Here is a 72,089-nt window from a genome sequence, read left to right as displayed (position 1 = left end):
AGGACACACATGTGGAATCTTTATTAGACCAAGCCTTCTTACTACCTCCTTTGACAATACATTATCAATAGAACCTGATTTTATGATCACTTTCCATACTTTCCCTAATATCTTCCATGTAGTTTTGAAAAGTTCTCTTCTCTGCTTGGGTTCCTCCTTCACTGGCTCGTCAACCAAGACTCTCCTCAACATGAGGTTCTCACCCTTCTCTGTGTCAAGGTCCACTTCCTATATTTTCTAACTATCTTCCTCTTGGACATAAGTTATTTTCTTCTATCTATAAGATGTTGATGCCTTCTCTAGACATCTATAGCTAGGATGTCCCAACTTACCATAGTGATAGTATTTCATGTTACTAAAGTGTGAAACTCAACTACTATTCCCATATCTACCTCTACAACCATTATTGGATCCTCTACCTCTACTATAGTCTGCCCTTTGAGTGGTCTCATTAGCTTGCTCATTCCATTTGGAATCTCCATAGATCCTTTATTCATTGGCCCTTCCACTAGAACCACTTCTTGAGCCACCTCTAAAATACTTACCTCTACCTCTACCTTTGGAACTTGAATCACCTTTTTTCCTCAATTTGTCTTCCACATTCCTAGCCATCTAAAAACAACTTTGTAATGTGGTGAGACTAAATAAGCTCAATTCATCCTAAATAGACCACTTAAGGCCATTTAAGTACCTTGCCTATATGTCATAGTCCTCTGGCCAATAAGTCTCTTTTATCTTTTCTAACATAGCCTTCCAATTGGCTATTGGCTCCTTTACTTTAGTTTCTCTTTCCTCTTACACAATCTTCCACCAAGTCAGTGCCTATCCTATCACTCTTGACTTTACAAATCTCACTTTTTGAGCCTCTATTGTCCCTTCACATTCAAAGTAATTCTCAATAATTTCAATCCATTATAGGACCACCTCTGCATCCATCTTACCTTGGAATAGTGAAACACTCTCAAGATTCTTTCCTCTAAATGTCTTGAGGGCTTTGAGGAATGGTTCTTGTTCACCAAGTGGAGGATCATGTTCAGGTATTTCATCTTCCAAGTCCACCTTCTATTTTCCTTTATTGGTGTCTTCATCTTCCCTTGCTAGGTGTGCATCTTCCATTTATTTCGACTTGTCTTTCATCTCTTCTATGGCCTCATCAAGTAACCTAGTTTTCTCCTCCATCAGCTTCTTCTACTCATCCACCTCCTTAGCCAATTGTGAATTAGTTACCATCTTTGAAGATCCACATGATTTAGTATAATACAATACACCACCATAAGCTACAATCGTATGGCTTTGATACCACTTTAATGGGGAGCTTCTTCACTTAGAGCTTGTCTTTCTCTATCAAGGTTGCTTCTTAGCCTACTTAGGGTCACCTCTCTAACCCCAACCTAGAGGACTCTTTCCTAGTCCCCTTTCTCCAAGAAACTCACCAATCAACTCAATTTCTACTCCTAACTCCAAAACCCAATTTGTGCATTGTTTGGGTTACTAGGCTAAAACTCCACCAAATGCCACTAGAGGGTCAAAACCAAGTTTACACTTTCCTTTTAAGGTTCTCAATACATTCCATTCCTTTTTTCATTTACCTAATAGATCTAACTAACCCACAACTCCTAAATGCTTTATTTGTCCTTGTAGCCCTAAGAGCCCCAATTAGCCCTCCTAAAAATAAGGAGCTTGCAATAAATTCCAAAATTCCTTAAAAAATCCTATTTATGTTTACTAGAAATTGTTCCACATTAACTAGGGCTTGAATATTTTCTTGGTTTCAAACATCTATGGTGTCTGTATAGTACAATTCTAGAAAACCCTTATTTTGAGGGTTTCAAGGGTAGTGACAGCAAAAGACTTGCCAAATGCTCTAGACTCAGTATCAAACCTCCTGCTCTAGTTTTTGAACACATTAAAACTTCACCATTTCCCCTTCAAGGTTGTTATGTGCCAATCCTATGATCATTCTAAAATTCAACAACAAGCCTCATTGTGCCTTACCAAGCCTTCATTTGCTCCCCTAGGGCTCACTTGTAAAAATGGTTATATGACTCCCACATACACCAAAATTGACATTTAAGATATTTATAGAGGATATTACATGATTCCCTAGGGCCATAGTGTTTTGACCATGTAAAATCAAGCTATAGCCATTTTGTTGTGGGTTGCACAAAATTGGACAAAAGGTAAGCAAAAACTAACTAATTTTGAAAAACTAATAAAATGACTACTCTTGATAAAAACATGGGAAAAATTCAAAGCATGGACACAAGAAACTATTCCATCAAGAACAAAAAGCAAACCAATTCAATTATTCAATCAATTCTTCCAAAAGTTTTTTTTTTGTCAACAATCCTTCTAATTATTTGATCTGTATGTACAAGTGATTCAAGCAACCCTTAGAAATGAGTTGGAGGGTCTTTAAATAGGTTCTCCTATCCATCTTGGTTTTTGGTTCAAGCCATAACTACCTATTCTTCCCTTCCCTCAAAATGTGCAAAAATTGTTCTTACAATTTTGCAAAGTTTTGCAAAAATTGCAAAGTTGTCAATGAGCAATTTTGACAACATTTGCAATTTTGCAATCTAGGAAACTTGTCTAGTTTGGTTTTAAATCTCATAAAATGAGCCTAAAACACCTAAGGACCTTCCTTTTACACTTTTTTCCCTATTTGAGACATTTTACCATATTTTATCCTCTAGAGCAATTTTGAGCAATATAATGCTTAATAGGACCGAATTGGCAAAAACTTGAATTACACTTAATACTTACCTAACCACACCTCCTAAACCTATCTTGGGACTTTACATTTATTCCTTAGTCACATAATGGTTGGTTAGACTATTTACAAACCAAAATTTGAGTTAGGGTTTAACCTTACCCCTAGGTGCTCTTACACCAATATGTCCCTAGGGAAACCCCTAAGAACATAGATCATCATATAGTTTATTAAATCAAGTTTATAATATATATATATATATATATATATATATATATATATATATATATATATATATATATATATATATATATATATATATATATATATATATATATATATATATATATATATATATATATATATATATATATATATATATATATATAACAATAATATATATGATATATATTTAAAATAAAATATAAAATAAGTACTAACTATATATAAAATAATTATATAATAAATTATTATTATTATTTAATACTATATAATAAATTTTAGTAAGCATATATAATAATCCCCCCCCCCACACACACACACCCCGCCCCCTCCAAAAAATAATAATCTATAACTATATTATACTAGGACTTGTTATAACATAAAAATTGATCCCCCCTTTGAGTTTGGTAAATAAAAATCAATATTTATCTTAAAAATTGGTCCCCACTCTCTTTACATTTGATTTTGGCACCATGATTTGGGCCCATAGATTGGGTACCCATTATGAAATCAGATACCCATTTTCAAATTGGATACCCACTCTCAAATTAGATACTCATTCTCAAATTGGGTACTTGATAAGGGAAGGTATCCCATTTCTAGTTTGGTATCAAGATGGGTGTGAAAAAAGTCAAAGTAGATTTTAAAATGCTTTTAGATGTTTGAAAACTACATATTTTTCACATCACCACTTTTTGGCACACCATGATCCTACACATACTCGGCCACTACCTTGAATCCAAAAATGACCCTACTATTGTAAAGGGCATCAATTGTTATTTTTCTATTGGATGACTTATTCTAGCCCTAATTTTGTAAGTGACAAAAGCTTGTAGAAAATGGCTTATGGTTAGGGATTTCATAATGTATGTTGATACTGTAGCTTCTTGCAACGGTATTGAGCTATAAGCGATTGTAGATTATAATCACTAGATAATGATAATATTGGACTTTCTATTGGTGGACATAGCCTAGGGATTGGGTGAACCACATTAATTCTTTGTGTCTTATGTTCTCTTCTTTGTGATCTATATTATTTTTTGATATTGGTTATATTTTCGTGTAACTTTTATTTCTACCCGTGGTTAATCCTTACAATAGGGATGTTTGATAAATGAAAAGGAGGATACTAGAGGATCTTTCTTCTAATGCTAAGATATCTTGAGGACCTAAAGGATTGGTGATGGTAATGTCAAATTAAAAGAGACATTTTCCTATGTGTAAGCTCAAGATATGATGGTATTGTCAACTCTAGGATAGACTTATGACCCTTTGAAAGATAAGTGATGATCAAATGTCTAGCCCAACCTTTATCTCAAGGTGATGAGGGAAAAAAGTGACAAAGATAGACCACCCTAGAAAATTCTTAGTCAAAGTGATAATTGTGATAGTATGATGGATGTAGGATGTAGGATAGACAACTCTAACAAAGTGACACCAAATGCTTAAGGATGATAACCATGATGGATGATTTTGATCTATGATGTGAGTTTGATGGGGATGGGTTCCTAAAGCATGATCTAAGGATGATGGGTCTAAAATGCCTAAAGTGGATGATAACCTATATGATAAAACTAAGGGAAAAATCTATGATGTGATAAGTGTAAAGTGTGTGTAGAAGAAGAGGGACCTAATCAAAGTGGTTGTAACTAGTGTATTTGATGAGGCTTGGGTTGACTTTGCATCTCAAGGTCATGTTTTAGAATCTTTTATCACACTCAATTTGTAGGAAAACCTCAATACCTTCTTTCTCAATTTGATCTAGTTTTCCATGTCTTGGATTGGGTGTGTGTTTCTTTCTTCTAGCTTTGATTTCTCTATAGACTATTGGTTGCTTAAGTTTGACCTTTTTAAACTTGGGTTTTGATTCGGCTAGCATGATGTTTCCACTAATTGGCCCTAGGTTTATCTCAAATTTAGTTCAAGGAAGTGACTACACTAAGTATGCCTTTTACTTAGGTTGGAAAACATGAATCTTTTGAAAAAAAAAAATTCTATCAATGGATAATACAAGATATAAAGTGGAGAAAACTAGAGTTTGGGTTGTTGTGAATGAACTTACTAATAACCATTTTGGAACAATAAGGATAAGACTCTTTTGATAATGGATATGGTGTATTGTGAGAAAAATATCTCTCAAAGGACAAGGCAACTTTGAGAGAGACAAAGAAGTGATCTCTTTAGCAAAAGGGTTTGATGGTGACTAATGTGTATATTTTATATATAAAAAAAACATGAGGTCATTTCAAAAATAAGACAATCTAAGCACACTTTATCCCTATGGTCAATTTGGTTTCAATGTGTTTCTCCTTAGGCCTACTAGGAGGAGCCCATATTGATGTTTTTTGGATCTAGTGTGATATTTCACTCTAATTAAAGAGGTGAGTCGATACAAGAGTTGATCAAAAAACTTACATGCCAATGATCCTTCAAGGTATGACAAATAGAAATCCTCCTTCTATAGGGACATTGACTCTTGGGGATAAAGTCCAAGTATCCTTATGCCTCTACTAGGGTAAACACATACGTCATGTAGCTTTAGAGAAGCCTTATATTCTCTTCCACCATGACTAACACACTAAGGATAAAGGGTAGCTACTAAATTGGTTTGTAGTAAGATCCATGGAGTCATGTCAAAAAATTGTTATGCATGTGATTTTATTAAGAATCTATTATGACCATGCTAAAATCATGGGAAAGTTTTTCTACCTCAAACTACCATCAGAAATGCATTTCTAAAACTTGTCCTAGATTAAGAAAAAAGTTTACCTTTCTTCTCATTTATATACTAGCCAGAGGGGTTTACCAGTTGGAGCTTCTATCCAAAGGGGATGTGCTTTCTAGAGGATGATGAACTCACTAGAAGCACTCCTAAGATGTTGTGAATGATCTTGCCAAAAACTTTTGATGCATGCATTACATATTTAAAGGTTTCTACTTTGAAAAAAAGAAATCTATAACTCAAAGATGTGTTGAAAAACACATAAGACACATAGTTCATTCCTCTTTGTAATTTTTAGGTTTTCTAACAATGATTTGAAGACACTCATGATTAACATGTAAGGTTTATTCCAACTTTACAATGATGGTAAATAAAATAAATCAATTCAACAAAATAAATCATGCTTGAAAGCTTTGAAAAGGATGGCAATAAGAGTGTTTTACCTTTAAAGAATTCAAGATTTTCTGAGTTCTTTTTAAGCTCCAAATTGAAGTGTGGTATTTGCAATGCTCTTTGATCCTTAAGCATTCAAGAATGTGTGAAAGTATTTTATGCCCAAATTGAAGTGTGATGCATAGAAAATGGTTCTTTGGTCCTTAGCATTCAAGATTTTATTTTCTATCTAGTCAATAATTATATTGAAAATTGTGTTTGTTTGATTTTCTTTATAGCACTCAAGATTGAATTTGATAAAGTTTCATACCCAAATTGAAATGTGATAAAGTTTCATACCCAAATTGAAATGTGATAGTTTTAGACCATGGTTAAGCATACAAGTCAATTTTCTAAAGAAACTTAAAAAAATTCAATGAAAAACCTACAAGCACAATATTAGTGAAAATGCTCCCCAACCTACAAATGAGACAACACTTGGTTAGATGATGAAATAAATGCACCTATAGGCAGAATGAATGCACTAAAATGTAGGACAAATGTGTAGTAATACATAACATATGCACAAAAATACTGAATAAAAGCATCGAACTATTATGGAAACACTACACAAAAGTGCAACAATATTGCACAAAAGTGCATAAATACTACAGGGATGTGTGGAATTACTACATGGATGCACAAAAATATTTCACAAATGCATGGAATTAATGAAAAATTGTGTGGAATTAATGAATAGACGCACAAAATTAATGAACAAAATCATGGAATTAAGGAATGGGTGCACAAAAGTAAAGAACATATACACAAAATTAATGAATAGATGCATAGAAGTAAGGAATAGATGCATGAGAGTAATAAATGGATGTAAGGAATGAATGCATAAGAGTAAGGAATGGATGCATGACAGTAAGGAATGAATGTGCAATAAGGCAAAGAACGCAGATGGTCCAAGATAGATTGAAGAAAGGTGATAAAATATAGAAGAAAAGCATCGATGGAGTGAACAAATGTGTAGTAGTAAGTGGTTAAGGCAAAGAAAGATAGGGTGAAAGTGCCAAAATGGTCCAAAATGTGTTTTCCCAAGTGATTAGGAGGTTTTTGATGATGTTTTAATGTTTTAACTTGATATGTCTTCTTCCCAAATGATTCTCCTAACCTATAGAAATAACCAAATCACCTTGCAATTCATTCAAACAACAAAACACATTAGTTGGTTAGTAAGAAAGAAAAATAGATAGAAATGATGAGAGAATGACCCATTGTGGTCTCCCACTAATCATGCCAAAATGTAGAGCATAATAAGCTAACATGCAAAGAATATTAACAAATATTATGACATTCACAAAACCAAAACAAAGTTTACATATAGTTTAGACAAAGAAGGTGCGAAACCATGGCAAGAGAACTCAAAAAGCCTTTTTGATTGTGTAGATGTGTCCAACAATGGAGATGTTGTTAGCATGAATGCTAATGATACTATTGTTGGTGCTAAAAATTGCATTCCTATTTTGAGTGTCTTTTCAAAAATTTGAAGTTGTTTTGAGTCCTTATGAATGCCTTTCATGCATATGTATCTAGCTATTGTAATATGGCCTAGGTGGTGTTTTATGTTTCTAACACCTTGCATTTATCTTGTCCATTCTTTCTATAATAATAAACTAATATTCCAAACCATTCTATGAAGTTTCATTTTGAGTAGTCCTCAGTTATGCATTTCTTGCCTAAGTGTCAAACAATGACAGAGAACCTAGTTTTCCTTTGAATATCTTTCACCTGGTATGTTTCAAAACCTGCCACTTTGGGGATGTTTAGTATGCTATCAAAGAACCTATTTTGCAAGTTTCAAGTCATTTTGACATGTTTTGACTAGGTTTCGAACGTCTCAAAGTTGGTCAGTTGCATCTGTTATAAATCTTCATATTGTTCATATTTCTAGGTAGCCCTATTTGAAAAGTTTTAACTTTTGACTAATTGACACAAATAAGAAATTTCCTTTTGCATCATTTTCTAGGGTTCAAACACTTGCTACGCTCTAGATTTGAACTTATGATGAATCTATTTGATTAGTTTTCAAATGCAAATCTAGATGCAATTTATAATGTTTCACTAGTAATAAAAAATGCAGATTGATCAGGACCTCGATTTGGGATGTTATATCTTTAAATCTATATATTCTTGGATTGAATGGTTTGTTCCCTTGAATTTTACTCTAAAAATACTATAAGTGTGCCAACTTTTAAGACTTGACAAATCCATTTGCACACTTTCCCAGGGTCATTCCATTTGCAAAAAACATTTTTCTATTGATGTTTCAGTCATGCAAATCTAGGTAGCTAATTTTAGACCTTTTCCAAATGCGTCTTGTGATTCAACATGAGCTCAAAATTAAAGAATTACATTCTCTTCATGAAAAAATACTGACTCCCCAATTTCCAAGCCTTCAAACTCCTGTTTGCCCAATTTTCAAAGCTCAAACCAAATGCATTTTCCATCTTTCTGACATGTTTATCTATAGGCAATTTTGAGAAGACATGTTCGAAGGTCGATATCTTTTGACCCTGATGTTGTCATGTGATGAGATTTGGTAGGCATATGAAATGCGTTAGAGAGATAAGATTTTCAAAGTTTCAGAGCCTGGCTAGGTGTTTATGTCAATTTTTAAAGCTGGTTATCAGACCTTCCTATTAGTGAATCACAATTTAAAAGAATAGTGATAAAATGAGTTTTAAGTGATGATTTAGCACTCAAAGTGAATTCTAGTCAGTTTGAGGTGATGAATGGATCAATTTGTGAATCATTTGTTTGGAAATGAAATTTTTTTTAGCCAAAACCACTTTGGGGTCTGATTGATTCCATCAAACCAAGGAAAATATGTGCAAATTGAAACTTTAAAGGAGGCATGTTCCCTTTCAATGATGAAGATCTTTTTATGGAAGTCTTGTAGGTACTAAAACTATGAACATCCAACATAAAGATGAAAGTACTCAATATGGAATGGATGGTACAAACTATAGTTGTGGACCCATGCAACATTCTAGTAGTGATAGTAGTTGTGGTTCTATAGGTGGAATTATTACCGGACATACAATTGTAGCAAATGGCTATCATCATGCACATCAAGACTTCCAATATCACATGGATAGAGGATTTGATTTAGATTCATTGACCACTTTTTCTTATCTCTCATGACTGACATCATTAGAAAAGGAAGAATCATTAGAATCAACAATTAATTTTAAGGTCACAAGGATGGATTTAAATAGAAAGTCCACACCAAGAGGGAACAACTCTATACCAAGAGAAATCCCTCATGTTTGAAGATAGCATCCCATGTTTGGAGGAAATGCAAGGAAATATTGGAGAGGGGTATGCCATCTTTTCATAGGCAATCCACGTCCAAGGAATACAAGGGTTATCCTTTCTCAGGGGCATCCATGGCTCAAAAAGAAGATGATAGGGAACCTCATGCCAAATAAAGAGGGAACCTCACTTCACACATAAGCAATAAAAGTCCCACATTTTGAGAAGAGCAATATCCACCACAATAGAGGCAAATGAAAGGGGAGCCGAGCACCCACGTTGGCAAGGAAGTCACAACTTGTGAACATGCAAGGAGATCTTTATGACATCTACAAGGAAGGATTTTCTTTGTGTTTGTTGTATGCATTAAAAGAGGATCACGCCATAAAGGAAGACTAATCATGGTTTGCAAGAGGATCCATGTCCATAATGGTCCCACACCAAAATGAAAAGTGCAATATTCATTGAAGTTTAGTAGTAGGAGGAGGTTGGGCATTTTAAAATGTATGTCCCACATTTGTAAGGTGGGAAGGTTTTTGTTTTTTATAATAATGCCAACTCAATAGGTCAGTTGTCTTTGAGACAGCCGCTTGGAAACAAGCAAGGTCCACATGTGGGCTGTCCCATCTACCTAATTAAGGTTGACATGAGTCAATGAAGTTGTGTCCAACCCTCTCGTATGATTAGAGGAAAATTTTTGGAGAACTGTGATAATACAAAATTTCATAATAGTGAATGTCAAGGTTTCTCGATGCTATGATTTTGCATGAGATTGCAAGAGATAAGAATGTTGAGTGCTGATGTTATGATCAGTCATAGGATTAGGGAGGTCAATTTTTTATGTGGAGATATTATGACATTGCCATATCATTAGGAGGTCATTTTCAACATAATACGATGCTACAATGAGGATTAATTAAATATGTAATTAATTAAAATGCTTATCAATGTCTCATCATATGATTGAAAGTTCAAAGTATATGGGCTATGATGCTACAATTTCATCATACTATCGTAGACCCATATTATTCAAAGTTTCATATATTTTAGATGTGAGGATGAAGTCAGGTCAGCTCGAATGATGATTTTCAAATTAGAGATCAACACTTAGCACTATGGGATTTGAGGGAAAAGGGAAATAATTTAAATATAAAAATTCAAATGTTTGCAATGCTCAGAATTTAAATTTGAAAATTTTTAATGAGTTTTAAAGTTTTATATAGTTCAACTATATGACATTTTAAATTTTTCATTTTTAATGCTCTGATTTAGTTCGGGAGCCAAATTTTTAAATTGGTCTTAGGGGCACTATTTTTGTGTGAAATAGGTAGTGTAATATACTGACGAAACTAGAAAAGAGAAAATTTTCCATTTTTGCAATCAAATTTTGTGCAGGTATCAACTAGTAGTAGCTACAAGCAGATTTATGTTTCCAAGGGCTTCTCAGTGAAAATGTTGAATTTATGTTTTCAGATGAAGTTGAGATTAGATATAGCCTGTATTTAATCATATGTGACTTCATCAGAAACTTTAAGGATGAATTGAATTTTTTTGGGTGGTTAAAAGTAATTATGTTTTTGCCAGCAACACAAGTTGATTTCATGGCAACGGCATAAGTGACATGCCAAAATCAGATTTCAAGCCTCCATCTTAGATTTGATGTGTACCTACTATGTTCTCCATGATATATTTTTTTGATTTCTTTAGTGAGATATATTAGATATTTTTCTACACCATTGATGATTTTAATTGCAAGTAGATGAGGAAGTTCAGTTTCAACAATTGTAGATTGAAGATCATCTTTAGTGGGACAGTTGTCAGTTTCAAATGGCAATCCTAGAAATATCTTCTCTCCTATATATCTTCCTTTTCTGCTCTTTGTAAGGGTTCCAATTCTTTGGAGTTTATTGAGAATTGTGAGACCAGTCTAGTTCCAATTTCTTAAGATTTTTCTCATAGTTGTGATACCATTTTCTTAGTATTCTTCTGTTATGAACAACATATTGTATTTCTTTTGAAGCAGTTCATATTATACAGTAATTCATTTTGTATTTACTGAGTTTTCATATACAAATGATGTATTGATTCCAAGGAAATCAATGCAAAAGCTTCATTTCTTTTAGTTTCATTCTGATTCTTGTCTCCTTCTTCTATTATTTGCAATCTTTTGTGTTTGAGAATGAAGAGTTTGAACTCAATTGCAATCCCTTAAGGTTGTATTTTAGGATAAACATTTTGTTGGAACAAAGAAGCCAAGTAAATGCTTGTTTACATTGACAGGATTGTGGGTTACACCAAGGGGATATCACCATAAGTATGAGGGTTTTTATGAAGATTGATGTCTATTTTCAAGTCAAATAGATAGATCATATGTATGAGTATACTTTAGGTATCCATCTATATGTGAAGGTTTAGTTGATGCCCAATGGATAAGGGACTAGTCAGCTTGTAGGTTACATGTTCTCTGTTGTTCCATACCCGAGTTATGTTGATATCCAAACTTTAATTAAATATCAATTTCCCATTTTATGTTTTGAAGAACTAGAATTGTTAGTCATGGCTTGTTTTCTATTACTTTCTTTGGTTGTAATTAGCTACCGCAATCAGGAAGTTTGTCAGCAAATCATAGAAGGATATTGACCATTTCTACTATAGGGGACAATCTTGCAGAGAAGAATATCAATTCAATGAGATAAACCCCTTAGGTTTTCCTGCCTTGGCTTAGCAGAGCCTAAAGTGAAGTGAGTCTTGTTGACTCTATTAATGTTTAGCCTAGAACTGAGATTTATCCTAGTTGAATATAGGATTTAGCTCATCCTTAGGCTTGTCCTTGCCTTTGTTTCCTGGTATCAGGTTTAAATTCACCTGATATGTTCTTTACAAGAAAGAACTCCAACAAAATGGTGATTGACAGAATGAAAATACTACAGCAGTAAGAAGTTGTAAGTTGTTTTCCATCTCCCTACTAGATTTGTGTCTCTCAGTTGTGCCTTATTTTTGGCATTAGTATCTTTGAAGATTAGTAACAGATAAGTGAACACAAAGTGTTGTTGTGCATTCAAGGGTCAAGAATAAGTTTTCTTTCACTTTGTTAAGGGTGTGAAATTCTAAGGTTGTGTGTGAGTTTTCAAATACCTATTATAAATTCTACTGGGGATTGACATAATGAAAATACTATAGCAGTAAAAAGTTGTAAGTTATTTTTCATCTCCCTGCTGGATTTGTGTGTCTTAGTTGTGCCTTATTCTTGGCATCAATATCTTTGAAGATTAGTAATAGATAAGTGAACACAAAGTGTTGTTGTGCATTCTGTACCTATGACGCCCCTAAGGTGTTTAATTTTTCTAACACCTTCTATTTAGTGTGTCTACCTATTCCATGAAGTTAAATTGACATTCTGAGTCATTTGGCGAGGTCTTGTTTTGAGCTAGTTCCAAATTTGCATTTTCACCTTAGTGTCAAATAGCAACAGGAGGCTATGTTTGCATTTGAATATCTTTAACCTAGAATTTTTTCATGACCTATCACTTTGAGATTGTCTAGTATCCATACCTAAGAACCTATGTTTTAGATTTCGATTTGTTTCGAGTATGTTTGACTAGGTTTTGAATCCCTCAAAGTTGGTCAGTTACTATTTTCACACATTTGCAAAATGTTCATAATTCTGGGAAACCCTGTTTGATGTGCTATAATTTTGACCCAGTTGATTCAAATGTGAAAATTCCTATTGCATTGTATTGTAAATGTTAGAGAATTGTTATGTTTCAATTTTTGAGTCTTGACGAATCCATTTGATCAGTTTTCAAACGTGATTCCAAATGGAATTTCTATCTTTTCACTATTGTCATTATTTGCAGATTAATTGGAACCCTTGTTCGAGATGTCATATCTTTGTACCTATGATTGGTAGGACTAAATGGTTTGTTCCCCTGTACTATCCACTGAAAATACTACAAGTGTGCTACTTTTTAGAACCTGACGAATCTGTCTTCACACTTTAACAGGGTCATTCCATTCCCAAAAAATGATTTTTTACTGATGTCCTCTGTCTTGCAAATCCAGGTAGCCAACTTTGCGCCCTCGCCAATTTTTCCTTGTGATACACCATCAGCCCAAATTGTATAATCATACTCTCCTCTTGACTATCTGCCAATCCCCCAATTTTCATTACTTCATGTGCCCATTTTTTTTTTTTGAAAGTTCATGGCTAGTTTTTACTGAGAAAATGAAAACATCTAAGATCTTCATCAAGAATAGTACCATTGTACCAACATATGGATTTCTACTCTTTGGAGGTGAGGTTAAGGTAAACCATGAGAAATAGACAATCAAGGTAGATGATTGGCTGGAATTTGAGGCTCCAGCCCGTATTTCTGTTCTTATTAAGGAAATGTGTTCGAAGGTCAATTCTTTAAATTGGAAAAGATACGAGATCCAGAAATGGATATATCTAGAAATATGGTTGTGATAGGACTCTTTCAACTATAAGTAACTGATGGCTTTTAATTCTCAAGCTTAGATTCAAAGGAACACTTACACATGTTCATTGAAAAGAATATGCATTCATAAATCAGTGGTAGGTAGTTCTACAATTCATCCTTCAATGTCATTATTTGAAGAAGACATCTTTGTTCAAATTTGTTAAGGCAATCTTCTAAGATAAAGTAGATATCCTTGCTCAAAATGGCTAAGCATTATGTGACTTATTGGGTTCCGCAACTCAGAATATGGGAATATTCATTCTAGTACTTGTATCCAAAGGGATTTTGTTTCAAATAGAAGACAAATATGCAGGAGAGTTTGGAACACAATGTTAGCTATTTTCATTGTAAACAACATACATAGAGAGAGACGCAGCATTTATCTTGAACATTTTTATGTTGAAGAAGGAAATAGGGGTGGCACCACATATCAAGCCACCATTGAAAGGAGTCGCATGCCTACAGAAATCCCACGCAAGGCATGCAAGATGGAGAGTAGCCTTCACACATTGGTTAAAATAGGAACTCTCCCACGCATACAAAAACAAATCCACACCATGAAAAAGAGCCAGATTGCAGGTCAAATTCTGAAAAGGATCCATGCATAGAGATAAAGGAACATCCAACAGCATAAAAACCTTGCGCAAGAGGGAAAAAATGCTCATGTCAACACCATTAAAAAGCTCCAAGCTACTGCCAGAGGAAAAGAACAAGTAGACAGGGGAGCGATAGAAGACATGGGTTTTCTGTGCAAGAAACAAAGATGTCCACTCCCAGTGGCAACACACCCAAGGCAGGGATCCATGATCCTTGTTTGGCAAAGGCCTATGAATGGAAGAGAAAGTTGCAGACCTAGAGGAGGATGCCATAAACTTCATTCAGTACCAATGAAAGAGAAGACTAATGCCAAGCAAGAGAGCCACAACATACTCAAAAAATGCAGTCACAAAGATGCCTACAGAGTAGGCTGCTATTGGAGAAATTATCCACGCGCAGGGAGCCGACGCATAGAAGCATAATCCCACATGCTTCAGGGGTATGCTTCATTTAGTTTTTAAATACTTTTCCTTGCAATAGACTAAATGTCTAATAGACAGTTCTTTTGAAAGCGCCAATCCTAGTGAGTGGGGCTTGTTGGTAGCCAGTTGGAACATGAAGATAGTTGGCGGGGTCACGCAACACAAAGTTTTAAACAAACATGCACGCATGCTGATGTGGACCCAGGAGGAGAGATGTTGACATGTGGCTTGATCTAACGACAGGCACAAAATTGCAAAATCAACATGCTGGCTAGTTAAATAATGTGGGGAAGCAAATTTCTGCCAAGTGGCAGCAGGTCCTGCACATGGTGAAGTGGCATTGACAAGTATGCCCAGGTGGGAAGCGACCAAATTGTGACACGTGTCATGATTCAACGGTTGGTGCTTCCCTCCAAAATGGAGTTGCGCAAACGTTAAATAATGTGGGGAAGTATATTTTCGACACGTAGCATGGGTCCTAGTGGCGTTGATGTGGTAGATGAAGCAGAGATGGACGAATCAAGAACTGCCACATGGCACTCGGTCAATGAGGGTTTGACCCCAAAATTCAAGGGTGCTAAAAAATAAAGATTTTTTAAGTAAAATGATTTTATGGATGCATGTTCAGTCATTTTAAATCCAAGAGGTATTTTTCTAAAAGTTGGACTTTAGAAAATTTTAAAATTTTTCAAAAATTTTAAAACTCAAAATTGCAGACCCTGAGTGTTCTAGTAGAGGAGTCTCTTTCAAACCAACTTTTGAGGGGTTTTTGGTAAGCGAAATAGGTGATGTTATATATCACCAAAATCGGGAGAAGATGAACTTTCTGATTCTGAATCTAGTCTCTACACAAAGTGCCATCTATTCTTGCTATAGGAGGTCTTGTCTTAGGTTCTTATCTTGCAACCGTTTTCAGGTATGAAAGTTCAGAATTGATTTTTAACAAAGTAATGACTTGAATGGGTTAAAGAGACAATGAAAATATAGTTGGGGTCACATTCACTCAGTAAAAACTGAAATTTCACTAGTATTTTCATGGGGCAATCAAATATTTTGATGACTCAAAGGTTTCATTATTTCAACGGAGATATTTCTCAAATTAGTTACAGTAATGACAAAGCAAAAAATTAGATCAGAGGGAGACAGAAGAAAGAGGTTGTTCAGTTGCCAAGGGAAGGAATTCTGAAGGAACACATGTCAGCTGTATAATGAATCCAAGAATTCTTTCTTTGCTATATCTTTCTTTTCTTTCTCTTTTGTAGGTTGTTGGTTGGTTTTCTATTTTCTAGTTCTTGGAGCTCTACTCAGGCTATGAAAGCCACACACCTAGCATATCTTGTATGAACAGCATATAGATTTCATAGATAGTTCTAATACAGTAGTGTGATCTTGTATCTTGTTTTATGCATTCCTAATGTACTTATTTCAAGGAGATAAATAAAATATGTAGAAGCTTTTGAATTTCATTATAATTCTGTCTCCTCTCTTGTGGAATTTGTAATTTTATATGTTCAAGAACAAAGAGCTTGAACCTATTTGCAATTTTCCAATTGTATGTTTGAATTTTTCTTGCCTTTGACTCAAGAAGTCATATAATTGCTTGTGGTTTTAGACAAGTTTGCAGATTCATTAAGAAGGATGTGTGAAATTATGGGGTTATATTGGATATTGTTGTCTAATTCATAAGGTGAACAGACCGAACATGAATGTCCCAACATATGCCATATGTTGATTGATGTTCAAGGATGTATGATTCTAGAGTATAGGATTGCCCTAATGGATAAGGCACTGGCCATTTGTGGGATCATTAAGTTTTTGCTACATATTGGACATGTTGTCTTTTCTCAATATAATCAAACATTTTTCCCTTTTATGTTGAAAGAGCTATAAAAGTTGAACTCTCACTCAGCTTGTGAGATTCCTAGATTTGCATTTAGCTACTGTAGATTGATGATTATTTTATGAGATATTAGGAGAAATAAGGATTTTATCTACTTCACATTAGATTTAGTGTATGCTTTGATAACTGGTACCATATAAAGAATCTATAGGTCTACCCACCTAGGTTTTGCAAAACCTAAAGAAGAAGAAGGGTCTAGCCTTATAGTTGGCCTGGTGTCTGAATGGGCATGTTGAAAATGGGAGTTAGTTGCCCCTAGATGTGTTTTTTTCTCATCAGGGTAATTGAAAATTGGTAACATTTTCAAACACCAACACATTCAAGGGTCAAGAATAATTTTTCTTTCACTTTGTTAAGGGTGTGAAATTCTAAGGTTGTGTGTGAGTTTTCAAATACTTGTTATAAATTCTAGACTAGCTTGTTGTTTTGTGCAAGTTGGGAAAATGTTTCCTCACTTAGTGAGTGGTGACTCAAAGTTATATCTCTACACCAATGCAATTGTTAAGTTGAGGGTATTGTGAAGGTTGCAATAGTTGGAATGCAGATTTGAAGAAATCATCTCAGGCCCTTGGCAATGGTTGTAAAGAAAATGGGTGATGTTATGCAAGAGTTACTAAATCAAGACAAAATTTGAATCTTTTGTTGTTCACATCATTAAAGTGGTTTGCAAAATCACATTTAAGGTATTTTCCTCTTTCTTGAGATTTCTTTTTAGGAAAGTAATTTATACGAAGGTTTTCTCTACCAAGTGATTTTTAGCACTAAGTAGGAGAAGTGTTTAATGCATCTCAACATATTCTATGAAAGATAGTTTCATAAAATGTATTTACATCTAGAAATATGTTAGAGATTTAAGTTGGTAGATGAGTTTTTAGATCTACTACAAGCTATAAATTATGAAGGTTATTTTGGTGAGTTGTAAGTTTGCAAGAGATGGAAAATTTCTTTTCACCTAGTATGTAGTTCATTGACCAAAACCATAGATCTTTGTCTACCAAGAGATATATGCCATTATGTTGTGATGGTATTTATGGTTTTCCAAAAGTCATGCCATATGATATTAGATATTTTTTTCCTAAATTTAATGGGAACCATACTGTTTCAGCTAGTCAGCATATTCAAGTTTTCAATGATTTGATGGGTGACTATGAGATTACTCATGAGGATGTGCACATGAAACTATTTGTTCAAACTTTAGAAGGTAATGCTAGAGACTAGTTTTCCTTTTTACCAACATGTTCTATTTCATCTTGGAGTGAGTTGCATTTAGCCTTCATGGAGCAATTTGGAGAAAGGGTAAGCATATCTAATTCATATGGTAAATTTTGAAGGATTCATATTGAGAATGATGAACTTGTTCCTCAATTTAATATTAGATTTGCAAGAACCTTGAATGAGATCCCTAAGAAATGTAGACCAGATGATCGAGTATGCCTAATAGTTTATATTGATGCATTTGATAAGAAAATGAGTTATCGCTTAAGGGATAAAGAACCCAAAACTTTATATCAAGATTTTATGACTACTATGGATATTGAGAATAATTTGTGTAGACTCCTAAATTTGATTACACTGCTTTGGTAATCCTATTAAGTTATCTCTAAAGGCATCATTAATTAAATTCTTATTTAATTAATCCTTTGCCATCTCCTAGCTAATTAATTTAATTAATCATCTATAGTCCTAATTGATAAATCAAATAACCTATCATTTATCAATTAAATCCTATTCTCCTATCTAATTCCAAAATCTCCATTTATTAAATAAATCTATTTGATAAATAAAACCCTCAAATCTAATAACCCCTAACCTATCCCTAACGCTTCATTTAGCCTAATCCACCCCATCCACCCATACTAACTAAGCTTAGTCACTAACTCACCCACCCTCATGAATGCCATCTACTTGCCCATCTCTAACATCCCTAATCTAATCCTAAATCACCTCTAGTCCCCCCCCCCCCAACCTTGTCACATTCCCTAAGCAAGCTTAAGACTTTCCTAAGCCAAGCAAAGTCAACAATCTAAACTCCCTCCAAAATATCCCAACCACTAAGCCTTCAATGCTCTTACAAAGCCATAAAGACTCTTACAAGCCCATTCATTGCTCTTAAAAGCCATTAAGAAGGGTCTTTATGAATATATTATCCCTTGAGCCTCCTTTGTTGACTCATCCTTGCCCTTTACTCCATCCTCTCACCTTGTGACATGTGTCACTCCTTGGTTGGTGCTAAACAAGCACAATCCATGTGCTCCCCTTTGAGTGCATCCTAGCCCTCTTTAAGCTTTCATCTCTCCTTGCACCTTAGCCCTCCATCCCTCAAGCCCTTAGCCTATAAATTGAATCCCCTCCCAAGCCATTTCATCACAATCCTTGAGTTAAAGTTATAATGCTAGTTTGAGAAGCCAACGCCATCAACCATACCCTTATGATGCCAAATTGAGAGCTCACAAAGCTACCAATTTGCCATTACCCATCCATCTCCATTGAAGCATAGTTTGAGAACTTTGAGCATACATACCAAATCCTATCAAATAGACTCATCCCCAAATCAAGTGACCATCCTCATTGGGAGAGCTATTCTATGGCTCATATTCTCATTTGAGGGTTTCACTTTGTCTCTCATATATGTTATGATTTTTATGCTAGTTAATGCTTTGTTCTCTTAATAGATTTGTATTTCTTGCTAACATATTTGTCATATACATTTTGGCAGACCCGGTGGGACCCCACTAGGGGTCATTTAATAATCTATTTCTATCTATATGTTTTTTTTTCTAATAATCTAATGTTTCTTGTTATTTGAGTGAGTTGTAGGGTGTTTGACTTGTTTTTGTAGGTTGAAGGATGCACTTGGGAAGAAAACATACCCTCTAAAATTCAAAAATAACCAAAAAATTAAAAAAAAATTGGAAAAAATCTGCGCATTTCAGTTCTATTCGCACAGTGTTGTCTCCACAAATCAGCGTCTTTGTAGAATGGCGTCTACGCTTGGTGAACTGTCATCTGCACTTGGTGAACTATCATCATCGCCAACCTAAACTATCATCTTCGCAGATTAGCGTCTCTGCAGTTTGGAGTCTGTGCCTCATGAACTGTCGTCTCCGCCTATCTTTGTTGCATTTTTGTTTTAACATCTTTGTTTCTGCACTTTGTAGTTTAAAAAAAAGAACAAAAAAAAGTTTTTTTAAGCATTTTTATTCCTAGGAAAAAGAAAAAATTTCCCATAGTTAAGCTTTCATTTTGGAAGATTTCAGGTGACTAATCAATTTGCTTTTTTGTCTCATTGCAGGTTGGAGCAACAAACTCAATCATGTTTTTTAGGTTTTTCGTGGAATGAACTTGCATGTTTAAGCACGTTTTTTCTTTGAATGTATGTTGCTAAAAAAAAAATCTTGAATGCCATGGATTAAAATCAATTTTCCTTGAATGCATGATTAAAACAACAAATCTAATCTTGAATGCAAAAGATCAACTAACCATTGCAATATCATCACACTTCATCTTTTGGGACATAAAAAGAATCTACATTCTAGAAACTTCCTAAATTATAAAAATCAAATAAAGATGCTTTAAGTGAGTTTTTAGTTGGACTCATCCTCTTTAATCAACCATCAATTTAAACATTGGTTGCAATATTAGCACCATCTATGGGGATGGGTCCACCTAAGAGGGTGTTAAGTGCTCCACAAAGATCAAACTTCACCTACTTGTGTTTTTATTAGTTTTTCTAACTTAGAAAATTCCTTGAATGCACATTACGTTTGCTAACACTTCATTTGGGCACTAAAATTGAACAACTATTGACGTGGAGGGCCTCCGGGCGTGCGCTTGACAATCGAGTTTCACACATCTTTGTTTTGGGCTTAAAAAAAAATCACACCAACTCTTGAATGCTTTAAAGGAAATTAATCAATACTTGACATGGAGGGCCTCCAAGTGCGCAGGTTTACTTTCTTGTTGACCCTAACTCTTCTTCTTGTTCGCATTCTTCGATCGATTTTGCTTTGTTGGCACATTTCAAAGTTGGAATTGAACATTGTCTCTTAAAAACATGAGTGCTTTCAAAGTCTAGATCAACACACATAAGAGTCAGTTGGTAAAAGAACAAGTGTTCTTTTTAGCCCAAGGTCATCCAAGTCTTCTCTCCCCTTGTCATCTTTCAAGGCCATCTTGGGTACATAAGATTAGGATCCAAAACCTTGTTTCTCTTTTTAGGAGGCCTACTTGGGGATTTCATCACCCCTTGGGATGACCTCAACTCCAACGTTCTGGCAGAGTATAAAGATCAGGAGGTGAATCCAAAGACATCTCTCTTGGAATCAAGATTTTGTCACTCGGGCTAAGCCTCAAGGAACTTTATACCCTTGAGAAGTGAAAGAGGAGAAGTGGGTTACCGCTCCTCTCAGTTGTGTGACATCTTTTTGGTTTCATCTACAAATTTGGGCCTCATGTACCTTGGGTATATCGAGGACTCCCTAGCTAAACCAACTGTCAACCTTGCAAAAAACCATCTAGGGTGTTAATGTGTTTGAAGTGACTGATCAAAACATTTGTAAAACATACACACTCCTTGGCACAAGTATCACATTCTGAGAATCAAAAACTTCTATTTGGTTGTTCCTATCCATTGCTTGATCTTTTACTTATTGAATGAATGTTTGCCAAACTTGGTCGATCCTAGCTTAGGGCACACTTAGCGTAGTCACTACCTATTTCAAAAGTTGAACAAGTCAAAGCAAACCAACTGAGATCTCTCAAAGCCAAGCAGATTTAGAAATTCATGTCAGAACAACCCAAACCCAAATAAAAGTTTCACAAAGTCAAACTCAAACCATCTCAGGCATACCAAGAATTTTCAGCCAAGAGAAAGGAACTAACACCAAGCCCTTGAATTTCCAAACTCCACAAAGTAGAGGACAAAGCTGCTGACGAAGCCCTTCAAGATGCTTGGTTAGATCGTACCATCCAACTTAACCAACATCCAGGAGTTAACAATGCTTATGCCTTACCAACTAAGCATGACTTCTATGATTAGACCCCCTTGTTTCTCCACATCTTCTTGCATGAGCTTCACTTTAGAGTCATCTTTGTAAGAAAGCAAGCCATCTTTAGTCTTCCTCTTAATCATTTTAGCTCATCCGTCTCATTTAGAACCAAACCATCTAGCCAGCAATCCAAAACTTCACATCTAAGCCTTCAAAATTGTTGTCACCTTGCCAAAAGTTTGCCATTCCTAAATCCACCAATCTCACCAAGGTTATCCCTTTGACAAAGCTTTGTCTAGGGTAATCTAGCTTTGTCACTTGTTATCCCTCATCACCTTGAGCTAAAGGTTGGGATCCACAAGTGGTCAATCTTGTGTTCTTCCTAAAGGATCATCAGTCTATCCTTAAGTTGACACAATCACCACCAAGCTTGCACATAGGAAAGTAGACCTTTCATGCTTTGGCAACATATCTTTGAAGTTAGAATCCCCAACCCAATCCTCCTTAGGTTTTTTCATATAGCTTTGACTCAACCTATGAAATCTTTTGCATAGAAAAGCCTTCCCCCTTTTGCATCCATCAACATTGTTGCATCTAATCCCTAGAAACATTCTGCATTTTCATGCCACCTGTCACTCACTTAGCCAAGAAGAAGGAAACAATGGAGCCCTATCATTTGGATAAAAAAGCATTGCTCCCCTTGAGCAGTCAATCATCCTTTAGCCCAGAGAACACCATACCATCACCAACTGACATTGAAGCTTTCATGAACCAACCAGAAAATGCAGTATTGGTGAATGCCATTATAGACAAAAACAAGGAAACAATCATGGCTAACTTTCAAAGGGACAACATTGGAGCCTTCGACTTTGGAAGACCTCCCCCCTTATCAGATCCATCTCACCCCTTGTTTGAGCAACTCCCACCACCCATAGGCTCTTATGATTCAAATTATCCTCAATATGTACCAAAAGAAGAGCCTCAACCCATCCCATATGATCCAATAGACCCAAACATACCAGCCTCCACTCAAGTTGAAATCTCCCTTCCACAAGCAATTCCAGCCACCACCACTCCACCATTGGTCCATACCACTCCATCCCAAACCCCCTTCACCCAAAACACCTCATCATTCACTCTCTTCAATATTGCTACTTCTGCTCCCCAAACCAGCCTTCCAAATCCACCCATCTCCCAAATTAGTGCTAGTATCTTTGGCCAAACTCAGCAATATACAACCGGGATGCCACCCATGGGGCCAAGTAATCAACCTTTCATCACCCCCAGCTTGTTTACCTCATCTCAGAACATAATTCCATCATTTCCACTAGGTCCTTGGAGCTTAGTGCCATCAGCCACAAATCCACAAGCTACTACCCTCACTCCATAAAGCTATCAAACCCCACAAGCTACTACCAATGTTTAGTCAAGCTCTCAAGTGACCCAAGCTCCTGCCACCCCTCTACCAAGCTTTCAAATCTAGCCACCAAGCTATCAAACCTCATCAATTCCATTTCCAAGCTTTCGATTCCCACCACCTCCACCACCAACTAATCCATTACCTCCTATTACAAACTATTTTTCTATGCCACTTCTAGGAGGAAATCCAACACCACCAACCACCAATTACTTGGCCTCTTTTACCATGCAGATACCTTCCCAAATGGGGGCACAACCCACATATATTGATCAAACTCCTCACATCAAAAGTCAAGTTCCACAAGCCACCCGATCCTTTCCCCAAGCTTCACAACCATCTTATACCTTACCTCCACAAAGCAATCCATTTATCCCACAGCCAGCCTACATTGCTCAATCCCAACCTCAAATCTAATATTAGCAATAAGCCTCACAACACATGCAACAATATGTGCCACCTCCACCATAGCAACCAATCATCCAGCATTTAGTTGCCCAAGCCATGTATAATCCCTACCAGTCCATACCTAAAAGCCATCCATATTCCATTGCCCCATCTAGCACATACCTACCTCAAGGCACTCCTACATTGGGGGCACCCTAGCCATCACCCATTAATGCAGAATGGGAAGCCATGAAGATAGCTTTGAAAAACATCCAGGAAGGAAATGATCCAAAAACCTTCAAGTTTGAGAATGTGTGTCCTTACCCATTTGATAGAGTCATTACCATGACACCATTTTTCAAGCATTTTGAGACACCCAAATTTGACAAATTTAGAGGAAAAGGAGACCTTGTCACACATATCAAAGAATTTTACATGCACTACCAAGAAGTGGCATATGATGACATCTTTCTCTTGCATCTCTTTCCCAAAAGCTTGGCCGGACCAACTCTTGAATGGTTTTATAGAATCCCCTATGGCACAATTAAAATTTTTGTTGAATTATCTGAGGCATTTGTAGCCCAATATGCCCATCTTGTTGAAACAGAGCTATCAGTAGTTGATCTTGTCCACACCAAGCAAAAAGGTGGAGAAAGCCTTCCCAAATATCTCCAAAGATGAAAAACCCTTACCACCCGCATATCTTGCACCTTGCCAAAGTGCCATTTGGTGAAAATGTTTATTGATAATGCCCATCCTAGCTTGGCTCACCACATGACCATGAACTGACTGCAAACCTACAAAGATATCAAAGAGAAAGGAATGATCCTTGAGAAAGGACTCATTAAAGATGGTGTGGTAAAGATTTACAAGGAGACCAACCAAAATCAATCACATTCCAATGACAAATCTAGGTATTGGAACAAAAAAAAGCACGTTGCAATAGATGGGGTTACTGATATGAGACATGTGAATATTGTTGGTCCTTCCCAAAATTAGTCCAGCCCACCTTATCAACCAAACAATCAACAAGCTATCAACTACCAATAGCAAAATAACCAAAGCTATCAAAACCATAATCCAAGACCCAAGGGTCTAGCAATCAAGCCAATGCCATCAATGTAGCTACAAGGCAAAAACCCAGATTCCAACCTGCACCTAGAAATTATACACCCCTTGGTGAGCCATTGGATGTCATTTTTGAGAAATTAGTTAAGGAAAAACTCATCAAATTTCCTCCTACCTAGCAAATTGAACCAAGCCAATCCAAAGCTGCATGGTACAAATATAATGAGTACTGCAAATTTCATAGGGTAAAAGGTCACACTACCCTCAGATGCATGAAACTGAAGAATTATGTGCAAGACCTCAGTGATCGGAAAGAAATCACCGTTGGTGCCCAAACCTCTCCCAATGTAGGCTTACAGATCTATCAAAATGCTTTTCCTCCACACACAACCAAAATCTTGGAAAAGCACCTATCCAAACCAACAACAACAACACCAACAACCACCAGCCAAACCAACGGCATGGGAAGAACAATGACCACACTTCATCCTATATAGACTATGGTAGCCTCATTGGTTATATATCCGAGAAAGAGCCTTTTGTCAATGTTATCAATATCCAAGGACCAAACAATGAGTGTGTAGTCACCACTCAAAGAGTGTGATTTAACATCGCAGGCCCACCCATTTCACCAGCACCATCAACTCCATCAAAAAGCCAGTACAATATCTTGGAACACCTTGGGAACATGCCAGCCCAAATCTGCATTCTAGACCTTCTCCGCACTAGTCTTGTGTACAAAAACATCCTTGACAATGCTCTCATAGAATCCCATGTCCCTTCAGATATAAACGCTACTAATTTTCATAATCTCGTTGGACACCTATCCTCCTCATGTGCCCTATCATTCAAACCCACCGACATACTCGTGGTCGAGCCAGATCACACCCTTCCGCTTCACATAGCCATCATGGTATCCAATTTTGCCGTGAAAAGAGTAATGATAGATAATGGATCAGCTTTGAATATTTCCACCCTAAAATTCATAAAACAAGCTGGGTATACTGAGGTAGATATCATCAGTGAGGTTATCACTATCAAAGCTTATGACAACTTGGAAAGAACCACAGAAGGAACTATTTTGCTGCCAATCAAGGTTGGGCCAGTCATCCAAGAAACACTCTTCCATGTTATTGATCTAAACCTACCATTTAACATCCTCCTCGGTCGCCCATGGATTCATGCCATGAAAGCCATTCCATCCACTTACCATCAGTGCGTCAAATTTTTGCATCAAGGCACTGAGGTAACCATCCATGCTGATCTAGAACCCTTTGCTTACTGCAATGTGGTTGAAGCCTCATATACAAACCATTGCCCTGGAATTGATATTGGCACAGCCATCGCCAGCTCATCCCACACTTGTAATGACCCAGAAACCATCCTCGCCTCCACCCTGTCTACCATGAAGATCAATAACAAAGGCTGTGGAGAGTATAGTCTATCAGATACATTTGCTGTCAGGGCACTCCCACTTGATCCACATGCCCATGGATGACCGACATATCACAAAGCTAAGGAGATTCTACCTCCTCGATACAAATAGTTTGGCCCAACAACCTTTGTATCCTCAAAAATCTCTCTTCCTGAGGAGCTGACCCCAGATATCAACAATTGGTTACATAAGGATGCACCTCCAAGAAATCAAGCACAACTTGATCACTTCAGCTAGAAGTATCCCCAAGAACATAAGCTCATCACTGATAAATGGAACTATCAAGGTGGTGGTCTAGGACTAGAAGAAAGAGGCATGCAGTGCCCTATTGATGCACACAAGTGGGAATCAAAGTTAGGTTTTGGCTTTGGCATACCCACAACTGGGGGTACCAATACAGATGGTCATGCTTTTTCGAACATTCATCGCGACCTTGTTGAAATCGAAGACATTCCTGAGGAAGTTGAAAAGAGAGCCTACGATGATATCCCAGACCAAATCTCCCTAGGAGACTCTATTCTCCAAGAACTATCCATCCATTTCATTGACCTACCACTCACCCATCCACAACTCATAGATTGGGACCAACCAAGTGTCATACACATTGATGAGTTCACATCAGAGGAAGTGCTTTTGAGATTCATGGGAGCGAAAACAACTCACAAGAAAGCAAAGCCAGATTCTGCCTATATCTATAACCTAGATCCCAAGGGGTATTTTGGAGAAGATCCCCAACCTAGTTCCGATACACCCAAAACTGGAACTAAGGTGAATTCAAGACTAGCTAAGGCAGCGAAGAGAACCCCTCAGCAAGAAAATCTAGAGCCACAAGAAGAACATGAGGATTTAGCATTGCCTCCTCAAGCTGATCGACCAGAGGTGTCTTCTATTCTGATTGAGGATACTAGAGAAGTCAACATCGATTCTTCAGAGATCCCTAGACTAGTTCACATTGCTGCATCCTTATCACAAGACCACACTGACCTCTTCTTTGAGGTCTTAAGAGAGAACATTGGCTGATTTGCATGGTCATATCAAGACATGCCAAGACTTGATCCAAAGCTTGTAGTTCATCATCTTGCAATCAATCCAAAGATCAAGCTCGTTAGACAAAAGCTTAGAAAAATGCACCCCAAGGTGGCATTACTAGTTAAAGCTGAATTAGAAAGAATGTTAGCTGCTAAGGTTATCCGACCTATCGACTACTCAGAGTGGATCTAGTGACATTGGAATCTACACTGATTTTAGAGATCTTAACAAAGCTTGTCCAAAAGATGATTTTCCCTTGCCCAACATAGATATGATTGTAGATCTTATAGCTGGACATGAAATTCTGTCCCTCATGGATGGATTTTTTGGGTATAATCAAATCAAGATTGCATAAGAGGATCAGCATAAGACAGCATTCACTACCCCTTGGGGAACCTTTTGCTACAACATGATGCCTTTTGGCCTAAAGAATGCTGGGGCTACCTATCAAAGAGCTATAACAACCATTTTTCATGATCTCATCCATAAAATTTTGGAGGATTATGTGGATGATATCTTGGTCAAGTCTCATACCTTCATGGATCATCTTGCTGACTTGGAGAATGTCTTTGATAGGTTAGCCAAATATCATCTCATGTTAAATCCCAAGAAGTGTGTCTTTGGGGTCACATCTGGAAAGCTTCTAGGCTTTATAGTTTCTAAATGAGGTATAGAGATAGACCCTAAGAAGGTCAAGGCTATCTTAGACATGCCTCCTCCCCAGACACTGTGACAGCTTCACTCTCTTTAGGAAAAGCTTCAATCTGTTCTGCGCTTCATCTCCCAGCTTGTAGATAAGTGTATGCCATTTGCACATTTACTGAAGAAGGATGAGAACTTCAAGTGGGATCCTTTATGTCAGCACAGCCTCGATTAGCTCAAGCAGTATCTCACCAATCCCCCTATCTTGGTTCCACCAGTTCCTGGTCGTCCCCTAATTTTGTACATATCATCAATGCCTACTGCTCTAGGGGCACTTCTAGCATAGCTTGATGACTATGGCAGAGAAAGAGCCATCTACTACATCAGTAGAACCCTAGTTGGTTATGAACTCAATTATACTCCTATGGAAAAAGTTTGTTTGGCAGTTATTTTCTCAACTCAAAAGCTTCACCATTACATGCTAAGTCATACCATCCAACTAGTCTCCAAGATTGACCCTCTCAAGTATATGCTCTCCAGAACAGCACTTACAGGCCATTTGGCCAAATGGGTTATGCTCCTTAGCGAATTTGACATCCAGTATGTGGATAGAAAGGAAATCAAAGGGAAATCTATAGTAGATCACCTAGTTGATGCACCTCTAATAGATGCATATCCTTTGATCACAGAATTTCCAGATGAGCATATATGTCTAATTGAAGAACAACCCCCATGGAAACTTTATTTTGATGGCTCACACACATCTCATGGATCAGGGGCAGGAATATTGTTGGTCACACCTCAAGGAGATTATATTCTAAAAGCCTTCAAGCTATAATTCCCTAGCACCAACAATATAGATGAATATGAGTCTCTCATTGTAGGATTAAAGATAGCCGCAAAATGGAACATTACTGAGTTACAAATCTTTGGCAATTCTTAGCTCATCATCAAGCAAGCCCTAAATGAATATCAAACTAAAGATGAAAAGCTATTACCCTATAAAGAACTAGTTGATCAGCTAACCCAGCATTTTACAAAGATTCAGTTTACACAAGTACCTCGAATACAAAACAAAGCAGCAAATGCTATGGCTACTATCGGCTCACTTTTGGGAATTCCCCAAGCAGCTACACAGTATGAGTTTTTAGTCAAGCAGCTCGTCACACCCGCCTATGCGAATGAGGATTCAAATCATGTTTGTATCTTGGTTTGTCCCCAATCCCCTTGGTACCATGAGATTCATGCTTACCTTAATGATGGTATCATATCCTCTCACCTCACACGTACCCAATGCCAAAACCTCATCTGAAAATCATCCTGCTATGTTATCATAGCCAATACCCTATATCATCGGGGTTATCACAATACTCTCTCTCGATGTTTAGAGCAAAACGAGGCCGCGATGGTGTTAAAAGAAGTACACTCCAGACTTTGCGGTGCCCACACGATTGTTATTGTCCTAGTGTGACAAATCCTTAGAGCACGCTACTATTGGCCTACCATTGAAGAAGACTCCTATGACTTTGTCAAAAAATGTCTCCCATGTCAGCAGCACGCAAATCTTGTGCACGCTCCAGCACAGGATCTACAACCTATTGCACCACCTTGGCATTTCACTTGTTGGGGCCTTGATCTAGTTGGAACTATCACACCTCTCTCATCTGATGGACATAAATGGATAATAACAGCTACAGACTATTTCACTAAGTGGGTGGAAGTAGTCCCCCTAGTCTCAGCTACAGGAGTTCAGGTCTCCAAGTTCATCTTGTACCACATTGTTTTCCGCTTCAACATCCCATCCACCATCTTCATCGACCACGGAGGTAACTTTGAAAATCTCAACATGGAAGAATTATGCACTTCCCTCTGCATCCATCACCACTTTTCTAGCCCATATTTCCCACAAGGTAACGACCAGGTAGAGGCAACTAACAAAACCCTCCTCAAAATCCTAAAGAAAGTTGTCAATGATTCTAGCCACGATTGGCACCTACAAATAAATCTAGCCCTATGGGCCTACCGAACCTCTTTCTATACATCCACAGGCACAGCTCCATACTCCTTAGTCTATGGTGCCGAAGTAGTACTACCCATAGAGTTTGAACTTCCCTCCTTACGCATATCTTTGCAGGGGAAAATATCAGATGAAGAATACAGAGTAGCTCGGCTCACCCAGCTAGATCTCCAAGATGAGAAGCGACAATAAGCATATGATCATCTCATAGTCTATCAAACTTGTCTTAAAAGGAATTTCAACAAGAAGGTGCTCCCACGACACTTTCAGCCAAGCGACATGGTTCCTCAATTTAATATTAGATTTGCAAGAACCTCGAATGAGATCCCTAAGAAATGTAGACCAGATGATCAAGTATGCCTAATAGTTTATATTGATGCATTTGATAAGAAAATGAGTTATCGCTTAAGGGATAAAGAACCCAAAACTTTATATCAGGCTTTTATGACTACTATGGATATTGAGAATAATTTGAAGTATGGACTTACTAGGAGTCATTTATCTAAGGTTTCTTTCTTACATAATGAAGCAAAAAATAAAGGGCAATGTCATGTTAACTATTCAAATGTAGATTAGTGTATACATTCCCCTGCTATTGTAGACAATCTTATTGAAAATTCAGAATCAAAAACATGTGAATGTGAAGTTGAAGTCTCTTTGTTTCAAAGAAAAGATAATATTGTTCTTGCTGAATAGAGTGCATATATTTGCAGTACTTTAGTAGTAGATGTTAAGGTTGATTCACTTGATTAGTTATATGTAGATTTATTTTCAGTTGTTGCTTCTCTGATTGATGATTTTCTTTGTGTTGAGAATTTAACTAATCACAAAGTTGCAAGGCATTCATCTCAATTTTATGTGGGTGAAGAAGTTGAAAGTTGTGTTTCAAGTGATGTGAATGGTGTTGTTGATCTAGTATATGATGAAGAGGTTTCATATGAAGAAGATGATGAGAGTGGTTACTTGAATCAAAGTGAGGAAAATGATATTACATGTTCTTCTTCATACAAGTCTGATGTTGATTGGGAGGAAGAGAGCAATGAGGAAAGTAAGTGTCCTTATCCAATTGAAAGTATAACTTCTTCTTCTAGACCTAAAGATGAAAGTGATATTCCATCTTTGAGTTGTATAAACAAGCATGTAGTTGAAAATTTTGAAGAGGAATTATGTACACAAAGTGAGGTCAAAGAGATTATTTACAAAGATCAATTACCTAGTTGTGTACACGAATGCTATAGGGTTATGTGTGACTATAATCGTTAGCATATGAGTAATTCTACAGTAAATACAACAATACCTAGTGATAAAATAAGAAATGATTGGTGGGCAAGTCATTTGAATCATCTTAGTGAAGACGATGTGAGTAATATTGATTTATATTCCACATGCTTAGTTGATGAAGTGGAATTATGTCTTCAAGTGATGATGATGATGATTCTAATTTCTCCTCTTCACATGCTAAAATTTTTCATGACAATGATGATGAAAATGGTTTCAAGGTTTATACTAATACTTTATATGATGGAGATCTTGATGATGATCAGCCCATCTTTTGTCAAAATGCTCAACGAGGATCCCTGCATGGAGTTATCAATCCATTGTTTGAAGAGGACATGGAGGTTTTAGATTTAGTTAAGGATTAGTTTAATGGTGACACACTGTCACACTATTGCAACAAATCTAATTCTTCTTCTTCTATTTCTGACTATGAATATTCTAATGATGTTGCATCTTGTGAGCTCAAAGATGAGGTGCTTGATGAAGATATCTTTGAAAATAAGCTAGCACTTCATAATAAGTTTTATGATGATTCATATGAGGTAAGAGCTAATCAATATTTCAATTATGATGATGATGGCGAGGTGTTAGATGAAATGGTTATTGAAAATCTATCTGCACCTTGCATGGAGTTTTATGATGAATGTTTTAATGTGACTAATTCATTTGTTGATTGTGAAGAATCAATGGAGATCTCTGGGCTGGTTTTAGTCATTGATAAGGATAAAATGGGTGAGTATAAATTTGGATACTCATTTGAATGTCAACTGGCCATACATAGAGATACACAATTTCAAGGTGTGTCTAATCTTCTTCCAAAATTTGATAGCATGCATAATTCATTTGTTGAAGATAGTTATCAGTTTGATCCTAGTATATTTGAGCATGCTGACCTTTGTTTTCATAGTGAGCATTATGTTAAGGATGTCCCTAGTATGCATTATGTAAGTTAGGAAAGTTATTTTATTTTTCTAGCTGAGCTAATAGAGAATTTATATGTGTTTGGCAAAATTGGTGAAAGTTTTAGTTCACCTCAGGGAGAAATAAATGAGAATCAAGTTTTTGATAGAGGTAAGAAGTTTGGATGAGTTTCAGTGGCTCAGAGTCACCATCTTGTATATGTAGTGCCTGCCCCTAGTTCGCGTTTCTGTTATTTTTGTCAAACTCTTTTAGGCTAATTCTATGTTTAATGATTAGTAGTATTGTTTGGTGATTATCAGATATTGTCTTAGATTCAGTTGATTTTTAGTCTATATTTCATATATGCATGATGATTATACAATGTTTTCAAATATTGATGGTTTATTATCACATGTTCTTTCTTATGGATACTTACCCCATACTACATGTGTATGGTGTGCGTGTTTGTTTCTTTTATGTATGGTGTTTCTGATGTGGTTAAGGAAGGGAGTCGTAGTCACCTGCTAGTCAGGATCTACACGATGCACCACTTCCTGCCATTGTCTTTTTAGCTTAGAATATTGTGTCTGTACATGCGTGGATTTTATGCAGGTTGCAGGTACCGAGTATCGACTTCCTTGAATTGCCAGGATGAGCGTACCCTATCACATTATCTCAATGGTAAGAGAGGGGAGATAAACTCTTAAGTCCAATTCCTAAACCCTTTAGCCAATTGTCCTAATTGATAAATTAGGACAAGTATCTGAGTTATGTACCCTCCGAATACATCAAATGATGTAATTTCTTGATTATAACCCTTTTGTTTGATTTAGTATGTGTTCTTCTATGATGGGTTTTCATATGTTGCTTTATGAGTCCTTGATGTATTTTCTATTAATTCAGTTTAATTAAAAAAAAGATTAATTAATGATTTAATTTAATAGAAAATTATTATGATATTTTAATATTTAATTATATTTAATTAATTGAGAAATTAATTAAATAAAAAGAATTAAATTTGGAGATAAAAGTTTAAGGATAATTTAGAACATTATAATATTTATTTAATTTAATAATAATATATTTAGAGTTCATTTTTAAATAAATGCTAAATATTATTGTTATTTAAGTTAATTAAATATTTTATCAATTAAGTTTCTAAAATAAATTAGAAAGTGAAAATATATTAATTATTAAAAGTTGTAAGATTACATGATGCGAGCATGTGTTGAAAATAAAGAAATAAATTAAAAGATAAAATAAGAGGAAATAATAATGTTGTTTTAATTTCATAATGTGCGCATGGGATTAAAAGTAATAAAGATTAAAAATAGAAGTCAAGTGAAAAATTTAAATGAAGTTATTTAATGATTCATTTAATATGCATTAAAAAGATAAAGAAAAGATTAATAAAAGTTAATTTTGGAGTTAACTCAGTTGAGCAAAGAGTCTTCTCGGGTGAACGCACAATTAGTGCCCTGATTTGAGGAGAAGACTCCTTATCACAACTTTGGGGGTTCATTTTTGGGGGACACAAATTTGGACAAGGAATTGGGGGAGACAGAAATTTTGGGAGACACTTTTGGAAGCAAATTTCAGAAGGCGAATTCTAAAGAAGATTTTCAGAAGAAAGGTTATCGAAGAGAAGTGAATTCTCTCATAGTTTTTGGAGATTGCATAATAGCACCAGGTTGAGGTAGGGTCTTGTGTTTGATCACAAGTTGAATTATGCAATTTGATAATCTTGTCTTCTTCGTGCTTGTGGATTATAAATCCGAATTGTCTGGATTCCACTATTTGATCCTTTCACTCTCTTGTTATGAACCTTATGATACTATATTGTATTTCATCTATATAATAGAATTGGAAGAATAAATCAATTTGAAACCCTCGTTCTAGATGATAGAATTTTACAAATTAAATTAGGGAGAGCTTTTGAAAGAAAAGAAAATCTTGATTGGAAAATTTTATTAAAATGAAAGAGAAGAAATTTGTTATATAAATTTTATATTAAAAAGAGATGATAATCTTTTAAGGAATATTTTAATTTAGAGATCTGAGTGGTTAGTTCTATCAGATTAAAATTTCAATCATTTATTAAAATATATATATATATTGGAAAAAGAAGATTGTTTAAAACAATGTTTATAAACTTAAATATATTTGAAAAGTATTAATATAAAATTTTTGAACAAATAAAAAAAATTATATGCTTTGGGAGGGGCCGGGAATACCCACACCCCCCCCGTACCCACCTTCTTGGTGGCTGCCGCCGGCAGTCTGCTGGCGCAGGGACTGCGTTGTTAGAATCTGAAAAGATTAATAACCCAGAAAACTGGTGCAAAGAGTAAATATCTAAACTATGAATGCAAATGATACAAAATCAAAATAGCATCATAGAGTTAGTCTCCAAGAGAGTAATGCAAATGCTAGAAGCAAAATAGCATTAAGAGGATGCAAAAACAAGAGATACAAATACAAGCCAAGTAGCATGCTTATATAGGCTAGGAAGAGGGAGGAGGTGGCAACACCAACCAATGAGGAGCAACCATCTATCGGACTAAAGATAGCAAAGTATCTTCCTAAGATAGCTAATGGATGCTCACATGTAGGAAGGTGACACCTCACAACCATTCACCTAGTAAGACATGCTTTATTAACCTAAGCGAGATTATTAAAAGTGTAGGAAAAACTTAGCAAAATAGAAAAAATAAAAAACTACACTAACACCCCCCCATAAGCGAAGCTTAGGTGGATGTAGAAATGGGTTCCGACAACAAGGCCTGATTAGGTACCCAATACAAGAAAAAGAACTAGATGAAGGAAACTAAGCCTCCAATCTAGGAAATGTCCCAAAGAGAGGAACAAAAAAGAGCATGAAGCATCTCCGAAGCATGAAGCTGCAAACTCTGTCAAAATGTTGATCTGTAGAACCTCCATGAAAATAGAAGGCACGGACCATCAACCAAAGAAGCATATAACAACAAGTGAACCCCCCCATAATGCTGAGCAAGGAGAGGGGTGATAGGAACACTGAAATGTAATGCCAAAAACATCTGCAAGAAGAAGAATCAGGAACACCAATAGTGCAATAGAAGTACAAGCACGGGATAAAGGGTAGTGTCACTGACACACTGCATGGGCTAATGTCGTGGAAGAAAAATTCACTTGACAAAGGTGGATGAGCACAAAATGGCAAAACATCATGACCCCCCATGGCACTTTATAATTGAGTGCGAGTACAAACAAACACAAGGTGTACAAGATCCCAGATATGCAAAAGCAGGCACTTTATCTCAGTACGTTTACAGAAAAAGGAATGCAATAGAATAGAAGCATACAATGCTCAGAAGTCAGAAAGAAGAGTGAGCCAAAAGAACAGAAGAAGAGATTCCAGGACCTATAGAATCCAAGTAATCCGCTAGAGTGCGAAAGTGCAAAACTTGAAGGAGAAAGAACCTGAAGCAGAATTTGGATAAAAGACCTCTACAAATGAATAACTCATAGAACCATCTTTCCAGCGATATCTGGCGAGCCCAGAAAGGAGTCTGAATGAGCAAGATATGGCTCCCGAAAGGCAAAATACAACATCTGGCTTTGACTGCCAAAACAGGAAACTAGACTATAGCAAACATCAAAAACACCTATACCATCATCTCCATCTCAGAACCAGCTTTTCGACACATTTTTTGGATCAAAAAAATACATTCGTATGCTCAAGTTACGGAAGAAAAACCGATAGGGCCTCCTCATGAAGAGCATATGCTAAAAGTGAAACTTGGGCACAATAATCAAGGAAAAAAATAGCACCACTACGATCTACTCAAAAAATCATGCACTTTCAAAAAAAGAATCGCCTTAATACGAGGTCGTATGAGAAAGTTATGATCCTCCGAAGTTTCCAAAATGAGAACTATGCATAGTCACGGCTAAGAATCTGCAATTTCTGAAGAATTCATGCATGAAAATCAAAAAACAACTCCACTAGTGGATAGAGCACAAAAAAATAGCCAAGTTCATAACAAGAATCGTCAAAATTGAAGTCCGTATGAGCAAGAATGAGACATTTGAAAACTGCGTTCAAATTTGCGACTGCCAACGGAGAGGGGTATGGCTGTAGCTTTGCATGCTCGATTCTGCAAAATATACAGCTTGCATGCAAAATCTAAAAGATACCCAGATGGTTTTTTGAGGCTACAAACAAAACCCAAAAAGTGTTTTTCTTTCTGATGTACAAAAGATGTTGTTGTAGTGTAAATTGGACACCTTTAACAGTAAAAAACGGCTCCAAAAATTAAAAAATGACCCCAGCAACCAAAATATGACATGAAAATGCTAGATCAGCTTCCTAAGTCCATCAATGGCATGTTGGAACCTGCAATACTGATTGAAAACTCCAAATATGCAAGTTGGTTGTCAGATTTGAGATTGAAACCCCAGAGAAAAACTATTTTTGTCAAAACTTTTCTGATTCTCAGGATCATCCAAAGATGCAAGAGAAGAACATACTTCATTTTTCAAAAAGCTACAATAAAGTTTTTTTTGCCCCCCCCCCCCCCCCAAATCTCTCAAATAAGGAAACTAAAATCTACTTTTGCACATAGAAAAGCTTTGATACCATGTTAGAATCTGAAAAGATTAATAACCCAGAAAACTAGTGCAAAGAGTAAATATCTAAACTATGAATGCAACTGATACAAAATCAAAATAGCATCATAGAGTTAGTCTCCAAGAGAGTAATGCAAATGCTAGAAGCAAAATAGCATTAAGAGGATGCAAAAACAAGAGATACAAATACAAGCCAAGTAGCATGCTTATATAGGCTAGGAAGAGGGAGGAGGTGGCAACACCAACCAATGAGGAGCAACCATCTATCGGACTAAAGATAGCAAAGTATCTTCCTAAGATAGCTAATGGATGCTCACATGTAGGAAGGTGACACCTCACAACCATTCACCTAGTAAGACATGCTTTATTAACCTAAGTGAGATTATTAAAAGTGTAGGAAAAACTTAGCAAAATAGGAAAAATAAAAAACTACACTAACATGTGTCAGCCAGGCTGCCGCAGGCCCTGCATCAGCAGGCCTGCCGTGCAGGCTTATTTAAAAGGCCGACGGCCTATATAATGCTTTGTGTTATATTATATTTTATTTTTTTAATAAAGTTTTTAATTAATTATTTTAAAATTGTAAAAGTTGTTAATAGTTAATTTAATATATGTATATTAATTTATAATTATTATTTTTAAACAATAATAATTATTAACAAATTTAATATTATTAATAGATTTTAATATTAAATCAAATATAATTTAATAATATTTTATTAATACATTTCATAATGTAAACTTTGATATTATTTAATAATATTGATAAGTTTTATTATTGTTTAATTAATTTAAATGATAATGTATTTAAAATAAGTTTATTTTATAAAATTATTAGTAATTATATTAATTATTAATAATTGATAATTCTAGAGTTGATAATATAAGAACTTAGTTGATTATCATTAGTTAATTTAATTAAACATTAGTTTAATTAAAATTAACCATTGATGAATATAGTTAAATGAAAATTGTAAATTGATAAATTACCTATTTATTTTGTTAAGTATCTTGTCTTTAGATCATTTTAGAAAATTGTTTTAAAACCAAATTAGGGATTTAGCTTGATCCTAATTAAATATAAGAATAGGTTAAGCTATATATTGTAAATCATAAGTACTTGGATTATACACTGGAAACGAGAATAGAAACCCGTACATTTGAATTAACATTATATTATTAAGATTAAATCAAATTGTGAGACTATTCTATATTTCTATGTGTTATCTGTATTATGGGGTGTTTAGGTTTTGTCCTAGCGTTGACCAATTTAGGTTGTTACCAGAGGCTCGGAGATTATGTGAATGTGATGTTATGATGATTTGGTCTTGATCTTTCTTAACCCAACCATGGTAGTGTGATGGAATGCTCTATGACATGATTGTATTTACTAGTTGTTATTGCTTTCAGTCTTCTTGTGTGAAGCTGAGGTGTATATTTATGAGATACCTGACTTAACCATTTTTGAGTCATCGATCAGTTATATTGGATAACCATTTTTGAGTCATCGATCAGTTATATTGGATAACCATTTTTGAGTCTCGATCAGTTATATTTGATAACCATTTTTGAGTCTCAATCAGTTATACTTGGATTGCTTTTCGGTCGCTTGAGAGGACTGAAGTGTTTGTTATGTTCTTGATGATGTCATGTGTTGACTTGAACATTTTGGAGTCTTTGATCAGTATTGTGATACTTTCTGGTTGCTCATTGGAGAACCATTGGATTTTGTGAATTATCATTGATGCCTTCAGTTGCTGATAGAGAACTGTTGTGATCATATGATTATTATTTGATGCTTATTTGTTGCTCATGAAGAACTGATGTAAATTTTGTGGCTTATCTTTTATGATGTTTTTTAGTTGCTTGTATAGGACTGAGGTGATTTTATTATGATTCTTTGATTTGTGATTTCATGAGCCTAGGGTAGGTTATCTATGTGCAGTGTCGGGAAGTGGCTTGCAATGGGGATCGAGGCCCTAAGAGGCTGCCTGGAGTAACCCATTGTAAGTTGTTTTAACAAGTGAAAACATCTCACCTAAATACTGACTTAAATGAACCTAATAAGATAATTGTATGTTCTCTCCCATGCCTTGAGTGCTAGTATAGGTTAGGATGGGGTAGAGAGAATGCTTGGTTGCGACCTTGCATTCCATAGTATGCCTCATCAGTACGAGAGGATATTAATGGCCACAGGATTACTGGGGACCCGAGATTCCTGAGGGATTGCTCGGGTAACTTCCAATGTGATTCATGTGATGACACTTTCCCGCTTGCATAGCAGGTTTCCTACGTGTCTTTGTGGTGCCTCTGATTCTAGATGTTTGTCTATGTTGGAACCTTTGAGTTAGTATACTTTTAGGATTTCCCAGACTTAGAGAGTACTTGTGTTTTGTGTTTGATACCTTGTTTGGGACTTGAGACTATCTCCTCAGCGCGGTGGGAGTGGACCATTTAGGTTCCATGCGGTCGGGTGGTGGTGCTTTTATTCTTACCATTTGAGATCCGTCAGGTGCTACCATGGCTGGAGCTTCTTGGGATGCTTGTTCATAATGTTTAGGTGATGTGTTCTACTTTGGAGGATCATCTTATGCTTTATTCTCGCATGTTAGGATTCTTTATGCGTATGTGGTAGCATGTTAGATTTCTTTATGCATATAAGGTAGTATGTTTTAGGAGTGATGTCCCTATTACTATACTACTGATGATCTCTTCGGTGACTTGAGATGTTACGCGTGGGGGATGGCTAGAGCCCATGATGGTCTAATGATGTTATTAATGGTTGGGAGGAACCACGCACTTAGATTAGTTGTGTTTTATGATAGATGGATAGTTGTATTTCATGTTGGATGTTTATATCTTTTATGATGGATGGATGTATCAAGTATGGTATATGGTTTCATTTGTTTTACTGTACTTTGTATCATGGATTTGAGGATGATGTATCTTTATTTTTACATATGTATATTCTTTTAAGCCTTTCATACCCTGTGACATGTATAGTGGATGATTGAGCATTACGAATTAATTTGTCAAGAGGCATTCGGAGCAAATGTATATTATGGACATTGGACTTTCTGATTATTCTTTCATATGTATGTGGTAGTTGTTAGACTTAGAATTAATTAAATTTAAATGTGACTCAACGTCTTGGGATCCTTAAGGAATGTAACTTGTGATGTATGTTTGTTGTTGATTACATGTTATTGCTTCCGCTACTATATGTTTGAGGTGTATGTTATACATTCTTACTTTTAAAAAAAAAATGTTTAGCAAACTTAGTGAAACTTTAGGTTAATTCTTTTGGATCCCTTGGTGGGGCATTACAGTATAGTTAGAATAGTTTCCTTGTTTTCAAAAAAAAATTCGGAGAAATTTTTTGAAGTGGTTTGCTTCTACCAGAGATCTAATTTCTTGCCATGCTTGCAAGGGGCATGCATCACTAGAAAGAGCCATTGTTGGTGCTCAAAATTGCATTCTTGTTTTGAGTGTCTATTCCAAAATTTTAAGTTGTTTTGAGTCCCTATGAACACTTTTCATGCATATGTATCTGGCTATCATAATATGGCCTAGGTGGTGTTTTATGTTTCTAACACCTTGCATTTGACCTATCCATGCTTACTATAATGATAAATTGACATTCCAAACCATTCTACGAAGTTTCATTTTGAGTAGTCCTTAGCTCTGCATTTCTTGCCTAAGTGTCAAACAATGACAAAGAACCCAGTTTGCCTTTGAATATCTTTAACTTGATTATGTTTCATAACCTACCACTTTGGGGATGTTTAGTATGCTACCAAAGAACCTATGTTCCAAGTTTGAAGTCATTTTGACATGTTTCGACTAGGTTTGGAACATCTCAAAGTTGGTCAGTTGCATCAGTTATAAATCTGTATATTGTTGATATTTTTGGGTAGCCCTATTTGACAAGTTATAACTTTTGAATAGTTGACCCAAATAATAAATTTCATTTTGCATAATTTTCTAGGGTTCAGACACTTGTTATGCTCCGAATTTGAGCTTATGAAGAATCTATTTGATTAGTTTTCAAACGTGATTCTGGATGCAATTTATTAGGTTTCACTGGTAATCAAAAATATAGATTGATCGGGAGCCTTGTTCGGGATGTCATATCTTTAAATCCATATGTTTTTGGATTGAATGGTTTGTTCCCCTGCATTCTACTATAAAAAATACTACAAGTGTGCTAGTTTTCAAGACTTGAAAAATTCGTCTGCACACTTTCCCAGGGTCATTCCATTTGCAAAAAACACTTTTCTATTGATGTTTCAGTCATGCAAATCCAGGTAGCTAACTTCAGACCTTCGCCAAATGCGTCATGTGATTCGTAATGAGCCCAAATCATAGGATTACATTCTCCTCATGACAACGTACTGACTCTCTAGTTTCCAAGCCTTCAAACACCCATTTGCCTAGTTTTCAAAGCTCAAACCATTTGTAGGCAGTTTTAAGAAGACATGTTCAGAGGTCGATATCTTTTGACCTTGATTTTGTCATGTGACGAGATTTGGCAAGCCTTTAAAATGTGTCAGAGAGATAAGATTTTCAAAGTTTTGAAGCCCGACTAGGTGTTTATGTTAGTTTTTAAAGCCAGTTATTAGGCCTTCTTGTCATCAAATCACAGTTTAAAAGAACAGTGATAAAATGAGTTTTAAGTGATGATTCAATGCTCAAAGTGGATTCCAGTCAGTTTGATCGATGGATCAGTTTGCAAATCAATTGTTCAGAAACAAAATAAAAATTAGTCGGACCCATTTTGGGGTCTGACTAATTCCATCAGATCAAGGAAAATATGTGCAAATCAAAACTTTAAAGAAGGCATGTTCCCTTTCTGTGATGAAGATCTTCTTTTTATGGAAATCTTGTAGGTACTAAAACTATGAAAGTCCAACATAAAGATGAAAGTGCTCAATATGGAATGGATGGTACAAACTATACTTGTGGACTCATGCAACATTCCAGTAGTGGTAGTAGATGTGGTTCTGTAGGTGGAATTCTTGCCGGACATACAATTGTAGTAAATGGCTATCATCATGTACATCAAGACTCCCAAGATCACATGGATAGAGAATTTTATTCAGATTCACCAACCACTTTTTCTTATCATCTCCTATGAGCGACATCATCAGAAAAGGAAGAATCATTAGAATCAACAATTAATTTTAAGGTCACAAGGATAGATTTAAATGGAAATTCCATGCCAAGAGGGAACATATCTATGCCAAGAGAAACCCCTCATGTTTGAAGATAGCATCCCATGTCTGGAGGAAATGCAAGGTAATATTGGAGACGGGGATGCCATCTTTTCACAGGCGGTCCATGTCCAAGGAATACAGGGGTTATCCTTTCGCAGGGGCATTCATGGCTCAACAAGAAGATGGTAGGGAACCTGACACCAAATAAAGAGGGAAGCTCGCTCCATGCATAAGCAACAAAAGTCCCATGTTTTTAGAGGAGCAATCTCCACCATGACAGAGGCAAATGAAAGGGGAGTCAAGCACCCAAGTTGGCAAGGAAGTTGTAGCTTGTGAGCATGCAAGGAGATATTTATGACATCTACAAGGGAAGGCTTTTCTTTGTGTTTTTTGTATGCATTAAAAGAGGATCATGCCATGGAGGAAGATTTCCCATGGTTTGAAAGAGGATGCACATCCACAATGGTCCCACGCCAAAATGAAAGGTGTAGTATTCATTGAAGTTTAGCAGTAGTAGGTGGTTGGGCATTTTAAAACATATATCCCACATTCATAAGGTGGGAAGGCTTTTGTTTTTTATAATAATGACAGCTCAATAGGTCAGTTGTCTTTGAGACAGCCGCTTTGAAACAAGCAAGGTCCATATGTGGACCCTCCCATCCGCCTATTTAAGGTTGACCTGAGTCAATGAAGTTGTGCCTAGCCCTCTCATATGATCGAAGGAATTTTTTTGGAGAACTATGATAATACAAAATTTTGTAATATTGTAGAGTGAATATCAAGGTTTCTCTATTCTATGATTTCGCGTGAGATTGCAAGAGGTGAGAACGTTGAGTGCTGATGTTACAATCAGTCATAGGATTGGGGAGGTCAATTTTTTATGTGGAGATATTACAACATTTTTGTATCATCAGGAGGTGATTTTCAACATAATACAATGCTATGATGAGGATTAATTAAATACTTAATTAATTAAAACCCTTATCAATATCTCATCGTATGATCAGGAATTCAAAGTATATGGGCTATGATGTTACAATTTCATTGTAATATTGTAGACCCATGTGAGGCCTCATCTGAACCGCCATAGTATAGATGACATAATTGTATTATGGTATTTCTAATTTGAAATTTTGATACACTTGCAAGTCTATCAAGTTATGTCATTATAATATCTGAATTTTGATAATTTGTACTTATGTATGCATATTAGAACCTAATTGATATATTTAATAATTTCATTTCATGTTCTAAATTATTTCAATTTCTTTAATGAAACTAAATTGTAGAAATACTTGAATATCAAATTGTAATGTTCAAATGAAAATTAGTGCCAAAGGATAGATTTAGATATGCAAACGAACCCAAATCACCTGCCTTGTAACTTAATAGTCTTGAATTCAATATTTCATTGTTGTGATAGAAAATAGATTATGAGGTTGTTTGGAATGATTATTCTAATCATGTTACATAAGAATCAATGTTGATATGTAGGGATTGGTATTTAGTGTTTTGAATGTTTTAGAAGAAAATGATTAGAAAAGGGAAAGTAATTGGAAATGATGAATATGCAAGCCTAATGTTGAATGTGAAAGTGATTTATTGCACTTGTTTATATATTGCTTATATGATTTTCTTGGACTATTGATGCTCGAGTTTAGTGTGCAGGAATTTGACCATGGGATTTAACGGGGAACCGAGGCTCAAGCCCATGTGAACATGACATAGTTGAGGTGAATATTTGAAAGATTCAAAGCCTCATTGTAATCTATTTGTTTTGTAAATGTGAGTTTGGATGTATAGTAAATTTAAATTCATGAATACATTAGAGATGTATGTCATTGTGAATTGTGAGATGTTTTAATGTGTGACTTGACACTTGTGTTGTCCATGTGGAGATGCCATGTCATTTAGGGTTGGTAAGAAGTAACCTAACCTAAGATAACCCCAAAGTAGTGCCCAAGCTAACCTCACATAGAAAAAATGTTTTGAGAAGTCCCCATCAAGAAAAAAAATCGAATTCTATCTTCATATGGACTTTTAAGGACCAAAAAGTGATCCTAGGGGGTTACCATGGTGAAAAATAAGTGCCCACATGATAATAGTATGGGTTGTAGGTCTAAATCTAACCTTTAGTAGGCCTGGGTGACCTTTTGAAGAGTTCACATGTTTCCTTCCACTTGGTCAAGGTACAATTTTAGAAAGGAGAAAGGGTGTAAAAAAAGGGAGGCTTCTTGTTTGGGCTATTTTTAGCTGAGTGAGAAGTTGGAGGCCTTTTTAGAGGGCTTGGGAAAAATTAGTGGGTTGTCCACCCACTCTCTAACTTTAGAGAATCTTAGGGCCTGTTTGGATCATGGATTTGAGGTGGAATTAGAATTCCATATTCTAATAACTTTTTAATCCGCTATTTGGGTGTGCGAAATACGAATTAGAATTTGATAGAAATGAGATTCCAAATCCTCATTTATAGTCCATTTCGTAGATTTCGTCTTCTATCGAAAAACTTGGAATTGGTCATAAACTCGTTTTAATTCCAATTTTTATTAAAATGGGCATACGATATTTGTTGAAATTGATTTTTTTTTGCATCCGCGAGGAGCTATTTCATTTCCCGCTCGAAAGTATCCATTGCCATTGCTCAATTTGCTCGACGAGGTATGTCTTTGCATTTTGTGCTTTCAACAAGGGTTCTACTTCTCCATTCATATAGGTTTCATTTTCTTTAGGTTGCAGAGGTTTATAGAGGAGGCGAGTTATTTTGGTTGCAATCTTCATCAGCGAGTAGGGCTTTCTCAGTGGGTTCCATACCATTTCTTTAGTGACTTGAACCCTTCTTTTCTGAAAATGGTGAGAAATCTAGGTGAGCCGCCATGAATTTATCCTCCTTCGTTGATTTGAATTTCAAATGTCTTTAAAATGTATTTGTTTCTACGTCATAGTTTTTTCCTTTTGAGGAGAAGCCCTAGTTTTTATAGAAGACACAGGGGTTTGAAAAGTTTCAATAGAATCCGTTTTCTTTTAGCTTTTGTTCAGATGTTGAAGCATTACAACACCCAACAGGTTCTTTTATCTAGATAGGCCTAGGGTTGTAGAAGGAGAACCAAAAGAAAAGGGCTCAAATCTTTCTACCACTGTCTTAGTACCCTGTCTAGTGCAGATTCATCTAACTACCCCTTGCCCTCTTGGGCTCACTAGTCTTTGTTCAAACCAATCATATAAAAGAAATTCATCTCAAGAAACTGTTGAATGTTTACGCAAAGCTCTTTCCACCAGCAATTTTATCAAACAATTGTGGGAGACAGAGATCAGCTTACCTTGTTGAATTGGGTTTGCATGTTTCTCCAATAGAAATGTGACATCCAGTTCAGTTTCATGAACCCTGGCTACCGAGGCCACGGCCAAACATGCTACGCTTCTGCTTTTTACAGATTCTGGCTGCAGCCAATCGCCTGATCTTCCTGGGAAAAATGCTTTGCCTCCCCATGAATCGTTGCTGGCAACAGATCTGCGTCTGAATCACTTGAATTACCCCAACCTAAATGAAACTTTCAGGGAGTTTCTGACCTAGGCCTCGCTTTAAGGGATCAGTAATTTCTTCGCATGTAAACTAACATTTGGTGGTTAATAAAACCCTGTAAACATTTTTTAGTTTGGATTCATGTTAAATAGGGCACTTCACCAGGAAAGAGTGTATTTTTTTTTTTAATTCTTCCCTTCTGGATTCTGTTGATTGAAATATTTGTGTTGATTATTTTGTCTTGCAACTCATATTTTCTCATCGACTTTGCTTCTCAGAAAGGATTCATGTTAAATAGGTTGCTTCAATAGGAAAGAGTTTTCTCTTTTTCAATTCTTCGCTGCTGGATTTTGTTGATTGAAATACTTATTGTTTGTTAGTTAGCCTTACTACTCGTATTTTCTCATCCATTTTGCTTCTCAGAAAGGAGACCCCATGGAAATTGCTTTGTTTTGACCATGAGGGTCAATACCTACAAATTCAGAGCACGAAATACTAACTAGTAGTTGAGACAAACTACTACTGTATTTTTAAAAGCTGTACATATTTTTTTGCTCTGCAACATTCTTTGAATAATTTCTATCTTAATTTTTTGTTTTTGCTATCAAGTAGTTTTTAGGCTGAGTCATCCATATTCTCTTAGAAATTAGAGTTAAGATGAGTGGTTTATGGGAGTTCAATATTTTTTTTTTTGATTAGATACAGGTAATTTATGATAGGAAGCAGCTTCTTATGCTTTCTACTGTCGCTATGCTAAAACATTCAATCGAATTTTAAAGAAGCAACAAACATCTTAATAAGATATTTTATAAATTTATTCAATTTGATTGGTAATTCAATGGTTCAAAATTGTCCTTCCTCTTAAAAAAAAGAAAATAAGTTCGAGTAATGGATTCAAAATCTCTTTTCAGAAGTGGTATCAGGAGTTCTACTAAGATCCAACAAGATTTTTATTCAATTAATTGACCAGTAGTGAGAGCAAGCTCTCTTTCCTATTAAAGAACTAAGAGGTAAGAGCAAACACCTCTACCCGTCAAATTTATTTTGCTACTGGACAAGTTCAATCTTTATTTTTTTCAAATGTCATAGATCTTATAATTTGTTCTATAATTCAATCTCCTATATAATAGATCAATTAGCTGAGGGCTTTGAGTATAAGATGATAATTTATGTTGGAAGTGTTTATGACAGAGATATAGAGTATCAGGAATCTTATCGTCGTCACTCATCTTACCCAAAAGCAGGAATCTCATCCTCATCATAGATCTATTCAATCTTTATTTTTTTCAAATATCATAGATCTTATAATTTGTTCTATAATTCGACCTCCTATATGGCTTTGAGTATTAGGATGATAATTTATGTTGGAAGTGTTTATAGTAGAGATATAGAGTTAAAGCTCCATCTTCATTTAACAAAACTGAAAGCTATGTAAACAGAGATATAGAGTTGAAGTTCCTTCTTAATTTAAATTTTTTAATTAATAGTTCTTTCTTCTAAAATTTGAAAAAATGTTGTCAGTGTTAAATAAAAAAATTAATATTTGAATGTGAATGAAACAGATTGTGAGCATGGAACAAATTTTAGAAAGTAAGAAAAATAAGCCTAGAGCTGAAAGCTATCTTTTCTAGTTTTTAAGTAGTAAGAACAAGCAAATATCTAAAAGATAGTCTTTTCTCATATAAAAAATTTGTTGTAATATCTCAGATGAAGAATTAAGAGCTTAGAATAAATAATTCTAAATCTCTTGTTTGTAGAGAGCTAAGAACTGAACAAAGAATAATTTTTTTACCTTTTTCATGTACATTTTGCAATTTGTTCTTTTTAAAATATAACCAACAAGCTAAAAAACTTCATTAGTACAACTTTTTATTCATTGGACTTCACTAACCTCTTATTAGTTCATACAATTGTTTTAATTCATTAAATTGAACAGATCATTAACTCCTTAATATTCAAAACTTCATCAAATTTTTATTAATTCATTCAAACTATGAACTACATTTTACCTTCAACTTTTTTTAATTCATCAAATTGAAATACATATTTCTCTTAATAACCTTTTGCAGCAAGTGGCATTAAGTTTTTAGCCCATCAGATTTATTTCACAAGTTTGATCTTCAAGTCATGTGGAAGAGTGGTACTCACTTGTTTCAATTTAATCTAATGCATTTTATTTAGAAATCATTTCTCATCAAACCGAACTACATATTTCTCTTAATAACCTTTTGCAGCAAGTGGCATTAAGTTTTTAGCCCATCAGATTTATTTCACAAGTTTGATCTTCAAGTCATGTGGAAGAGTGGTACTCACTTGTTTCAATTTAATCTAAATTTTTTGTGTATTGAGCTTCCATGAAATATGTCGCAGTTGGAGGTAGATCAATTTGATCTCAACCTATTGTGTATTGAGCTTCCATGAATGTTTATATGCTTGTTTGGCCTCTACACCAATTAAGATATTGTGCATTTTTTTTTGATACAGGATTCATGGATTTGAAAGTTGTGCCCATTTATAATTTCCCATGTGGTGTTGGGGCATGCATATTAAGAGTGTCATGCACGAGCAGAAATATTGGGCACGAATTTTGGTGTTGTCTTGAGAGTAAAAAGGTTATTAATCTTGACATGTTATGCATTATATGTTTCAAACTAATGACATGTAATAATATTAGTATGAACTAATATTTTGTATTGCAGGGTAGCGGAAGTTATGGACATTTCAAGTGGTTCGACTCTACAACTACTCATAATGAAAAAAACTAGTGGAAAATGTGTAAGACATGAGAGGTGGCTAGGGCTAACATTGGTTCAATGACAAAAGATGAAATGTGTAAAATGTTTAAGGCACGAGAGGCTGAAATAATCTTTTTACACTAGCTTCTATGTGTAATTATTGGTCTCTTATTCGGCCTTGTATTTTGGGCTCTTTTTCGACAATGAGCTTAATACAGATAGAACTTTATTACATGTTTTGCATTGCCTTTTGGCCTCTTACTCAACCTTGTATATTGGAACCTTATGTGAGAATGATTAAATAAAGACAAAACTTTATTATATGTTTTATGAGTTGAGTTAAAAAAAAAATTTGTAAATTTAATTTAGTTCCTAATTTAAAATTTGACATTATTAGACTTTCTTTTCCAAAATTAACAATCTCAAGATAATTATATAAAAATTTGAAATATGAGAAATTATAAATAAAATGTATTTTATGTTGTGCCAAAAATATCTGAAAAATACAAATAATATAAAGATGTTCAACAATTCTTATATATTCTAACTCATTTCAAATATTCTTTTGTTTGAATATTGTACAATATTTTTAATATTTGTTTCTTACTACTTAAATTGTTCTAGTTAAATTAAAAGATATTTTCTATTTTACAAATGTTATATTATATTTATTTCTATTTTTTTGAACCTTACATTTTATATATTCGTATTATTAGAAGCATACTTGTGTTTTCTATTTTATATTAAATTTTACAATACAAAATTTAGTTGAAATTTGAGATTTCGTTGGTTTCAGATTCTACAATTTTCTTCAAATTAATTAGTTATAAAGTTATTAAAAATTAATAGTATTATTTATATTTAGCACTAAATTCACATATTATATAAACTACAAAAAATTTCTACTTTTGTATTTTACATATAACTTAAAATTATCCCTTTTTAAATTAAATATTATCAATGCAAATTACATTATTAACACCTGGCAGTATGTGTTGTGACTCAAGCTCTCCAAGAGCTCTTGTTTTCTATACAAATATTTGACCATTCTTTTAGTAATATCACAACAAATTATAAATTAATGTAGTTTTATTTTGGTGGACAAAGTATTTTCCACAATTTTGACGACAATAAATATAATGGCTTTAAAATTATATAATGTGTAATCATGCTAAAATGATGTATTAAAAATATGTTTCATTCATCTTTAAAAAAAAAACTTGTTCATGTCAGTATTCCAATTCCACTTCTTAAATGTGCAACCAAATGGAGGAAATGCATATTCTCATATTGAATTCTTGGTGAATAAACGGGCCCAAATCGAATTCCCAAAACTGAAACTTGGATTTCAGGTTCTAGAATCCCAAATCAAGGATTCTGGATGCCAATTTTGAAATCATATTCCAACAACCAAACAAACCCTTAAGGTTTGTAAGCTTAGGAGGGAGCTCTTCTACAACCATTCATTTCCATTTTCTAAAGGGATTCAAGGTTGGTTTCATCTTGCCCATGTATTATGTTTCTTCAAACTTGCATAATGGTATTGCATTCATGAGCATGTAGAGGTGTGAGTTCATGTTGTGAGTAGAATTCATGGCATTGTATTGTGATGTAGTATTCATGTGAATGTTTGCATGGTGTTCTTTCCATGTAGTTATTTTTCTTTCATTTTGAAGTTGAATCTTAATATTGCATTCATGAGATTGTAGGTAGTGAGTATGACGTTGTGCAGGAAATGTGTGCTACCATCTTGTGACTCGTTGTGTTGTGTTGTGTGGTGTTGAGCATGAAGTTTGGATTTCCCTTGTTTTCTTGCTTTTGACCCTCCATAAATCTTGAGTATGAGTGTTGTTATGGGTGTGAGGGCTTTACTCACCCTTTGGGAAGGGAAGAGAAGTCCAAGGTGAAGGGCTTAAATTGGGCTTGAAAATGTATTGAGAACCTTGGAGTATGGGCTCCATTGTATGCCATAACCATTCATATCTTGCTAAGGGTGATAAGGAAAGTATGGTGTAGAGAGGAAGTTTATGGAGTATGGGTTTCAAGGAGGCTACATCTAATGGTAGTGGGTTTAGAGGATGATTTGTGGAGGCCCTAAGAGGGCATTAATTTTTTGATTTATGATAGTCCCAAGAGGGCATGGAATTTGTTGATTTATGATAGCCCTGAAAGAGCATGAAAATTGTTTATTGCAGATATAGTTTGGTATAGCAAGTCTCCATTCTAGAGCACACCTTCACCCTATGTTCAAGGTTTCATTGGTGAACCTTTGTGAAATAACCTTGGGATGGGATTGTTGAAGTCTGATATGTAATGTATATGTTTCTCGCAAGTGTGTATGTGAATCTTGGTTTGAGCCTTGTTCCCCTAGCATGGGGGTGGTCTCTTTGGAGGCCTATGGTTGGGTGGAGAGCACCCATGGTCTTTTTTTTGTTTTTTTTGGGTTCCTTTGTCTGTACTTGCAGATTTTATGCTCAAGGGTGCAATAGAAACAAGCTTGGAATGGTCATCTCTTAGATGTTGCTTGAAGGAGGAACTTTTTGCATCATGTACATAGTGGAGAACCTCTCTCCATCTCACTCATGTTGTTGCATTGAAAGATTGCATAAAATCAAGGAAGAAATATGTCATTGGTAATGTAATTTAAAGGTTGATATAGTTATCCATGTGAATGTATATGACATTCCAAAAGTTGAAGCCTTAATTTGTATTCTTGTATTGTATTGTAAAAGTGTTTTGTCACCTTATGTACATTATTGTGAATAAAAAGATCCATTAAGTAGTAAAGAATTTGGAGACTTTATCAAGGTGATTTTATTGTATTATTCTAGATTAAGCATTTAGATGTAATGGTAAGAGAGACTATTGAATCATAGATAGAGTTATGGAAAGGATTCATTTCAAGAATAGCCATCCAATTTGATACCTGAGAAATGTACATATGTGGTTGTATTCTGTTCATTGAGTCAAGAAAACAAATCAAGATAATGTATTATCAACTTGTTGTCAATTGAAATATACTTCTAATGTAACTCATAAATTGAATTTATTTCTTAAGTGACTTCTAAATAGAAAGAATATAGAAATAATGTCAACCTACCACCAAACCCATACGCTTAGCAAAATAGTTGATTTGAGGAGATGAAGAAAATGGATGAACTTCTACACTAAATTAGGCCTTGACATGCACATTTTCCTTTGTGGAAAATGTATGGGGGAAAAGATAAATTCCTTCCCAAAATACAGAGCAATAAAATAATCAAAGGGATATTCCCTAGAATCATGTGCAATATCTTAGTTTTGACAAGATCTCAAATAATAAAATAAATCAAATCCTAAATCTTATGTGAGAAATGACTCTTGTTAATTCCCATGACCCTTGTGTCACCATCTTAGAAATCAAAAAAAAAAAAATTAAAAAATTAAATGAGTATAACTTAAGACTAGTCCTTTCAAAAAAAAACAAACATACAAAGACTAGACCCCTATTTTTAAACTAGGTAGTACCCAAGTCCCCATACATTAACAAATTTTTAAAAAAAGAAAGAAAGAAAATTTAAATGAACAAATCACTGCCTATTCCAAGCATACTCCTAATACCTAGGCAACTATCATCCCCAAGGAAGCACATTTTTAAAGTAAATTGGATTAGAGGACATGAGGTCCCACCTCCCCTTGGCGTCAACTTCCTTTCATAAGCCCTAAAAGAAGCTTGAAATGTGATGAATCGCTGACATATGCCAGCCCCTTTTTGCAATGTTTCCCCACCTTGCAAAACAAATAAATCCAACATCCACCTTTCCTTGTCATATGAAAATTTGCATGCAGGAGTCATAGTAGGTAATGAGCCCAAAGAGACCGCCTTGAAAAGTGGGACAAGCAGGGGGGGGGGGCACGTGATCCCAACATGGGAGCTCAGCTAGGAGTTAAGGGGGTAAGGGCACTGGCTAAATAGCCAAAAAAATGCACCCGGCTAATAGCTAGTGCCATTAACTCTGTCTACAACTAGATCACAGTGCACGCAGAACGTACTTTGCATGTCTGACCATACTTTGTAACTCTGTGCATGGAAGCAGTTGTAGTCAATGGCCCATACAATTAAAGTTTTACTTTCTCATATAATTTCACAACTGCTTTTTCTTACCAACCTTTTCTTCTTACTGGACCTCAAACGCTTAGTTTTTCTCTTTCACATATTCAACTAAATTTTAATGAGAATGACTTGCTTTTCTTTAAATAATATTTTAATAAATTTTTGTTTTAAACAATTTTTTATATTTTATTTAAAATGTGGAAATATAAAATATTATTCTACAATCATAAAATGTAGATTAATATTTTTTTTTAAAATTAGGTTAAGTAAAAGAAATATTAAAATAAGTTTTAAATAAAATTTTCAACTTAAATTCTTAATTCTTACACAAATTTACTATTATTTAATATTAAAGGTTTATACTATCTTTAATTAATATATATATATATATATATATGGTAAAAATTTGAATATTATATTTTTCAATTTTAACTAAAAAATTATAAATGTTTTACATTTTTTTTTGCTCATTTTTATTATATTATTTTAATATTAATTATGTATTAAGTATTTCAATTATGCATAATCACCAGTTATATACTTAGTAAAATTTTGAGAATAATATTTTTTTAAAATCTTAAAATGATATTATAATGTAATTAATTTTGAAACATAAAAATAATAATCATAGATAATAACTATTATAACAAGGTTGCATAGCAACGCAATTCATACCTTGATAAAATTAAAGTAATTAATGTTAAATACAAAGAATAAAGAATAATGTTAAAGAGGTACAGAAATATAGATCTAATGATGAGGATATTAAAAAAAAACAAAAATTCAATTTATTAAAAAATAAAAAATAAAAATGTTTAATCATTTGTATTATAAAACATAGATTAATATTATCTAAATATAGTCTATCTTAAGATATATATATATATATATATATATATATATATATATATATATATATATATATATATATATATATATACGACTATATTTAGATAATATTAGATTATAACTAGATTAATAACTATCTTATTAAATATACTTATATTAGATTTTCTATTGTATAAATTCATATAAGAATAAAATGTTTTATAATACAAATGATTAAACATTTTTATTTTTTATTTTTTAATAAATTGAAATTAATATTTTTTTAATATCCTCATCATTAGATCTATAGTTTATATTTATATATATTAAGATAGACTATATTTAGATAATATTAATCTACATTTTATTATTATAGAATAATATTCTATATTTCCACATTTTAAATAAAATTTTATATATATATATATATATATATAACTAGATTAATAACTATCTTATTAAATATACTTGTATTAGATTTTCTATTTTATAAATTCATATAAGAATAAAATGTTTTATAATACAAATGATTAAACATTTTTATTTTTTATTTTTTAATAAATTGAAATTAATATTTTTTTCAATATCCTTATCATTAGATATATATTTTTGTACCTCTTTAACATTATTCTTTATTCTTTGTGTTTAACATTAATTACTTTAATTTTATAAAGGTATGAATTACATTGCTATGCAACCTTGTTATAATAGTTATATATATATATATATATATATATATATAGTATAAACCTTTAATATTATATAATAATAAATTTATGTAAGAATTAAGAATTTAAGTTGAAAATTTTATTTAAAACTTATTTTAATATTTCTTTTACTTAACCTAATTTTTTTAAAAAAATATTAATCTACATTTTATGATTATAGAATAATATTTTATATTTCCAAATTTTAAATAAAATATAAAAAATTGTTTAAAACAAAAATTTATAAAATATTATTTAAAAAAAAGCAAGTCATTCTCATTAAAATTTAGTTGAATATGTGAAGGAGAAAAACTAAACGTTTGAGGGCCAATAAGAAGAAAAGGTTGGTAAGAAAAAGGAGTTGTGAAATTATATGAGAAAGTAAAACTTTAATTGTATGGGCCTTTGACTAGAACCACTTCCGTGCACAGAGTTGCAAAGCACGTTCAGACATGCAAAGTATGTTCTGCATGCACTAGGACCTGGTTGTAGATGGAGTTAACAGCATTGGCTATTAGCCAGGTGCACTTTCGTGGCTATTTAGCTAGTGTCGAATAGTTATATGTTCCCTAAACTTGCTAAGAGTTCCCCTTTCAAATCACCTTGGGCAGAGAGAACTTAGGCACCTAGGAGAATGCACAGTCTCCTCCATGAGTTGGAATAAAAGGTGATGTGCCTTCCTAGATTTTTAGGTTCTCAACATAGAAATTGAGTTGTGAAGTAAATAAATAAGAATGTTAAGGGATGTAATTAGTAGATAGTATTAAGGATTTAGTACATGTAGGGGTAGTATAGCTTTAGGCCAAGAATCCCTTTTTTTAAAATTAGTTGTGGATGAGTTAGAAATTTAAGAGTGTTAATTGTCTTTTGGATTAGATTAGACACTTGATTATATGAAGAAGGGTTGGAAGGTGAGTAGGGTGTGTTATCCTATGATTATAAGATGTTTAGGAAGGAATAATGGTTACCAAGATATAAATTAGGGTATTATTTGAGATTATAGGTTAGAAGGAAGTGTTGCTATTATGTTATGTTTTGGATACAATTAAGTAATTGTGTATTGTCTTTGATGTTACACAAATGCCATATCAGTTATCAGACAGAGTCTACCGAGTTCTGTCGGTCAGGAAAACAGTTTATAGAGTCTACCGAGCTCAGTCGGTCAGTAAAGCCTTTTGTAGTGTATACTAAGCGTTCCTGTATGTCACATGGTAAGCTAAGGAAAGTTTAGTTCTTACCGAGATCACTCGGGTATCAAAGGATTTTGTAGCGAACGGTTAGTGTTTATCGAGTTCGCACGGTAAGCTAAGGAAAGCTTAGTTTTCACCGAGATCACTCGGTAATCGAAGACAGCTTTTACCGAGTCTAGTCGGTTTCCAAAGGAAGTAGCAGGTTTACCGAATTCCCCGGTAACTGTAGTTTTTTTTTTTTACCGAGTTCTACCGGTTAACACAGGAAGCAGTTTTTTTTTGAGCAGCGTCGACCAGTGAAGAATTTTGTTTTGATTGTTAGTTCAAGCTGACTTTGGAATATGTTTTGTCAAGTTGGCTGGGCCGACCTGGTATTATGTATAGTATATATATAAAGAGGTGCTCAAGATGCGGAAAAGTGTGGAATTGAGAATATATACGAATAGTAAAAGGAAATGCAAGGAAGAGACTTGTGTGTGCCTAAGCAGAGTTGAGTAGAGGGAAATCTTGGAGCTGCAAAGATATATTTAATCAGTAAGGACCTTGTGGAGCTAAACTGAGATCTGTATTCAGCAAGATAAGTTGCATGTATTTTCAGATCATTCATTGTTGCTTTCTAACCATTGTAATAGTGATTCCAAAATCTCCTAACAGAGTTGGTTTAACAGCCATTCCATAAATCCTTTAACAGGGTGGCAATTCAGTTGAATTGTTCTAAAGACCTCTTACAAGGCCACTCCTAACAGGGTGATTAAATCCTCTAACAAGGTCACACCTAACAGTGTGTTTTGTAACCTTTAACAGGGTTGGCTCCTAACAGGGCTCACTTCAGAAGAGTGAAAATTGGTGACTAGTTGCTGGTGGTTTTTCCCATATTGGGTTTCCACGTAAATCTGGTGTCTACTGTGTTCATGATTACTTTCTTTTGCATGGTCACTTATTTCAGTAAATGCTTAATAAATTAACTAAACATCTATCAAGTTTTAAGTAGTAATTTATGTGTTTACTGAGTAGCAGCAGCAACTAAGTTTAAGGCATCTTTGGGACTGTTGAAAATGTTTTTGTGGTAACTGATTCACCGCTCCCCTCTCAGTTACCCCATCTTCATTTTCCAACAATTGGTATCAGAGCTCTTGGTGCTTGCAGGAGGAGATTTCAAAGATCTAAGCCAAAGATCAAGATGTCTTACAAGAGGGAAATCCCAAGGCTTAACCAAAACAACTTCTCAGCATGGCAGGGATTAATGAGACTTCATCTAGCTTCCATTGGTGACACTGGTCTGAAATATCTTGATGAAAAATATGAAGAACCATCAGGTACATTATCAGTCAATGACATTGCTATAAAGAAGACTCATAACATTATGATGATTGATATTGCATCTGCCTTGAGTTATGAAGAGTTTGATGATGTCAAGGACTGCACTACTGCCTATGAAATGTGGGAAAGACTGAAAGAGATCTATGGTGGAGATGACAATGTCAGAAGAGCCAAAGCTGAAAGTCTGAGAGGACAGTTCAATCAGATGAAAATGAAAGAAGATGAAAACATTGCCAAATATGTTGAAAGAATTAAAGCATGTGTCAGTGCTATCAAAGCTTCTGGAGGAAGTATCAGTGAAGAGACAGTCATAAGTAAAGTTCTTAGAACTCTACTTCCAGTTTATGCCATCAGGGTATCAGCCATTCAAGAAAGAAGGTGTGAGGCCAATCACAAGATAAACCTAGAGGCCATAGTTGGAAGATTGACAGCATTTGAACTAGATAATTTTGATAATTATGTTCCAGCTGCAAAGAACATTGAGTCTGCATTTGAAGCCAAGCTTTCAATCAAGGACAAAGGCAAGAAGAAGAAGGAATCTCAGTCAGAGAGTGAAGATCAATCAGATCAGAGCTCTGACAGCGACCTTGAAGTAATTGAAGCTCTACTTGCAAGGAAATATTCAAGAGGAAGAGGTAAATACAAAGGTAAAGTACCCCTAATCTTCTTTTCATGTGAAGAAGTCAGTCATATTGCTGCAAGGTGTCCAAACAAGAAAGATAAAGATGAAAAGAAAGATAATAAATGGAACAGTAAGAAAGATCTCAAATCATTTAAGGATAAAAGTAAGAAATCATGTTTTATGGCTAAAGATTCTAATGATTCTAATGATGAAGAAGAGGATGAGATTGTTTACATTGCTGTAAAAGATGAATCTGACAATGAAGAAATGGCACTCATCTCTCACATAAGTAAGAATGATACATGGATCATTGATAGTGGCTGCTCACATCATATGACTGGAGATAAAACAAAGTTTGATCAATTTGAAGAGTATGATGGTGGCAGTATAAGATTTGGAAACAATGAACCTTGTTGCATCAAAGGAAAAGGAAGAATCACTCTAACCCAGGAACTTGTATGTGATAATGCTTATTGGGTAGAAGGCCTAAAGCACAATTTGTTGAGTGTGGCACAGTTACTCAACAATGGACTCAAAGTAGAATTCATCCAAGGCAAAGCAAGACTGCTGAACGGTAAAGGAAAGCTGATTGGATCTGGTACTCAAACTAAAGGTAACTTGTTCTATCTTGAACTTGATGAACATTCATGTTTTATTGCTCAAGTAGAAGAGAGTTGGTTATGGCATAAAAGGTTATGTCATGTGAATTTTGAAAATCTGGTAAAGATAAGCAAATTCAAGAAAGTGAGAGGCATTCCTGATTTAAAGAAACCAGAGGTCAGTTTATGCAAGAATTGTCAAATTGGAAAGATGGGTAAGTCTAGTTTCAAAAGCAAAAATTATCAGTCTGAAGATTTATTAGAAATTGTGCATACTGACTTATGTGGACCTATTGAAACTAAAAGCTATACTGGTGAAAAATATTTTATTCTTTTTGTTGATGATTATTCAAGAATGATGACCGTCATGTACCTAAGGAACAAATCAGAAGCATTTGAAATGTTCAAATGGTATTTGGCAAGAGTAGAAAAAGAAACAGGGAAAAGATTGAAATGCCTAAGGTCAGACAGAGGTGGTGAATTTATTTCACATGAATTCAATAACTTTTGTATTGAAAGAGGAATCAAAAGACAAGTTTCAGCACCAGTTACTCCTGAACAAAATGGCATAGCTGAAAGAAGGAACAGATCCATCATGGATTGTGCAAGAACCTTGATGATAGAAAAGAATGTTGCTATCAAATACTGGAAGGAGGCTATCATTACAGCAGTTCATACCTTAAACCGAGTACAGTTAAAAAAGGACTCATTCAAAACTCCCTATGAAATATGGTATGGCTATAAACCCAATGTAAGTTATCTGAAAGTATTTGGAAGAAAATGTTATATCTTGAAAGAATCTAGAAAAGGTAAATTTGATGTAAAAGGTGATGAAGGTATATTTCTTGGATACTCATGCAAGAGTAAAGCATATAGATGCTTGAACTTATCTACTCACAAAGTCATAGAAAGTATACATGTGAAAGTTGATGAGTTTGCAGAAAAGACTGAAGAAGAAAGCAGAAAAGAACTAGAAGATTAAAAAAGATTCGTCTTCAGTGATCCGGATATAATATCAACTGCATCTGAGAATCAGAAACCTTCTTCTACTGAGTCATCACTAACCGAGTTGCAGGAAACATCTACCGAGCCAACATCTACCGAGCCAACATCTACCGAGTCAGAAAATACCGAGTTAGAGATTACCGAGCCAGAGGTAACCAAGCATGTGCATACCGAGCCAGTTGATACCGAGCCAGAACAAACCGAGCATGAAGAAGAAATGCAAGAAGATAATGACAAGATTCATCCAAAAGGAAAAGAACCTGTTCTAGCCAAATATGTCAGGAGACATCATTCAGCAGATCAGATCATTGGAAATAAATTTGAAGGAACCATCACAAGAAGTAAGTTGAAAGGTACTTGTTTACTTGCTGATTTTGAACCTAGAATTGTCAAAGATGCATTAGAAAATGATAATTGGATTGAAGCAATGAATGAAGAAATAGAGCAGATAGAGAAAAACAAAACATGGACTCTTGTACCCAGGCCTACAAACAAAAATGTAATCGGTACAAAGTGGGTTTTCAGAAATAAGTTGGATGAAAATGGTAAAGTATCAAGAAACAAAGCTAGATTAGTGTGCAAAGGATATTCTCAAGAGGAAGGCATAGATTATGGAGAAACTTTTGCTCCCATTGCTAGATTGGAAGGTGTTAGAACCTTATTAGCATATGCTGCTTACAAAGTATTTAAAGTTTATCAGATGGATGTCAAGTCAACATTTCTAAATGGTATACTAGATGAAGAGGTCTACATTGAACAACCTGAAGGTTTTATAGATCCAGATAAAAAGAACATGGTTTGCAAATTGCACAAAGCATTGTATGGTCTGAAACAAGCCCCTAGAGCATGGTATGAAAGATTGCATAGCCATCTTATTCAAATTGGATTTCAAAGAAATAATGATAACAGTAGTTTGTATATCAAGGAAGGACCAGAAAATAAGATTGTCCTGGCAGAAATATTTGTAGATGATACTATTTTCACAGGGAATGATGATCTTTGCAAAGAATTTTCAGAACAAATGAGTAAGGAATTTGAAATGTCAATGTTTAGTGAAATCAAATTCTTTGTTGGACTTCAAATTCAGCAGAACAAGAATGGCATCTACATCACTCAAGCAAAATACATCAAAGAGATATTGAAAAAGTTTGGTATGGAAGACTGTAAACCAGTTGGAACTCCCATGTGTACTGGACTAAAACTTACCAAAGAAGATGATTCAAAGAAGATAGACCAGACATTGTACAGATCTATGATTGGAAAGTTGCAATATGTAGTTCATACTAGGCTAGATATTGCTCTTGCAGTTGGAATTGTGGCAAGATTTTCAGCCAAACCAAGAGAAAATCACATGATGGCAATCAAGAGGATAATGAGATATCTGAAAGGAACTGAAGATTATGGATTATGGTATAAATTTGGAGGAAACCTAGACTTAAAAGTGTTTACTGATGCTGATTGGGCAGGAAACCTTGATGACAGAAAAAGCACAAGTGGAGGTGCATTCTTTCTTGGAAAGAGGTTGGTTTCTTGGACAAGCAAAAAGCAAAATTGTACATCTCAATCAATAGTAGAGGCAGAGTATGTTGCTGCAGCAGTAAACTGTTCTAATATTGTTTGGTTCAAGCAATTACTACAAGGCATGAAGATGGAAATCAAGGAACCAGTTATCATGTTTTGTGATAATACAAGTGCAATCAACATATCTAAGAATCCAGTAATGCATTCTAAGACTAAGCACATTGCAATCAAGTATCACTTTGTCAGAGAATTGGTGCAAGACAAGGAAATCAGATTGGAATATGTCCATACAAAGGAACAGATTGCTGACATATTCACAAAACCTTTACCTAAGGATACATTTTTGTATCTCAGAGGTAAGTTAGGGGTTATTCCCCTATCTGAAGTTCACTAAAAATAAGTTTTAGTGATGCATCAGCTCTTACAAAATTGAACAATCATCAGTTGATGCAGCAAATCAAGGAAATATTGCATATGGATCAGTACTAAAGGTACAATGAAATTCATTGAAATTGGATTGTCTTTGGCATGTGTTGTCAAAGAGGGAGAGTTTTACTGTCATATCTTTCCGAAATTTGATTATGTAATTTCTTCACAGAGGGAGATTACTGTAAGAGGGATAGTTCTCTATCTTAGAGGGAGAATTATTAATTGTGTTGTGTTGCTGTAGACTTGCTTTCAAATTTCATTTCTGCTATGACATGTTGTGTTGCCATCAATGCCAAAGAGGGAGATTGTTGGATACAATTAAGTAATTGTGTATTGTCTTTGATGTTACACAAATGCCATATCAGTTATCAGACAGAGTCTACTGAGTTCTGTCGGTCAGGAAAATAGTTTACAGAGTCTACTAAGCTCAGTCAGTCAGTAAAGCCTTTTGCAGTGTATACTGAGTGTTCCTGTATGTCACACGGTAAGCTAAGGAAAGTTTAGTTCTTACCGAGATCACTCGGGTATCAAAGGATTTTGTAGCGAACGGTTAGTGTTTACCGAGTTCGCACGGTAAGCTAAGGAAAGCTTAGTTTTCACCGAGATCACTCGGTAATCAAAGATAGCTTTTACCGAGTCTAGTCAGTTTCCAAAGGAAGTAGCAAGTTTATCGAATTCCCCGGTAACTGTAGTTTTTTTTTTTACCGAGTTCTACCGGTTAACACAGGAAGCAGTTTTTTTTTTAACAGTGTCGGCCAGTGAAGAATTTTGTTTTGATTGTTAGTTCAAGCCGACTTTGGAATATGTTTTGTCAAGTTGGCTAGGCCGACCTGGTATTATGTATAGTATATATATAAAGAGGTGCTCAAGATGCAAAAAAGTGTGGAATTGAGAATATATACGAATAGTGCAAGGAAATGCAAGGAAGAGACTTGTGTGTGCCTAAGCAGAGTTGAGTAGAGGGAAATCTTGGAGCTGCAAAGATATATTTAATCAGTAAGGACCTTGTGGAGCTAAACTGAGATCTGTATTCAGCAAGATAAGTTGCATGTATTTTCAGATCATTCATTGTTGCTTTCTAACCATTGTAACAGTGATTCCAAAATCTCCTAACAGAGTTGGTTTAATAGCCATTCCATAAATCCTTTAATAGGGTGGCAATTCAGTTGAATTGTTCTAAAGACCTCTTACAAGGCCACTCCTAACAGGGTGATTAAATCCTCTAACAGGGTCACACCTAACAGTGTGTTTTGTAACCTTTAACAGGGTTGGCTCCTAACAGGGCTCACTTCAGAAGAGTGAAAATTGGTGACTAGTTGCTGGTGGTTTTTCCCATATTGGATTTCCACGTAAATCTGGTGTCTACTGTGTTCATGATTACTTTCTTTTGCATGGTCACTTATTTTAGTAAATGCTTAATAAATTAACTAAACATCTATCAAGTTTTAAGCAGTAATTTATGTGTTTACTGAGTGGCAGCAGCAACTAAGTTTAAGGCATCTTTGGGACTGTTGAAAATGTTTTTGTGGTAACTGATTCACCCCTCCCCTCTCAGTTACCCCATCTTCATTTTCCAACAGTTATGGATATGATGTTTTTTTTAAATGAAGAGCTTACTAATAATGTGTAAAAAGAAGTTATTAATGTTGAATTGCTTTATTAAGGTCTTGGAATATGGAAGTGCTTTTAGTAAAGTTAGAAATTATAATGTTCTAAGAAAATTGTTAGTAGATATTAATAAGAAGGTAGTGACACTTGAGATCTGACCTCAATAAGAAAATTATTCATGCAACCTAAGACTTGAACTTAACATTTCCTAGTCATCATCCTTCACATCATATTCGATGTTAGTAAGTAATAAACTTGTTTATTAGTTTTTTTTTCTTTAAAAAAAAATTAAAAATTAATTAATTAATTTAAGAAAAAAAAAATTGGTTGTGTCTTGGCTCATAAATTTAGGGCATGACAACCCATATTATTCAAAGTTTCATATATTTCAAATGGGAATATGAAGTGGAGCTTGCCTAAATGATGATTGTCAAATTAGAGATTAACACTTGGCACTGTGGGATTTGAGAGAAAAGGAAAATGATTTAAATATAAAATCCAAATGTTTGCAATGCTCGGAATTTTGAAGTTGAAAAATTTAAATGAGTTTTAAAGTTTTATATGGCTCAACTATATGACATTTTTTATTTTTCATTTTTAATGCTCCGATTCAGTATTGGAGCTAGATTTTTAAATTGATCTCAGGGACACAATTTTTGTGTGAAATGGGTAGTGTAATATACCGATAGAACCAAAAAAGAGCAAATTTTCCATGTTTGCAGTCGAATTTTGTGCAGGTATCAACTAGTAGCAACTATAGATAGATTTGTGTTTATGGGGGCTTCACAGTGAAAATGTTGAGTTTATGTTTTCAAATGAAGTTGAGATCAAATATAGCATGTATTTAATCATATGTGATTTCATCAACAACTTTAAAGATGAATTGAATGTTTTTTGAGGGTGGTTGAAAGTAATTGTGTTTTTGCTAGTAGCACAAGTTGATTTCATGGCAAAGGTAGAAGTGACATGCCAAAATAAAATTTCAAGCCTCCGTCTCAAATTTGATGTGTACATAATATGTTCTCCATGAGATATTTTGTTGATTACTTTAGTGAGATATGTCAGATATTTTGTTGCACCATTGATGATTTTAATTGCAAGTAGATGAGGAAGTTCAGTTTCAACAATTGCAGATTGAAGATCATTTCTAGGGGGACAGTTGTCAGTTTCAAATGGCAATCCCAAAAATATCTTCTCTCCTATATTCTTCCTTTTCTACTCTTTGTAAGGGTTCCAATTCTTTGGAGATTTTTTGAGAATTGTGAGACTAGTATGGTTCCAATTTCTTGAGATTTTTCTCATAGTTGTGATACCATTTTCTCAGTGTTCTTTTGTTATGAACAACATATTGTATTTCTTTTGAAGCATTTCATATTAAATAGTCATTCATTTTGTATTTACTGAGTTTTGATATATAGATGATGTATTGGTTTCAAGGAAATCAATGCAAGAGCTTATTTTCTTTTAGTTTCATTCTCATTCTCATCTCCTTCTTCTGTTATTTGCAATCTTTTGTGTTTGAGAACAAAGAGCTTGAACTCAATTGCAATCCCTTAAGGTTGTATGTCAGGATAAATTTTTTGTTAGAACAATGAAGCAAAGTAAATGATTGTTTACATTGATAGGATTGTGGGTTACACCAAGGGGATATCGCCATAAGTATGAGGGTTTTTATGAAGATTGATCTATGTTTGCAAGTCAAATAGATAGATCATATGTATGAGTATACTTTAGATATCAATCTATATGTGAAGGTTTAGTTGATGCCCAATGGATAAGGGACTGGTAAGCTTGGAGGTTACATGTTCTCTATTGTTGCATTCCCAAGTTATGATGAGATCCAAACTTTAATTAAATACCAATTTCCCATTTTATGTTTTGAAGAACTAGAATTGTTGGTCATGGTTTGTTTGCTATTACTTTCTTTGGTTGTAATTAGTTACTACAATTAGGAAGTTTGTTAGAAAATCATAGAAGGATATTGACAATTTCTGTTATAGGGGACAATCTTGCAGAGAAGAATATCAAGTCAATGAGATAAACCCCTTAGGTTTGCCATCCTTGGCTTAGTAGAGTCCAAAGTGAAGTGAGTCTTGTTGACTTTGTTAATGTTTGGCCTAGAACTCGGATTTAGCCTAGCTGAATATAGGATTTAGCTCATCCTTAGGCTTTTCCTTGTCTTTGTTGTTGGTCTTAGAATGGTTTTGACATTTGAGTGTCAACACACTTAACCAATTTCACTATACATGCCAAGTACACTATGTATGTCGAGCTATAGTATGTGTCGAGCTAGAATTTTAACAAGTGTCAAATGAATTCAAGTGCTGAGTAAGCAATAGATGTTGAGTGATATGTATGTGCTAAGTCATAGTAGATGTCGAGCAAGTTAGAGTGCTTCATATGCCAAGTGAGCCTGAATCATACATTTGTTGAGCAAGACAGAATGCAATAGATGTTGAGCACACCAGGATAGTATATGTGTTGAGCACCAGTAGTCTAGTATGTACTGAGTAACATAGAATTAGCATTTAGATGTAAACCATTTTTGGAGCTGACATAAAAAGATTTCGAAGGAAAACAAGGATAAGAATGAATCTTGTATATTTCCTATGCAATCAACATGCAACCAATTAAAAAAATGAAGAAGGCATGTAACCAATGAGAAAAATGCAAGGAATGAGTGGGAATTCAAGATTCAATATGGATCGTAGATCCGTACCTAACCCTAAGTCTACAAAGCCTTTATAAGGAGGCTTAGACCCCACAATTTTATGTTTCTAAAGAGAAGTTAGAAAGAAATTGCTAAGTAGATAGCAAATTGTAAAAAAATGAAAACAATAGGGGCATCATAGATTTAGATAATTGAGCAGCAATTACACATTCAATTGATTAGAATAGGACAAGGGATAAGAACAGAGATTATATCAAGTAGGGTCACAATAGACAGAGTAGATCAAGTGCCTGAATCTAGCAATTAAAGATTGCATACTATCAAGTTAATTTTTTGAATACTTTCTTGCCATTGTATTAGATGTTGGAAATCCTATATTGATAGGTTAACTTAACAGCTAGGTGGGAGAACCTTTGGAGAAGGTGATTGAAAATTATATTGAATTAGGTGGGTTTAACAACCTATTATAAATCCTTTAACAGGGTGACACTTCTTGTAAAGTGTTTGTAAATCCTTTAACCAAGTCACTATTGACATAGTGTAAAGCCTTTAACAGGGTAGACCATCATAAGTGGTCAAACAATTATTGTTGTAGTGATTTTGTGGGTATCATCCCTACCCCAGTTTGACCTTCTTATTCCTAGAGGGTTTCTAGGTTACCAAATTCCTGGTGTCAAGTGTTGATGCATACTTTTATTTCATGTTTGCTTAAATGTTTATATGCATGTAGTTTACTTTCAGTTATGTGTTGAAAATAATTTAAAAGGATAAAAACTAGTATACAATTATAGAATGAGTTGAATAGAGAAAATGAGATAGCAAAGAGCTTCAACAAATCAAGTGAAGCCATCAAGTACTTTGAACAATTGCTAAAATCACCAAGATCCAGCAATGACACTTCAGGACTTGGTTACACCAGTACTAAGCAAGGAGAATCATCCAAGACTATAGAAGAAAGGAGTAACAAAGGTAATAACACTAAACCTACTTGTCATTTCTATGGTAAAAAGGGACATAACTCTAATGCGTGCAAGAGCAAGAATGGTCACTAGCATGATAAGCCTAAGAAAGAAAGCTTTTGTCACAAGTGCAAAAAGCAAGGACATCAAACACATGAATGCAAAACAAAGACCATGAGGACACCAAGATTTGATGGTCACTGCTAAAACTGTAAAAAGTATGGACATGGAGCTTTTGAGTGTAGATCAAAGCCTATGTGGACACCTAATCAGCCTGCAAGAAGAAACAACCATGCACACCACCACAATTGGGATTACAATACTAGGCAAAGCTATCATTACTATCAGGAATATGGACAAATTCCTAAAAATTGCATAAGGACACATTTTAGAGGGAATTATAGTAGATGGTTAAGTCAACCTACATATTTTAGTTGCTTAAAAACTAGTCATATTAGTAGGAACTGCCCAACAAAGTCAAAAGCACCCAAGACAGAAATCAACAAAGGAAAAGAGAAGGTTGATGTTGAAAAATAAGAGGGAAAATGAACAAGACTTGGAAAAAGAAAGATGAATTCAGCACATCAAATGGAGGGATCACTTCACCCAAAAGGTCAAGTGATCACACTTCATCCAACTAAGCAAAAGAAAGATGTATGGGACTGGTATGCAAAGTTGTATCCTACATCAGTCCCAAAGAACAAAGGAGTAGTACAAAGAAGAAATCAGCATGAGAAAAGATGCCAAGTCAAAATTTTAAAGAAGCTACCAAGTTACCCTTGGATGCTGAGCAAAGCTCCATTATGTGCAGAGTTTCTAGTAGTGACTGAGTTGATAGTTGATGCCAAGTGAGTGAAATTCAATCGATGATGAGTCATGTTGAAACCTTCAAGTGCTGAGTTTATAGTTGTATGCATTATGCAATAAATGCTAGGTTTTGAATCATATAAGGTTAAATTTTTCTCATTTTTATGTCATTTGAACATAGAGCAAAGAAGTAATCAAGCAGCAACCTAACAACCATTTGCATGGATTTCAATATCAATTCAACACACACTCATCAATTTAAAGGTATTTATCAGGTGCCAAGCTACACAGTGTTAAAATTTTATTACATATTTAAACCCTAGTTTAGTAAAATGGCATCAAGCTCCAAAAACCCCAAAGGAAAAGAGAGTCATGAGGTTCAATTAGTTAGCAATGAGGTCAAACAACCTAAATTCAAACCATTCCTGAGGTTGCATATAAGAACGACCCAGCCAATGCTTTATCTGTTATCCCATCCAAAGTGGTCATGGTGCAAGATGTGAGAAAGTGTTATAATTGAAAAATTGGTACCATAAGTGATCTTGAAATCTTTCAAGCCTATGACAAGTTATGTGATAATGGGATACTAAAAAATGAATTCAAGTTAGTTAATAAGAAGGGTTTGACAAATGCCCTAGTTTTTCCCACGGTGTTTAAGACTAAATGGATTTGCATTATTTTGAGTCAAATTTATGATGGTTATCTATGGCTGGAGATAGGACCTATTAAAATTACCAAAAGGATAGTGCATAGAGTTATGGGATTCCCAACCCTAGATCAACCAAAGACCTTAAGAATTGATAGAAGGGAGACCATTGAGAAGAATACAAGAGCCAAATGGAACAATAGGGGAATGACCATTGACACTGTAATAAAACCCCTAATTGACTTTGCAGTTAGAGTGATTTTACACAAATTCTACCAATCAAGTAGATTGAATAGCATACCCTATAAAGTTGTTGATGTAGCTTGCAAGTTGGTAAAGAAAGATCATACCTATGATTTGGTAGAACTAATGCTTCAGCAAATAAATGAAAATTTGGGAGCAATAAGAAGATCCAAGGGAGCACAATGCAAATTTGGATCAGTATTAGTCTGCATATTCTTCTATGTGATGGATGAATTCCCTTCAATTGGGAAGGTAAATTGGAATTCCAACAAGTCTACAATCACACAAATCAATGAGTTCATTGATCAGATGGGAGATAATTTTGAGGCTCAGATGAATAGCTATTTTGAGGACTTTAAGAAGTCCCTGAAGCAGAGAATGAGAATACCAGTTTCATTAGTAGAGCAACACATCAATGACATATGCTTTTTGGTTGACATTGACTACACATACATTCAAGCTGTAGTGCCAAGAGTAAGATGGCTTAGGCCATTAGGTTATGAGTTGGATGTGGACCAAGGCTCAAATGCAATCACTATCCTACTTGCAAAAGATATTGACAAAGTTGCCAAACCTTTTGGCACATATGATGTTATCAAATCAAAAGTTGAAACTAAACTAAAGACAACCTCTACTATTAAGAGGAAAGATAAATTAGTAAGGAAAATCAAGAAGAAATTTGGAGCTGATATTGAAATAGTGGGTACAACAACAGAAGAAGAAGAAGAGAAAGGGCAAGGACCAATAGAATTGAAATAGGGCTTAGGAGAAGATAAGGAGGAAGGTGCTAAGGAAGAAGAAGCCAAGGAAGCACCTACCCAAGCCAAGCAAAAGAAGAGAAAGGCTAAAACTCAGTCTACATCTTAGCCAAAGGCCAAGAAGGTAGCAAAGCCCACTCAAGCAAAACCAAAGAAATCTATAACAAGGGCTACTACAAGGGCAAAAACACAAAAGGCCAAAGAGGAATAAAAATAGAAAAAGAAGGCCACTGAACAGACTGGTGAAGTGCAGAGAAAGAGAAGAAAATATGTAGCACAACCAAATTTTGATGAGGAAAGAACAGAGTCAGAGAACAACAACCAATTTAGAGTGGTAAGCTATCCTCCTAAGTCTGCAATTGATAAAATTTGTGAAAAGATTAGGAATGCAGATTTAAATGTTTTAAAGACTCTTGATTTTAATAAGCTCAGTAGCAAAGAGAAAAAAAAAGTAGAGGAATCTGTGTATGCCATGATGGTAGAATTCAAAAATACACCTGTAGAACTTGACAATACGATGCCCAAGGAACTGTATGAGATAGTTCAAAATAAATGGCATTATTGTCTAAAAATGGAGAAGGATATTAGAGAATCTACCTTAGCCCAAGTGATGCCTGACCTTAAAAAAGGTCAACTAACAAAGGCAAATAGAAAACATAGTGGCAAATTTACACCTAAGTATAGAGCCTTCAGCATCCTACAAAACAAGATTGAGGATGTAGTGAATAAGTCCACACAATTGTGGAAGTCAATTTACAAGGTGACTAATGAAAAAGATGAAGAGGAAAATAAGGTAGAAGCTAGCACCAAGGAGAATGTAGAGGCAAAGGAAATAGAGAAGTAGGAAGAAGAAAACAAAGAGGAGGAAAAGAAAGGTGAGGAAGAAAAAGGAGAGGAAGAGAATAAAGAGAAAGAATTGGAGGAATCAACTAAGGGAGAAGACATGGCAATAGCTGAACAAAAAGAGTAGCAAGAGGATGTTACTGACAATTACACCTACATAAACTATAATAGCAAAGGATGTTACTAACAATTCAGCTCAAAATATTAATCCCCTAATTGTAGAGGATCTCTCCAAGATCCTTCACCAATCTACTTTATAGGCACAATTATGCACAAACCCTATATTGGTGAGTGTTGATGAGCTATAGAAGGTAGTAGCAGAACTACAATGAGAAAAGGTGAAACCAAAGGAACCACCTTTCACCTATATAGCTACTTGCACTAAAATTTTGATGCTTCCACCACCTCCACCAAGTACAACAAGTGATACTATTCAGATGCCAAGTGAAGAAAAAGGGGAAGACATGAGAACAACAAGACACACTTCTTCATCTAATCCCATAATAAAAATAATAGGTATAACCCCAACAATTGTGATTGATCAAGGTAAATCAAAAGAGGAAAAAGAGGAAACAAAAGATGAGGAGCAAGCTGCAATGTAGACATTGATTGAATTACCAAAAATTGGCACTCTTACACAAACTCTTCAAAAGAAAAGCACTGAAATGATATCATTGCAAGTCCAAACACCAAGCTCAAGCTCTACAAAGGTTGCCAGGATACTTCACTATGGAGATCCTAAGCTAGATGAAGAGATTATTATACCTCCTTATGACTCTAAGACCATAACCATTGAGCAGATAACTGAAATGCAAAATGCACTAGATAGGAGAAAAATGTAGGAGATACTAAGAAAAGAGTATAAACACAAGAAATCATTGAATGACATTAAGGACATCTTCATGGATTCCTTTAGCTTGCAGTCACTAGAAGAATCAAAGCCCATAATGGAGAAACTATCAGATATAGCTGACCAGGTGACCAATGAAGACCAGGATAGTAATGCTAAACTTATGGAATGGTCAAAATTAAAATTTCAAGGCAAGGTAAATGAAAAGATATTAGGTGATATAGCACTAGAATAGGTAGATTTGGCTAAGGAACTTGAAAATGTCAAAAGTGTACTTAAGAACACTTTCTCATTGTACAACAAACTGTGTGACTTTTCCAACTTCATAGAAGAGACTAGCTAACGTATATTGAGCTTGGAGAAAAATCTTAAGATTTCTAGCATGTAGTTACCCTTAAATCCAACTCAAAGTGAGAAGCATTTTGCACAATTTCTTCACACTCAAAGGGAGTTAGCTATACTCACTGCAGAGGAAGCCAATATGAAGGCTAAAATGATGCAAATTCAATCCTCTATCACCCCACATTTGGAAGTTCTCAACAAGGAGCAAGTATATGCAGAAATAGTTCTAAAGAAAGATCCTAATCTTTTCACACTTGATGGACTTATACACCTTACTGCAGATACTATCATCTAGCACAAATCACTAGACATTGCTTTGGAGACTTGGGATGTAGCTCTAAAATAATAATGGAGGTAAATAGTAACTTTTTAGCTAAGTATGGTATTACTCCTTAGAACCCTTTGACATTAGTGTCAAAAAGGGGGAGACATATGTTCTAGGGGAGATATAAGGGAGATATAATATTTTGATGAAGATATAACTAAGGGGGAGAATACTATAAATTTTGATTACATTCTTCCATTCATTTTGAGAATAAAAAGGAAAGTTTGTAGATAGCTAAAAGGGGGAGATAAGTAATAAGACAAAGTGAGGGGGAGATATAAAATTTTGGCAATCATATGGAAGATAGCTCTATTTCATATAAGATCTGATATAAAATGTAGGAATTCCATAGCCCTAATAGATCATATATAGAACACACATACAAAATATAGGAACATGGCAAAAGACAAAGAGTATTAGGCACATCAACACAAAATTTTGGTTTCAAGAATGAATAAGGCACAATAAACTTAGGGGTAGTTATAAGGTATATTGTTCCTTATGAAATTTTGAACAAATTTTGAAATTTTTCATATATGCCAAGTAGAATGAAAAATGTACTCATAAGGTCAGTTCAATAATGCATAGTTAAGTGTTTTTGACACTCATGTCAAAGGGGGAGATTTTTGGTCTCAGAATGGTTTTGACATTCGAGTGTCAACACAGTTAACCAATTTCACTATACATGCCAAGTACACTATGTATGTTGAGCTATAGTATGTGCCGAGCTAGAATTTCAATAGGTGTCGAGTAACTTCAAGTGCTGAGTAAGCAATAGATGCCAAGTGATATATAGGTGCCGAGTCACAGTAGATGCCAAGAAAGTTAGAGTGCTTCATATGTCGAGTGAGCCAAAATCATATATGTGCCAAGCAAGATAGAATGTAATAGATGCTGAGAAAATTGGGATAGTATATGTGCCGAGCACCAGTAGTCTAGTATGTGCCAAGTAATATAGAATTAGCATATGAGTTTGTGCCCTCACAAACTCAAATGTAAACCATTTTCGGAGCCGACATAGAAATATTTTAAAGGAAAACAAGGATAAGAACAAATCTTGTATATTTCCTATGCAATCAGCATGCAACCAATCAAAAAAATGGAGTAGACATGCAACCAATTACAAAAATGACAAAAATGCAAGGAATTAGCAAGAATTCAAGATTCAATATGGATCGTAGATCCATACCTAGCCCTAAGTCTACAAAGTCTTTATAAGGAGGCTTAGACCCCATGATTTTATGTTGCTAAAGAGAAGTTAGAAGGAAGTTCCTAAGTAGATAAAAAAATTTAGAATAGGGTAAACAACAAGGGCATCATAGATTTAGAGAATTGAGCAGCAATTACACATTTAGTTGATCAGAAGAGGACAAGGGATAAGAACAAAGATCATATCAAGCAAGGGTCACAATAGAGAGAGAAGATCAAGCGCCTGAATCTAGCAATTAAAGATTGCATATTGTTAGGTTACTTGTTCTAATACTTTCTTGCCATTGTATTAGATGTTGGAAATCCTATATTGATAGGTTAGCTTAATAGCTAGGTGGGAAAACCTTTGGAGAAGGTGATTGAAAATCCTATTGAATTAGGTGGGTTTAACAACCTATTATAAATCCTTTAACAAGGTGACACTTCTTGTAAAGTGTTTATAAATCCTTTAACTATGTCACTATTGACACAGTGTAAAGCCTTTAATAGGGAAAACCATCAAAAATGGTCAAACAATTATTGCT

Source organism: Cupressus sempervirens, chromosome 5 (assembly GCF_028749045.1).
Source record: "Cupressus sempervirens isolate cs-2001-9-10 chromosome 5, ASM2874904v1, whole genome shotgun sequence".
In the NCBI taxonomy this organism is placed as follows: domain Eukaryota; kingdom Viridiplantae; phylum Streptophyta; class Pinopsida; order Cupressales; family Cupressaceae; genus Cupressus; species Cupressus sempervirens.
This window is presented reverse-complemented; position numbering follows the sequence as displayed.